Source organism: Phragmites australis, chromosome 15 (assembly GCF_958298935.1).
Source record: "Phragmites australis chromosome 15, lpPhrAust1.1, whole genome shotgun sequence".
Taxonomy (NCBI): Eukaryota; Viridiplantae; Streptophyta; class Magnoliopsida; order Poales; family Poaceae; genus Phragmites; species Phragmites australis.
Genome location: NC_084935.1, coordinates 26,353,305 through 26,409,183, shown reverse-complemented (window position 1 = coordinate 26,409,183; position 55,879 = coordinate 26,353,305). Strand labels below are relative to the sequence as shown.

At 44.2% G+C, this 55,879-nt stretch overlaps 3 protein-coding genes across 5 annotated transcripts; 1 reads left to right on the top strand and 2 right to left on the bottom strand.

The window, feature by feature from the left end:
- The first annotated feature begins 19,924 nt into the window (after window positions 1-19,924).
- LOC133892761 (transcription factor UNE12-like) lies at window positions 19,925-23,345 on the top strand. 3 transcript variants are annotated; one of them, XM_062333708.1, is made up of 7 exons: window positions 19,925-20,219; window positions 20,337-20,435; window positions 20,558-20,662; window positions 21,284-21,349; window positions 21,744-21,809; window positions 21,912-21,986; window positions 22,400-23,345. In XM_062333708.1, the coding sequence occupies exons 1-7, from the start codon at window positions 20,046-20,048 to the stop codon at window positions 22,661-22,663; spliced, it is 849 nt and encodes a 282-aa protein (XP_062189692.1). In that variant the 5' UTR covers window positions 19,925-20,045; the 3' UTR covers window positions 22,664-23,345. The 3 variants fall into 3 exon arrangements, with proteins under 3 accessions (XP_062189692.1, XP_062189691.1, XP_062189693.1); XM_062333707.1 differs by having other exon boundaries at window positions 19,926-20,219; window positions 20,543-20,662; XM_062333709.1 differs by having other exon boundaries at window positions 19,929-20,219; window positions 20,543-20,662; window positions 22,433-23,345.
- A 20,901-nt stretch (window positions 23,346-44,246) lies between these two features.
- LOC133892011 (xylanase inhibitor protein 1-like) lies at window positions 44,247-45,525 on the bottom strand. Its single transcript, XM_062332750.1, has one exon. The coding sequence runs from the start codon at window positions 45,343-45,345 to the stop codon at window positions 44,455-44,457; it is 891 nt and encodes a 296-aa protein (XP_062188734.1). The 5' UTR covers window positions 45,346-45,525; the 3' UTR covers window positions 44,247-44,454.
- A 3,812-nt stretch (window positions 45,526-49,337) lies between these two features.
- On the bottom strand, window positions 49,338-50,533 carry LOC133893227 (xylanase inhibitor protein 1-like). Its single transcript, XM_062334200.1, has one exon. It carries the CDS (start codon window positions 50,379-50,381, stop codon window positions 49,488-49,490), a length of 894 nt encoding a protein of 297 aa, XP_062190184.1. The 5' UTR covers window positions 50,382-50,533; the 3' UTR covers window positions 49,338-49,487.
- Window positions 50,534-55,879: the final 5,346 nt, after the last annotated feature.

The following is a 55,879-nucleotide window of genomic DNA, read 5'->3' as shown; positions in this document are numbered from 1 at the left end:
TAACATCAGTTATTTGGCCATAATAGTTGATGTTGCCATCTTCAGATACATTAACAACACTGTTGTTCTGAGTTTGGCGATTAGTCTCATGAGAAGTGGTATGGAACTTAAAGCCGTTAATAGCTAATCCACTGAACCTTCTTGCATAGTTACTAGGTTTCTCAGCTAGTTTTAGTATCTTCTTTGGGATGTGTGCATCACCACCATTTAATAGAAGAACCTATAATAAACATTATGATTTATAAATTAGTCATGTTATATTTGTAAAACCTGAATTTTGAAAATATATCATGTTTCATAAATTAACTAAACAATACTAACCTTGCAGTAAAACCAATCATGTAATCGCTCATTAATCAATTTTTCAGACTCAAATGCAGTAAAAGATGATTGCTTTTGCCTTTTCTTCTCTTCTTCAAGAATTTTTCTAAAACAAAAATGACATGTTGATATAACATAAATATTTCATCACAAGTTTAATTTATTATACACTAGCATATCATACATACAATAATCATTTGTATCATCAATATGTTGTAACACATAACGATGTGCTTGCATAAGTGTTTAGCATCGAGTCTCATATTCTAGACAGAGCCTATTGGGTCTCCAAAAAAATCAAACAAGTAGTTTTGTTCCCCTAAATTTGTATATTGAGTAATTGATTTGCCAATCTCCTTTAGAAATCCTGAACAAAATGCTAAACACTCTTCTGCTATGGACCCTTCGGGTTGTGTCCGATTACTCACATACCCTTTCAAATGAACAAAATACCTAATTTTTTTAACAGGATCAAAGAATAGTATTGTCAGGACCCCAAACCCGGGTTCCCCTGTGCCTCATGTATCAGTCATTGGATCAAGTAGCTGATATGCACATAATTCAACAGAATGATATCAAATACATACTTCGAATACAAATAAGTAAAATAAATACATGAAAAGAGAAAATATGGTCTGGTGGACAAGGATCCATAGCAGACCAGCCAGGCAGAAGAGGCTATGGCACAGCGGAGCGAAACGACGATGCAACCCAAAGCCACAGGCAACTCGGGTGCGGACGCGACCTTAGACTTCTTCTCTTTGACTTCATCTGGGTTGAGGCTGATCTCCAACTCAACAATCTGAAAGCAACAAGACTGAGTACGAAATGTACTCAACAAGTCCTATACTACTTCAAGGGGTTGATAGATACATAATGGATATATCAAGGACAAGGCTTTACGGCATAGTTTTAAAAGTAAAGTAGGTTTTATGCAGATATCCAGTTATATTCTCCACTGTTAACCTTTTGAAATAAATGTAACAAAGGTTTTGAAAACAACTACAGGCATCTTCTGTTGGTACTAAGTATCACCTCAAGTCCCCAACGTATTAGAAGGTAACCTAGTAACAAAGCTGTCGAAACAGTTTTAAAACCAGAACCAGGGTAACAACTTATATCTGGGGGTTTTTGGCCCTGGGAGGGGCTATACCTCACTCCGTAGTCCCTTTTATCACATATGGTGTACCTCTAGTACCACACAGCTTCTAGCGGATTAAGCTAGGAACCTCATCACACAGACATCTAGTCCACACACTCACTCATCAAGATGCACGCACCCAAAGTCTATTCAAGCGTGACCATGCCTTCGCACACCCATGACCGTGGACACATCTATTCAAATAGATTTACACTCTGCAGAGGTTGTACAACTTTACGCACGCGATATGCCCAACCTCCAACCGTAGCTAGCGGAGGAGCGAATCATACCGAGATTCTCCAAACACCTTTCCTGCCGGGCTTTTCCACGAGACACGCCAAGCCCCAGAGCTACATGTTCCGAAGGCCAGCATCCCTTTTTTAAGCCTAAGCCGGTCCCTGAAACCTCCAAACAGCGGGACAGATGGACCCTTGGCTGCTCGTTGCTCTCAACCTCCTGGTATGATGCCCAACTCAGTCTGGTGAAGGAAAGTCAAGTCCTGCAATACAGGACGCATGGTTGCATAGGGGTGGCTAAGCATGTTGAGGCAATTGACTTAGTCCTTAAACGGCCGGGCTAGGCATCTTTATTGGCAATGAATACCATCAGGTAACTCAAGCCTCCAAGAGCATCCTCCCCGGAGGACCACTTTACCTGCCCGAGCTAAAACAGTTTTCACCTATTTTTACACATCACCCTCCATATCCCACACGACATCAAGGATTTCACAACCATCACGGAATTTGCAACCATCAAGGATTCATGGTATATGAGTTATCATTGATAACAGTAAATCTTGTCTTTTGAGGAGAGGTGTTTTAAAAGCAACGTTTCTGAGGGGACGTATTCAATCCTAAGCATGCTAGACATCATGGCATCATCCGACGTTAATATAGTTAACGATAGGTAATCCTAGGGTAATATGTATTCTGGATGATAGTATTTAAGTCATGGCATGTGTTTGATAGGATTAACTATTACAAGTAGTTTGTAAAAGCGTAATACATAGCACATGCGATAATAAGTCCAGTTTTAGTTGATCATGTATATTATTTGAAAACCATAATTTCAATATGATCAAGAAAATAGGACTTACCTTCTTGAAAGGTCAATTCATAATTGGTCTTATCGTTCAAATCTCTCGGGTTCTTCTTCATCGGACCTCGCCTTCAGTTCCTTCATCGCGTTCTTGATTAGAACCTTGACTTTGAGCCTACGTAGATTAACGACGAAAAGCGCACTATGACTAAGCAAATGAACACCAGAATAAAATCAAGAAATACCAAAGCGGAAGAAGAACGACTGAGGAAAAACGATGAAAGCTAAACCTAGAGGAAGACGATCGGTAACTCTAAGCAATGCGAAGCTAATACACAAAGAATAACGGATCATCTAGAGAATCTAGGTTAATCTATTAACCTAGTTATTTTATTAACCTAAGAGAAGCCTAAACAGGCATGATCAACTGGGTGAGCGTTTATTAGATTAACTACCGAAAGACGACAGTCAGGGTTTCTACGTGTAAGTGAGTGCACGTGTACCGACATAAACGTATGTGCGATACTTACGTCTATATGTATGTGAGCGTGTATACATATATACGTAAGTACAACTTAGGTGATTAAAACTATAAGTGCTTAAGTGTCAGATTAAATATTCTAATCTATAGCACTATTAAGTTCATCTAGTAATTAAACTTAATTACTTAGGGTTGTTTAATTTCCATACTGATTAAGTGATATACTATAGCTATGTTAAAAGCATTCATGTAATTAATTAATTAAGTTAATCTATTCTTTAAATCAAATTAATTAATTATCAAAAGGTTATTCAATTAATTAATTATTAGCGTTTAAATTATTCTATCATATTCTAATGACTAGTATTTATTTATTTAACCGCTACACTAGTTAAATTGTTACCTTAATTAAGCTAAGATTAATTACCCATCACATGAAATAACAATATATTGCAACCTTTAATTAAAAGATTAATCTAAAAACTACCCTTTAATTCACATGATGATTAATCTAGAGTTAAGCTAGATTAATATAAGCAACTTATACATGATTATATCCTAAACATATTTATGGAATTATCTAACTCACTTTATTTATTAAAAGATGAGATCTAAATCTAGATTAAACGCCGCGATATGAAATAATTATTGAATGAGAAAATTAAATAAACTCCAAAAATTATTAGCATGTATATAGATTATGATTTTAGAGGAATATCCGTGAAAGAATCGCCGAAATCGGAGTTGAAACGGATGAGTTACGGACGTCGGAAGTTTTGCCGGAAATGAAATCCTGAAAATAGAAAAGGAGCATTGTGCTGCGGATTCGATCCACGGAATTTGTGGACAGGGGAAATTTGTGAGGGAGGTCCACCGTGGATCGAATTTGTGGACCGAAGGGGAGCAATGTTCGGTGGACTCGGTCCATGGGCTGTGGACCGGAGTCGCTTCAGGTGTGCAGTCCACCGTGGACCCGCGTTGTGGACATGGCCGGACCAGCGGGGCCCACTGTCGGTGAGGGGAGGAGAGGATAAGGGAGGGGGGATATTTCCCCGGGTTGCCTCACTGCAACAGAGAGAGAGAGAGAGAGAGAGAGAGGCGGAGGGAGAGAAGTTTAGTTTTGGCTGCTCGATGGAAATATCAGAGAGAGAGAGAGAGAGAGAGAGAAGAGTAGGCATGGGAGAAGGTTGGAGAGCAGGGCATGGGCTGCTGCTCTTGGTCGGTGATCACAGAGAGACAGCAGAGAGAGAGAGATGAGAGAGAGAGCAGAGAGGAGAAAAGATCTGAGAGTTGGAACATTCAAATGTTGATTCAATTGAATGTAATTACTTAAAATGAATTAGAGAGTAAAAGATTTGAATGTGGATTCAAATGATTGAATTTGAATGTGTAAATGGATGTATTTGTATTGTAATTGGGATGTGTGATAATTCGAATAAAGGTATTTGAATTTGAACTAGATTGTATGATGATTCAATGATTCAAATTGATTGCATTTGAATTGAGATGTATGGCGATTGAATGAATGTCTCCGAATTTTGAATTCGAATACATGATGATTAAATTGAATTGGATTTGAATTAGAAATTGAAATGACCTTAGAATGAGAATTCGAATTAAGAGATTCGAACTTGAATTTAGAAATTGAATCGAATGGAAATGAGCCGAATTGAATTGGCGAAGCAATTGAACTGGAAAGTATTCAAATATAACTCGAATGATTTGAATTGCATTTGAATACGAAATCGACGAATTCGACAAAGATTTGATTGAATCAGGATTTGAGATATTTGAGATTAAATTCAAATAGGAGTATTTGAATTTAGATCTAAACTTGAATTTGGCATTAATTCAGATAGGGGTATTTGAATTAGGAAAAGATTTGCAGTGCAAGCATCGGGATTTGGATTAGGACATGCCGAGAAGAACTAGAGCAGATTCGAATTGAGAAGCATTCAATTCGAATCGCCACGCAAAGAACCATAAAAGCAAACAAACCACAAATGCATATGTTTAATTTACTGCAAGGATTAATTTAGAAATTAATTTAGTGATCTTTGGAATACTTAGCCAAAATAATATATTTAAATACACACATACAAGTATATACATATTCAAATATATATTTTCTTGATTTTATACTGGTTTAATAATTAGAAAAAGTTTTAATTTGGAGCAAATTTTGCTATATTTTTATATGCTAAAACTCAGGTGTTACAAGTATAATGATTTTAATCTGAACAAGAAAGACTCAATAGAAATATGTAGTTACCTCTCAAATGGATACATCCATCTGCACAGGACTACCTAACTTAGCTTCATCCACCAAGTGCACAATTAAATGAACCATCACAGTAAAGAAGGATGGTATAAATAGTTTCTCCATCTTGCATAGTGTCAGTACTACTTGTTCTTTTAGTTTGTCAAGTTTAGATATGTCTAACACCTTCTACACAATGATTTGAAGAAATTGGATAGGCTGGCAACAACAGACATGGTATCCTTGCTAGGGTAGCAACTCCGTAGTGCTCTGGAAGAAGGTGTTTGATTAAAATATGGCAATCGTGACTTTTTAGGCAAGTGAACTTACAGCCTTTCATGTCAACACAACTAGAGATATTGGATGCATAACCATGAGGCATTTTGATGCTTTGAATAATCAAACAAAGAATCTCCTTGTTTTCTCTGGACATTGTGAAGGGAGCTGAAGGAATTTCGTATCGACCATCTTCAAGTAATTGTGGATGAAGATCAGGGCGTATGCCTAACTCAACCAAATCAAGAAGAGCTTCAAGATTATCTTTTGACTTGGAGTCATGCAATAGAGTCCCAATTAGGTTATCACACACATTTTTTTCAAAGTGCATCACATCAAGATTATGGCGCAATGATAAATGCTCCCAATATGGCAATTTAAAAAAGATGTTTCTTTTTTTCCACTAGTCCATAGGATCCTTTTCATCACGAGTACCTTTAGAATTAGTTAATTTCGTACTAGTTTTGGAATTGTTGCCCTTAGTATTCCTTTTTCTTTTATTTTCCTTGCTTTCGTCTGTTGCCTTCTTTTCCTTGCTTTTATCAGCTGCCTTCTTTACTTGATTATTCAATTTCCCAACACTGAATTTTCTTCCTTTTAACTTACTAAGAATTGATCTTCCACTTGGTGCTTCAGGAGCAGTCCTATGATCCATATGACCATCAAATGGTTGCTTTTGGGCACGAAACTCGTGGTCTTTTGGCAACCATTGACGGTGCCACATGTAACAGAACTTGTGCCCCTTATTTAGCCTTTTGGATGATGTATGTTCAACACAATTTGGACATCCATATCTTCCCTTGGTGCTATAACCAAACACAGAGGCATATGTAGGAAGATCATATATGGGCCACAACAATGCAACACGCAAGTTGATTTTTTGTTTAGTAAGAGAATCATATGTCTCGACACCTGACCATAATTGCATTAGCTCCTCAACTGGTGATTCAAGATAGACATCTATGTCATTTTCAGGACCTTTAGGCCCAGGAATTATCATTGATAAGATAAAGTTAGATTGCTTCATACACAACCAAGGCGGAAGGTTATAATGAACTAATACTACTGGCCATGTGCTATGTTTGCTGCTTGCCATTCCAAATGGGCTGAATCCATCAGTGGCAAGACCAAGGCGAATATTGTGTGGATCTAGTTTGAAATCTGGAAAAAGAGCATCAAATTGTTTGCAAGCTTGAGCATCAATGGGATGTCATAGCTTCCCATCCTCTGTTCTCTCCTCAGCATGCCACCACATATCTTTTGAAGATTTCTCCATTCCAAACATCCTTTAAAGCCTTGATATTAGAGGGAAGTAATAGAAAACCTTTGTTGCTTTCTTCTTACCATTAACACAATTGCCTAGTGCACTTTTATTTTTGGGAGTTACCTACCTAGATGATTCACAGATATGGAAAATCTCCTGGTTTTCTCGCTCACCATAGAAAAGTGTGCAATCATTTGGACATGCATGGATCTTGATATAATCTAGACCTAAACTTTTGATTATTTTCTTAGCTTGGTAGTAGTTTGTTGGAACATTTGATGCATCAGGTAGAGTCTCTACAAACAACTTCAGTTATGCGTTGAATGACTCTTTGCTCTAGCCAAACAAGCATTTATTTTGATATAGCTTCAGAACAAATGAGAGTTTGGAATAAGTTGTGCAGCCTAGGTACAATGTAGTGTTTGCATCTTTTAATAAGTTCAATAATGTGTTGTCTTCAACTTGTTCTTCATTTTTCTATTCACATGCTTCATGAACTCTTGTCTCTCTGTCACTTACTTCATCACTTCCTAAATTTGGCAAGCTAGGTTCATCAACAACTCCTAAAGCAGCATGTACTAGTCCATGCATGTCATCAGCTCTTGGTGAAGGAGTCTCAGAAAGGTTGTTGTTTTCATTAAACTGGGCATTTATGTGTGCAGAATAACTCGTAGATAGCAGTGAAGGATCCTCGCCATAGCAAGTCCATCTAGTATACCCACTTAAGAATCAATCACACTTAAGATGCTCCCTAACCTCAACATAGCTTTTCATGAGACAATTTGCACAATTTTTGCAAGGATAGAGTACTCTTCCTTCACTTGGTATATCACAGAATGCAAATTTCAGGAACTAATATACTCCTGCTTTGTATTCAATACTGGTTTTAGCCTTATTGATCCAACCCCTATCCATTAATTAGTAAGCAATATCTTAAATTAAACAAATATATATTGACGTGATTAGAATTTGGGGAAAGCCAATGTTTGATGCTACCGGAACACTATATTTTAACTATGATAGAAAATAGATAAATCAGAATAGCCGATGTTAACTGACACAAACTGAAGAAATAGTGTTGTTTAGATAGGCATTCTCATGCACTTTTGCCATATATTAAACAAAAGTAATATTGTATCTAAGAATGGTTGCAATATCCTTTGAATAAGTCACTCCCAGTATATTTAAATGGACGGCTTTAAGTAAATGGGTTGTCCTCACTATTGGATATCCCATAATGAACTGCTGTACTGAATGGGTTTTTCTTGTTAGATTTCATATCAAGTGTATTTTCTTCAGTAAGGTATAGCATATATACAAGGAACCCTGAAACTAATAAATTATGGTTGTACATGAGTTCATGTCCTACTAATCAATGACCAAGAATGCAAAAACGGAACTGCAAAGGTAAATTTAATTTTGCATAGTGCATAGTAAGTTCAATCAGGATCTAAACATAATCTTAAGTGCAAATTATGTACTGCAATCCTACATTGTGGTAATGCCCAGGATGAAAATTTGATGTTTAGAACTAGAATCCTTACATGGATAGAAATACCTTCAAATTTACTATGAAAAAAAATAGAGATTGGACTCATGTCACTCACCCTAGTAATGAGCCTGCAAAATTATCCTAAGATATTTAACGTCCACGTCTTTGCTAACCACTAGCTGATCGCAATAAGAAACTAACCTAAAATATGAAGCAATACGATCCAAGACACAATTAGATGCCACTGGTGTACACAGAACACTGATCGAACACTTGGTGTGCTCAAACAGAACAAGTATCAAACACTTGGTATAAGTAAAAATAATGACATTTGAATATCAAAGTAGAAATCAGAGGGGGGGGGGGGGATCAACACCTGAAAGGTGAATGAGAAGAATTATTGGAGATTGAACCAACTCCACGTACCTTAAGTTTTCAATTTGTTGCGTGACCCAAAACAACAACTGAATAATAGAATAACTCAACCCTCAACGATGAGATTGCAGCACACAACAGCAGGGGCGACTACAATGGATTACCCCATGTGCTTCTTTCCCTTCTCCTCAAGACCTGAGAAATTGACTGAAGCCCCTATTCCTCGTGTCCTCTTCTTGTATACCAAAGTTGGTTGAAGATGGAAAATGCATAGCTTGAGCAGAGATTGGAGTTACTGCCACTACAACTACTCTGGAGGTGGACGAGGATTGCAGAAGCACGCCATTGGAATAATCTAAATTAGGTATGGGGGTGGGAGGTGTGGGCTTGGCTCCAAGATTGGAAGGGGATTGAGATACCAGATCGTATGAGGGTTTCTTGGTTTTCTGACCGGGAAGGTCCCTGCAGGTATTTGTTTGCTATCCGTGATAGAGCCCTCCCATATCTTAACTGCCCCTAGAGTTCGAGAGAGAAGCCGCCAAGGAGGAGATTACGTCAGAAATTCTAGTGGGACTTGGCACCAAGGAATTCACAGGTAGCAATGAATTGATATCGAAGGGTTTCAATGCCATGTCTAGTAATTGTATCTTATCAAATTGGAACGATCAAATTCCATGATTTGGAAAAATGATTTGTTCTATTTGTAGACATAGTGTTTTGCTCTGTCTCACGTGCTCATTCCTACAGCTTACATGATGTATCAAGTGGGTTTTGCTAGACACGGTTTATTAAGCCGTCTAAACGGCATTGCCTCTAGCTATTGTTTTTGTTGTAGTGACCCGATGACAGCATGAGATGTAGATGCCCCCATGATTTTGATGCAGTAGACGATGACAAAGATGAAGTAGATGAGACAGATCGCTTCCCAAAAACCTTATTCGCCCTCTCTTGGTGCAGTATCCCAAGAGCGACGGGTTCCAGAGACCTGCTCTCCCATTCGTCGGGGCACGCTAGCGCATCAAAATGGAGTAGACTACGTATGATGATGCGACAAAGAGAAAATAGACAAAACCCTAATTGTGTATATCCTTTGTGGCGGCAGCTGGCGGATATATATAGAGGGAGAATTGTGTGGTTGAGATGCGCCACAATCAAACTCTATTACACTCCACAATCAGATTCTTAAGCGACACGATTTTCATATATATATATATATATATATATATATATATGTTTTCCCACGCAGTAAAAAGAATAAAAAGTACAAAAGGAGGTCGCACATGTGCAAGCAACTAGACCCGATTTCAGCGGACCATTCATGCAGGTACCACGCGCCTGCACCCTTAGCCTCGGCTCGATCCAACCCAGTGAGGTGAGCGAGCACACGTGTGTGTTCTTCTAGTTCTCTCATTCACATATGCTAAGTGGGGTGGAGGGAGACAATTCCTTATAAGTTGGTCTCCCTCCATCTGCACTAGGAAGGTGGGACTAAAGATACACACTCACCTTTACTTATTGGGCCTTTGAAATTTATTTAAAATTTCATTAAATATATTGGATAAGCCCATATATCTAACAACTGATAGCTCAAATGTTAAGATAGCTGCTTGTTATCACGTACAAAGCCATCTTCTTCAATTCCCATCAGTATTAAATCGACAGATCCAATTCACAGAAAATATAAAAGAAATGAGGTGTTGTCTTTTGGGAGCAACCTCACAAAGCTCAAATTCAAGGTGCCTTGCCTGTTTGGAGCACGGGTATCCCGGAGGAAATTGAAACCCCGAATGTCTGCACCGAAGTGTGCCCACTACCACGTCCGCGTCACCTGGAGTTTCCCGTTCATGCATTTTGCCCACCTCACACCGCTCGGATCCCACCTATGGCGACCCGAATTTTCCACTTCCAAAGTGGAAAGTCTTTGTCTATTGTCATTACTTTAGTAAGAAGAAATTACCGAAAGTTAGACACATCAAAGTAGCATAGCAGAAACATTGTAGTGCTTCTGTAGACGAAGTCACCAAAAGTACTTTAAGATAGCTCTAGAACTGGAGTACCATAAGTACAAAAGACAGCATTCATTGACGCTATCAACTCCTAAGTCGAGATGAGTATGTGACCTTCTCACTCTAAGCTTCAACTCATTAGAGTTGACATTCCTTGTACTTCTCCTAGTAGTACGCCTCTTATTGGACTTCTACCTCCTGGTTCCATACTTTTGGCTCAATGTTGCCCTCATTCTCGATTCCAAGATAAAGGCCATTGAGATCTATCTCTTGGCCATCTATGATAAGGAGGTTTATGGGTATGAGTACGAAGGTACTCAGCAAGCCACATAATAGCAATCATCAATCTCATGAGTCAAGGAGGGTTCACAGTGTTATCATTGTATTGTCAATGTCATCCAAGGGATAACCTTCATGCATGATTTTCATAAGAGTGTAATTGTTAAAAATCAAGTTTTAATCAAATTCATCTATTAGATTGAACATCACAGGACAAAACCTAGTGGCAAAAATTATATCCACACTCGACTAGCCAGTGGACGTAGGCCCTTGTCTACCGGCAACAATATTATAACAACTGACATCATCTTTTCTTATATCCTCCCTCCACATATCATCTTTTCATGAGAGGATGTTATCCTCCAAAAAACACGCCAATAGGTGATACTTGGTTAAGCCCGATTCAATCAAGTCTGTAATTAATGCGCTTGTTATGGTGCTGGGCATTCAATCACAAAGGTTCTTAATGTAACCAAGTAGACAAGCAAGTAAAGAGATACTTGTGAGGCATTCAAGGAAAAGCATAACACGTATCGCCTCACTAGTACTCATCATCATATTCATTGGTCTTGTTGCATAGTCATTAGTTAATATTCAAGGGGTTCTCTAACTTGGTTTGCTAGAGTATTGTGATCATGCAAGTGATAGTCATATAATAAGTTCAAAGCCTCGCATTGAAAATTATCTTCTCAACATGAACAAGGATTGGATTTTGCCTGAAACAAGAAAATATTATATATATATATATATATATAGGACAAGTATAATATGTAGCTAGCTATAATATAGGTTATTCTGTAGCCAGGGTACGGGACGCGTTCCGCGCCATTGCCCATGGCGCGGACCCCAGGGCTCGGAACTGGAGGGGAAGGCGGGTCCGCGCCATGGACAATGGCGCGGGTGTTGGCCGTGTTCGCGCTACAATATCCGCGCCATTGTCCATGGCGTGGACCCCAGGGCTCGTAACTGGAGGTGAAGGTAGGGGTCCGCGCCATGGACAATGGCGCGGATGTTGGCCGCGTTCGCGCTACAATATCCGCGCCATTGTCCATGGCGCGGACCCCGCGGGTCGAAACTGTAGATCAAAATAGGAAAAAAAACTCACAATTTGAGCATATGGGTTGGATCGGGTCATTCGGCTTGGGTCGAATGTGTGAGTTGAGTCCGGCCATAGAATAGGATATTCTATAGCTAGTTATATATATATATATATATATATATATATATATATATATATATATATATATATATATATATATATATATATATATATATTAAGAAACTAGTGATTATGAGAACTAGGTCAATGCACTAAACCTGATTCCAGGACAATACTCTAAAAGGTCTCCTTCTTAGTGTGGTACAAGTCTCTGGTTATTTGTGGAAACACGAGTTGAAACAACATATTAAACATCCTCATCCTATTTTTGTAACATTTATTATAGGTTAGAAAAATAATTTTATATTTATTAATCAACTTAAATTGGTTTCTAGAATAAAATATTCTAGTTAAGATGATAGGTAAAAAGGGAATTTTAGCCCAAGGATGGCCCAAATTCCAACCCAAAGGCCTAATGTGGCTTGACTCATCTGGACCCAAGCCCAGCCCTGGCCCTGGTCCAGCTCGACCTAGCCCTTTCTCCCATATCCTTAGCCTCGACCCACCTAGCCTGCCCCTTCTCCCCTTCAGCATAGCCCACCTGACTTGGCTTCTCTCCTTAGCCTCCTTCGGTCGTGGTCCAACTCGACTGAGCCACTTCACTTGGGTGAGTACGATCGAGTCAACCTTCTCTTCTTCCTCTTTCTCGCGCTCACACCTGCACCTTGGCATCTTCGTGCCACTCCTCCACCTCAGCTGCTCCGTCCAAGTGATCTCATCAACTCCATCGTGTCGGGTTCCCTCAGATGGGTTCCTTGTTTCCTCTTCTCCGTTCCCCCTTGCTTGCGGCTTAGATTAGCCATTGGTGAACCCTAGGTCAACTCGATGCTATCGGTGAACTCCAGAGGAGCTCCTCTACCTCTAGTTGCCCTCCTCCTTGCCAATTCCACCCTCCTAACCTTGGTCGGGTTAGGTTGTGTGGCTTGGTCGTAGGGCCTCACAGCTGTCATCGCATGTCGGCTTCTTATTTGACTCCGGTGACACTATAGCACTCCTAGGGAGCTCCTCCACACACCTAGACTTGGCTTTGACTTCTCCTTCCTTCTTGTCAGTTTGGTGGGGTGGTTTGGTCTTAGTCATGCTGCCACTGCTGTGAGACGGCAGTGTGGCCCACCCTACTGTTACTTCGATTCTGGCTAGACGTCGTCGTCACTGGTCTAGTGGCTCCCCTAGTTCATCCTCTAGCTAACCGGTTTGCTCCCCTTTGCTACTCCCCTTGATTTGCACTTTAATGGTGCCTATATGATGCATGTGATGCTCTAGAATGCTTGATGATGCTCTGTGATGCTTGATTAGGCTAGATGATGCTCTGAATGTCATGATATGCACACTCTATCTGGCTCATAAATATATTGATGAAAAACTTATATGAGATCCATAACCTTTGATGCCTATATGCTTTTGTGATGATCTTGATCAAGAACTGAGCAAGATCCTCACCTAGATGATATACTCTATGTTAAAACCGAATGCATGTAGTTGTGGTCCTTATAGTCAAACTACATTTTGTTATATTCTCGTGCCCTCCATTTTACTTGTTAGGATGTGATGATTTAGATAAACATGTTGTCCTAGAGATCACACAACTCCTACGCATGCTAGTATGAACAAGCAATTTTCTTGAAAAAGATCTACACATGCTAGTTTGCTTGATCATTTGCTCTCTTATCATGAAGCTTGTATACTAGCTCTAGAACACACCTTGCTTCTATGGTGATGATGCTTGATGCTCTTGATGACTCCTTCTGCACCTTCACCCTTGATCTCCTTCATGGCATGGCCCTAAGGTTAGACATGAGCTTGATCAAGAGAGAAGAAAGAGATGAGAGGAGAGAGCTCACCTTGGCTTCCCCTTGCGCAAATGGCATTAGGGTTACCATGGCGACCCTTTCTTCCTATTTATAGATGGAAAATGCTCATGTTTTCCTATTATGCAATAATGCATTTGGCTAATTCTTGCATGGCTTACATCCTAAGCAATGTGACACCTAGCATGATTGGTGTCACCTTGCATGGCTTGATGACTTGGTGCTTTGACACATAAACTTTGGAGGCTAGTTGTGATGTAGGAATTACTAGCCAAATTTCCTTTGCATTGGAAATATGGAATGTTTGCATTTTGACCCTTGGCAAATAATTGATATTTGCAAGGGGATCCTTGGCATGGTTGGTTTGCTATTTTTGGAGTATTGAGGGGCTTTTTTGCAAAGTAGCATGGCTTGGAAAAGTCAGAGGACTTGGATTTGTAATTTTTGGAAGGATATTTGTGTTTTCTAGAATTTTTCCTAAAATGTCATGCATATCTAATTCGGAGCTAATTATAGTCACAATTAAACATGTATAGGGAATTTAGGAAATAGTTGGCTCAGGGTTTTACCATGCTTAGCCTCCTACAACAAAATACTCTCTATGAAGAAGCAAGCATTCCAAAAGAACCCCACTCTACTCCTATTGTATGTATGCATGCATGCATGTATGTATGTATGTATGCATGTATGTATGTATGTGTTTGTGTGTGTATGTAATTGATCAAGGCTATAAATGTAAATTCAATGATTTGTAATATGATCAAAGAATTGTACTTGCAACTGTATGTAAATGGATTGTCTATATGAATGAATGAATGACTTGGATGCCATGTATGTACTGTGTATGTGATTAGCAAGAGATATAGGTCAGATAGGTTAGGGTTCCACCTAAAGAGCTGCAAGAAGCTCATGACTACCGTTCAACGCGAAAAGCACGATATATAGATATGTAGGCTACTGCCAACATCATGACACATCCACCATGTTTACAGCATCACGTGAATGTCCCGTTCAACATTAGTAATATCTAAAAAGACTAGGGCATTACACGACCACGTGCCCTATTTTTTTCAAAAAGGCTCCTGAGTTTTCATGGAATCAACCCGTGTTCCAACTCACACTGAGATGAACAATAAATGTGCTCAATTTTCTTACATAAAACTCCCTAGTCTCCTATGTACTTCAACCCAAAAAGAGAAAATTTCGCTTTCATGTAGATTTTGACGAAAATCCCCAACGACATTGGAAGAACCCCCCGTCCCCGAGCCCACCTTGGCAACTAGGGTTAAGGAGGGACAGCAGGAGGTGTGGAGCGCTCTTGTCATTCTTGGAGACTTCCTCTTAATCCCATTCTAGTTCCTTGCTGGCATGGAATCAATTGCTAGGTTGTCATGCTCTAGTGAAGCTGCAGTTCACACAATGCCACATAATGTAGTGCCACATATTCCAGGTTTCTTTCCCTCGTCTGGCTACAAGACACCGCCTCCCACACCCTAGAAGTCCTCGAGATAATAGCATAGAGCACAATAGTAGGGCTGAATTGATAGGGACACAATTCATGTGGAAGATTTGTTCACGTCATTACGAGCATGACGGCTCCACGGCGGTGAGTAGGGCTGAATTGATAGGGACACAATTCATGTGGAAGATTTGTTCACGTCATTACAAGCATGACGGCTCCACGGCGGTGCTCCTAAGCGGTTGGTTGTGGCTCACATTGACGGGCGGTGGCACATGCAAATCAGATTAATAGTTAGGCACATAGAGGTCAAACAGTTAAGTGGGTGGGTTTATGTATTGTAGTAGCCTCTGACATGGGTGTTTGAGGTTGCCCCATAAGTGCCTAGTGTCACATGAATGATTAGTTATAAGACAAAACACCTATCCCACTCAGTTTGCAAGTTTGTAGATGTAAATGTATGGTTTACAAATCATATACCTAAATCCACCTGTCGGAGATTAACTCCTATCGCAGGGATCCCGAGAGACCCCTTTTTAAAGATTCGGCCGGGGGGATGATCCTGAATAAGTTCGTCGGAGAAATAAATGAGAGTGAACGTAGATGCGATGGCCGGTGGTGGGGGATGATTGACCTAGTGCAAAAGAGAAATAAATGCACCAGGGTTTAGACAGGTTCGGGCCGCACGGGGGCGTAATACCCTACTCCTGTATGGATGCAATAACTTGTCCTGAGGGGGATCCCTCAGGGATATATCTGGTTACAAGAATATAGTGTATAATTAAGAGCTTGAGGCTCCTTGTTCTTCGGCAGGAGCTCTGCTCAGGCTTGCTTGCAATGTTTTCGTCTGAGTGTGGCACGTTCGACTGCTTGGGCTTGTTTTCTTCGTCTGGTTCGTCTCTTCTTCGTCTCTCCGGTGTGCCGACTCTTTTATGCACTCGCCGGCCACGACATACCCCGAACGGGAAGGAAGGGGTACAAGTTCCAAGACACCATCACTGAAAAAGGCGTCATCATTTTCTCTGGGCAAAGTGACTGGGGCGGTGGAAAAACGCGGTGCACGTCTGGTCACTCGTCACTGTGGACGCCCTGGCGACGGGCGCCGTTGAGAGGGCCCACCGGGCAGCCACAGAGGCACCCGGCGTGCCCGCCCTGTCTTGTTCCTCTGCCACGGCAGGGCGGCAGGCAGAACGCCTTGATCCTGGCGATGTTATCCCGAGACACACCGGATGATACGGGACAGGACTCGTGCAATTAATGGCCCCACGCCTCTCTGCCAAAGCATGGTAAGGACTGACACTGCGGCGGGAGCAGTTGGGGATGTCAGGCCGCGCACGCCCATTAAATGCGGCCTTGGACCTCTGACTGGTTGACACCTCATCGGTGGGCCCCTCGGGGGCCCTTCTGGGTCGTTGGGGCACCGAGTGCTCGGGGGTACTGTTCACCTCCCCAAGCACCCTCTCTCGAGAACGCCTACCCTTGCCCTCGGGGTACCGGGCGCTCGGGGGCACTGTTTACCTCCCCGAGCACTCTCTCCTGAGCACTCTCGTACAAACCTTCGGGGAACCGAGTGCTCGGGGGCTGCCACGTGCAACCCCGAGCACTCTCTCCCGAGCACTTTTGCACTGACCCTCGGGGAACTGGGCGCTCAGGGGCTGCCGCACGCAGCCCCCCGAGCGCTCTCTCCCGGGACTTAGCTCTTCTGATCGTCGGGGGACTAGGGTGCTCGGGGGTGACCGGGTACCTCCCCGAGCATTTTCTTCCCGGTACTTGGACTCTGCGGGTCGTCGGGGAACTGGGGTGCTCGGGGGCCAGAGGCTGTGGCCCCGAGCGCCTTCTCCCGGAACTTAGATTTTCCTCATCCCGCGAGGTCCCTCCCGCGGGATGGTGACTCGTGGCAGACGGCTGGCCTGGCCTCGGACCTCAGGGACCCCCGGTTCCTGATACACCGACACCACCAAACTCACAAGTCTATGACCTACGATGCAATTTTCTCTTAATACAGTATGGACCTACGATGCAATTTACTCTTAATTAAAATAGGCTAAAATAAAAAGATCCCAACAGGGGCGAAGCCCAATAGGGTGGGGGCATATGCACTGGAAAAAAAAAAGAGGGCTAATCATCTATAGTCATGGTGGCTTAAAGCTTGGGCTAATCATCTATAGTCATGGTGAGATCCTACTCTGGTGGTGGTAGTGCCTCGAAATGGAGGTCTACTCAGCCGAGCTGTTATTTTCCTCGGAATAGGTTGCAAACGGCAATGTAGCCTGGTGGTAACACCCTCAAGGTTGAGGTGAGCCAGGGGGTTCGATTCCCCCTCCAGCATTCCCTTGTAGAAGCGTCTAATAAACGTCGAGTAAGGAAGCTCTAGTCTAATAAAAAAGCTGGCTATGGTGCTGTTTGTACCGACTGACTCAACATATGAAATAATCTATGAGGGTAAAACTGTGGATTTTTCTGGTGGTTTTTATTTGGCAGAGTTGTGTTTGATTGATAGCCTAAGCATCTGACTGAGAGAAAGGCGGTCTTGTCTTAGGCTATGTTTGTTTCGGATTGTAAAAACTGGACTGTGATCAAAATTTAAAAGCTGAAACAAACAGCTGAATTGTAAAAGTTGGATTGTGATCACGATTCAAAAGCTGAAATAAACAACTGGTTGGAAAAGCTATATTGTTACAATTCAACACCTAGATTGTAACAATCCAGCAATCCGTCTTCTACCAGATTGTAACAATCCACAATTCAGCTTTTACAATCCAGATTTTACAATCTAGCTTCTTACAATCCACAATCTACCAGCTGTTTTTCATAATATCTAGTTAAAACAAACAGACTTTTATTTCAATGAGGGTGTTCAACAACAGAAATCCAGCTACAACTCTTTGCATGCACATCGCTCACTGGTTGGATCATCTGCTCTGAGTCTCATACCAATGCCAGATATGCTCCAAACTGACCAAGTCGTCGTTCTCCAGGTCACCGGTGAACGAGGACGTTCCCGAGCCACCGGCATCCGTACGACTTCGGTGATGTCGCCATGTCGTTTGCTCGGTTGGTGAGACAACAATATCTCAGTCTCTCGGTGATTTGTCTTTGCTATACTCAACGGGCTCTGCTTGGATATAGCCATATAGGGGCGTCGAATATAAGCCCTGGAATTCTTTTTCTTCAGATTTGAGCTAAAGTCCCTTTTATAAGAGAATTAGAGCTAAACTCTAGAATATTCCTATAGTAAATCTATCACCCAAAACGTATGTTAGGACCCCGGCCTATCCACGTGAAAGGGACAGGGATTAGGCCCATCCAAATGGGCCCTTCATTTGTTAGCAACACATTGCATTTACCAGCGTCAGTGGTAGAATGAGCACAGACCTGACCGCCTTGAATATATACTCAATTTGATAATCCAGAATGAATATTATTTATATAGAGTTTTATGCACCACCCAAGTGATCAGAAGGCTTATGATGTTTAGATAAGGTGGCTTACACTTGCGCTACATGGTTTAGTCCAACTATCTAATGCTATCTACTATCTGGAAATATATAAATAGTATGGTAAATGTGGTTTTTTCCCACCACTATCGAACAAAAGTGGTTGCAATTTTTGTCCAGTACTTGTAACAGCCCAATTGAAACTCCCATGAGATACACGCACAAATTCCTCTTTAGCTCGAGACTAGACATGACAAACCCTATGGGACGATTGACAAGCATAGCTTTCGGTACCTGATATATGCAGAATGCTAACCTCGATAGGTATGTGTTTAGACGTAGTGTCGATTGCTATCCGTAGAAGAATGCTAAGGAAATACTACATCCGTTCTTTTTTATTTGATCTTTTATAATTCATACAATCAAACTTTTAAAAGTTTAACCACTAATATGTTTGAAACTATTAAGATTGGCTATATAAAAATTATATGATTAGATTGTCTTTAGAAAAGATTTCGTAAAAATATAATTTTATCAGCATATATTGATACAATGTTATGAAAATTAGTAGCCAAAAGACAACTTAAAGACTGTGAAAAATCAACAATGATGAATAACAAAGAACAGAGGTACTCCCTCTGGTCATAAATACTTGTTACTTTGATAAGAACCGGTCAAACTTTTAAATTTTTTATCATCACTAGTTTTCATAATATTTAATTTGAAAATATAAAAATCATATGTGCAGATTTATCTTGAAAAATACTTTCATAATATTATATTTTTATTAGATATTATAATTATATTCTAATAGAAAATAATAGTCAAAGTTGAACATCAAAGATCGTGAAAAATAAAAAATAATGAGTATTTATGACCGGATGGAGCATTAGTGTTTATCACGGTGCAATGAATCAATTATTGAGAGATCAAGAAAAGGTGATCTCAAAAACGAAGTGGAAAGAGCAAGAAAAGGGCGTACATGCCGGGCCGGCATAATTGTCTGTTCTACCTCTGGAGCAGCTGGGCCCAAGGAAAGGCCCACGGCCCAAAAAAGCCCTCGCACCTCTCTCCCCCCCTTTCTCTCTCTCTCCTCCGCTCCCCCTCCCCCGGCGTCTACTAAAGAAACGCCAAACGGAGCCTCCCCTTTGCTGCGACATCCCGAGCAAACCGACCGCACTCGTCTCTTGTCGCGAGCCACCCGAAGCTTCGGCCCCTGACGCGCGGGCGCCCTTCCCCGTCGCCGGGCATGGCTGGGCAGCAGCCACCGCCCGGCGGCGCCGAGGACGACTTCCTCGAGCACTTCTTCGCCTTCCCCGCCGCGGCCTCCGGCGCCGGCGCCGGCGTCCACGGGGACCAGCCGTTCCCGCTCGCCCTCAGCCTCGACGCCGCCGCCGAGGCATCCGCCGGCGGCTCCAGGCCGGTGAGCTCCCCGCGCCGCGCGAGTGGCCTCAGTTGCCCCTGTTAGGCTGTTACCCTGCACCCGTCGAAGTGGCGGTGCTTGTGAGTGCTGATTTGAGGGGATGGGTGTTCTTTGCAGGACCGGGACTCCGTGCAGCTCGCCGGCCTCTTCCCTCCGATGTTCTCCGGGGCCGGCGGCGTGCAGCAGACGCACCTCCGCGCCGCGCCGCCTCCCCAGGTCCCAGCCCCAGCAGAGCAATCTTTGCGTCCGAAGTGAAAGATATATATTTTTTTCTTGGGGGTTTCGAGTCTACTACTGATTCGTGATTGTTTATTAACACGCAGATGTTCCACGCGCAGCCGAAGCCAGGCGAGGGAGCCATGGCGCCGCAGCCTCCCGCGCCGCGGCCGAAGGTGCGGGCGCGGCGGGGGCAGGCGACAGATCCCCACAGTATCGCTGAGAGGGTAATAACTGGAAAGTTCACCTTGCAAATAAAATTGTTGCAATTTAGGCTGCTCTTTCATCTGCTCGATGCATACATCTGCGGAATTCGTGGTTGCTGTAGTGGGCAGTGGCCATGAGAATTTGAGCGCTGCTTTCTGTTAGTAAGTAGCTTGCTCGTGAGTTTCGCTCAGGTTTAAGCTAGATTAGCGGATGTTGACGTGCAAGTAATTGGAAGTTTCAAGAAATAGTTTGCTTTGTTATCTGGCTGTTGGGTGGCTGTTGTGGTGGAGGCATATGGCGTGCTGTTTAAGCATCATGAGCTGATCACTATAACCATAATGATGTTGCATTGTATTGGAAGTCACCACCTTTTGGCAGTTGCATCAAACTAGAACCTTGTTTTGTAGTGAATTTGCTATGATTACCACAGAGGTATCTAATGATTGTGGTCTGAAGGTGTATATCTCCTGTAACTTCAGGAATACATTACAAATAGCTGTTTAAATGGAACCCCTCACCTCTTGTGTTTTATATGCGTTAACCTCCACACTATTTAGCTGAATTTTCTGTTCTCTTGAAGATTTTCTCAATCCTTTGAGGTGCTTTAGTATTTTGTTAAACCTTTATCTGTTCTAATGCAGCTTAGAAGAGAGAGAATAGCAGAAAGGATGAGGGCCCTGCAAGAATTGGTCCCCAACACAAACAAGGTAATAATTCATGCAATATTTCCAAATGTCGTTATATGCACTCTAGGACTTGCGTGTTTGACATGCCCATCATGGAATTTTCAGCAGGTGGTCCAGGCTTATGATGACCTGACAGTAGAATTTACCATTGTGCGTCTAGTTCTTTCGTCTAATGAACATGACTCTGTGTAGAGCTGATGAATATTTGTGTCCCTCATAAGTAAATAACTATGCTCGCGTATAGTATTATTCATGTACTTGAAATAAGATGAATAACTACCCTTTTGGTTGAACCCAATAGTTATGTGATTATTATGAACTTGAAGTGATCCCATAACAACTGGATTTAGAGCTTCATCCTGTGAATCCAAAAAAATTGAACAGTACGCTTGATTTATTACTTCAAACTGTGCAGACAGATAAAGCAGCCATGCTAGATGAGATCCTTGATTATGTGAAGTTTCTTAGGCTTCAAGTAAAGGTATGTTTTTTTAATTGTAGAGTTGTCTATTACATCATAAGGCACAATGAACATCTAATGTGGTTTACCTATTTAATACGGATCATTGTTCTGCAATGTCAGGTTTTGAGTATGAGCAGACTGGGTGGTGCTGGTGCAGTTGCGCAGCTGGTTGCTGATATTCCACTCTCAGTTAAGGTTAACCCTCTGAACAATATAGAGTTTTGCAATAGTATCTCATGTTGAATTTATTTTGACTAAGATGGTTGGGTTAATTGGCACAGATTATTCACACCTCTTGCTTATATAAAACATAACCAAGATATAATTATTCACATTTAGGTTAGTTCATTATTTGCATGTGTGCACTCTTGTTTTTTCTTTTGTTCAGCAACAACGATACCTTTCTTGTTTGTCACTGAAGAATACTCCATATTTACTAATGAGTTGACTAGTTGTAGCTATATTTTCTACATGTATCAAGGAAATGCCCATCTCGTTTTATTGGTGAAACATATGCAGCTAGGCCTGCTTTCATTGTAGGCTGACCTTTCTTCAGCAGCCAATCTTGAAAATAGATGTTTGTAAATTTTATACTCACTATCTCACAGCATGGATGCACTGAATCTTGCTTGAACGAGCAGGGTGAGGCAAGTGACAGTGGGAGCACAGAACACATATGGGAAAAGTGGTCAACCAATGGTACAGAAAAGCAGGTAGCGAAGCTGATGGAAGAAGACATCGGAGCAGCGATGCAATTCCTCCAATCCAAAGCGCTGTGCATGATGCCAATTTCACTTGCAATGGCAATCTATGACACACAACTTCCACAGGAGGGTCACTCACTGAAGCCTGAACCCAATACATCTTCATAGTATAGTAACAGTAACTTTAGCGTTCATTTCACCCCTAAAATTATTAGACGTTGACATATCCAAAATGTAAGATATACCGGGCATTTCGATGTGCCAACAGTGAAGTAGGGAAGGACCTAAAAGATCATCTCCTCTCGAAGTAGTACCAATGGTATATGATGTCGCCTCCCCTTTCCTTATTTTGTTCAAAGCGGCTTTGATTGCAAGGATATGGTAAGCAATATTCTGCTCATGCTCCTATATCTTTCAATGCACCTATGAGTGCAAGTGATGGGTAGAGCTACCAAAGAGTCTGGCCTGCTCTCATGCTGTTTCCTTTTGGGTCTGTAGTGCACTAGCCATACACTTTGTGGTAGGGCCGGTCACCCTTTTGGTAGTGGATGTTTGGACTAATGAAAAGAGGCTGATGTATGTCTGAAGTCTGAACAAATGGCTGACAAAATTTGAAAGAATGTTGAGATGGAAGATGATGTTGATGGCGAATGGTGATGCAATATCTTGTCTATTTTTCCATAGTGGGAATGAAGGTTTCAGTCAATGGAGTCCGAGCATGCGATGATCCGCTTGCTAGTGGGAGATTTTCTGTCTACAGGTCACAATCTTGATAAGAACTGCCTCTTAAAGTTTGTCTTTTTTGTACTACTGGTTCATTCATGAAGCTATATATATTCCCCTAGGCTGACTTAACATGTGTTCAGGATTCATACTGCCATCGTAGAGTGTGGGTAACAGCTGTTGCCGCACTATTCATTGCCCTCGATGGCAGCGGTCTCCTTTCAAGTTGTGGTCATGAGTTTGCCAATCTCAGTGTCACCAGTCATGGACATTTAACTTACTGTTATTGACTTACTGTTGGCAGCTAGTTCTTCAAACTTCAAAGGTGGTGTTCATAACTGGTATAGACTTGAAGTAACTTGCCTGGACAATTCTTTGGCACAATTATCTGTACTAGTTGGATTACCATTGTTACATATGCTGCCGGTTATGAGATAATGTTTTCCATGGAATGAAAATACTGGTGTCCTCTCTGTGCCTTGCAAGAATATTATTTGCCGTTGCAAGCTTCGTTTGAATTTTGTTGGAGAAAGATGACACTGATCCGGTTCCAGCTAGTGCGGTTGGTTGTTGGTCCAAATGTTTAGTTCATCTTTGTTCTCCCTGTTGCTATTGTGTTGGCATCTTTTGCCATCCGTTAAATTTGCAATTTCTCTTGGCATGCATGTTCCACATGATAACAATATAAGGACATGTAAAATGTGTTAGCCATAGCCTCGTCGGCCTTTGGCAAAAGGTATCCGTCCCTGTCATATGTGGATCCCATAACGAAGTCCCAAAAGGTGTTTGGCCTCGTTGATCAGAAACAAAGATTTCAAGCCTCGCCGATCATGGAAAAGAAAATCCACAGCCTCGTCGGTCAGAGAGAAAGAGAATCCTACTTGGTGGAGGAGAGAACAAAGAGAGAGATCGTCTCTTTGCAATGAGAGTGTCACTTAGGTTTAAGAGGATAGTTGGTGGAGGAGAGAACAAAGAGAGAGACCGTTTCTTTACGATGAGAGTGTCTTAGAGGTTTATGTTGGTTTTGATCTCCTCTGTCAGGCTAACAAACTACCTGGATGAGTCCTTAGGGGGTCGGTGGACCTACACGTGCGCCATGATCAGTGGTGACTCCATCTAATTGGTTTTGGCCCCGATCACCTAGCGCTATATAAAGAAGGGTCAGCCAGCGGTAGGGCTGGAAATAAAGCTCGGGGCTCGTGAGCCAGCTCGGGCTCGCTGAAGCTCGGCTCGGCTCGGTTCGGCTCGATGGGCAAGCGAGCCGAGCCCGAGCCACCTCTTCAGCTCGGTGGCCAAATGAGCCGAGCCCGAGCTGGCTCGTGAGCTGGCTCGTGGCTCGGTCGCTGCCCAGTGCCCACTCAAATCCTAGTAGGTCAGTGAGCCTCCCCGACCCATGTGCATGCTATGGCATGCACCAGATGGGCTTCGGCTCGACGACGGCTCGATCCGCCCCAGGGCTCCGAGCGCCCCCACGCTGGCCGCACGCCGTAGGCCTTGCTCTGGTCGTGCCCGCCAATCGAGGCCGACCCAAAGGAGCTTGCCTTCTCACGCTGGTGATGTAGGTGTTGCCGGTCGGCTGATTGCTCATTGGAATCACTGCCGACGATGATGCTGACGAGCTCTCCGATGGAGTTTGCCGCAGTCTGGAGAGGAGGAGGGAGGCAGGCGAGGCAAGAAAGGAGGAAGGAAACGACAGGAAAGGGAGGGGATCTCTCTGTTAGTAGCTCGCGAGCCAACCGAGCTGGCTCGAGCCAGAACCGAGCCCGAGCCGAGCCTGTATTCCAGCTCGCTTTTTCTATCGAGCCGAGCCTGGTTCGGCTCGCCCACGAGCGAGCTCGCACGAGCCGAGCCGAGCCGAGCCGAGCTCGGCTCGGCTCGTTTCCACCCCTAGCCAGCGGACATTAATTCTGTGAGGCTCGTGCAAACTCTAATATTCCCGATTAAAATGTTAGCGCCTGTGGTGGCCGAAGGCCGTCACCACCACTAGTGTGTCACCGGCGACTACACCAACGGATCTGGTGGCTTCCTCTACACCTTCAGCTCGTCTTCGTTGAAGTACAGAACCCTATCATGGCTCTACCCCGATCCTTCAAGACAATTCACTAATGGCTTCGCCTAATCAAGGTTAGACTAATTTAATTATGTAATTCCGCTGCTAATTGATGGTGCTTAGTGATTAGGTTAATCTTGATCACCTAGATTAGGTGAGTTAGTCTAATAATGTGGCATTACAGCCAAATTAAACTAACCGAACCCCTAATTGAAGCCATTATTGCGGATATATCTTTCCTATTCGCAAACAATCTGAATCACTTGATAAGTTTAAAATATTTAAAGCTGAAGTAGAAAAATAGCATAATTTAAAAAATAAGGTAGTGAGGTCAGACCGAGGAGAAGAGTACTACGGCAGACATGCTATGTATGGGCAAATTCCTTGTCCTTTTGCATTGTACATTCACAAAAATGGTATAGTTGCGCAATACTCAATGTTTGGTGAATCTCAGCAAAATGGAGTAGCCGAATGGCGAAACTATACTCTTATGGATATGGTACGAAGTATGATTAGTAACTCCAGTTTGCCAGATAATTTATGGATGGAGGCATTAAAGACATCCGCTCACGTACTAAATCGGGTCCCCAGTAAATCAATATCTAAGACACCTTATTAATTATAGACGGAGAGAATACCAAGCTTAAGATACTTACGAGTGCGGGGCTGTCCAGCTGAAGCAAAAGTCTTCAACCCACGTATTGGGAAATTGGATCCTAAGATAGTTAATTGCCATTTTATTGGGTACCCAGAATGATTAAAGGGGTATAGCTCCAAACAATCCCTTACTGCATCTTCTACAATGCAATCTGAATTTGTGGCATGCTATGAGGCCACTGGCAGGCTGTACGGCTTAAGAATTTTATCCCAGGGCTAAGAGTGATTGACAGCATAACAAAACTGCTCAAGATATACCGTGATAAGAAAGCTGCAATATTCTTTTTCAGTAATTAACGACAAGTCAAGTGGTGCGGCCAAACATATTGACTTAAAGTATCATGTTATGAAAGATAAAATTCAGGATCAGACTATTGAGGTCGAGCATATAAGTACAAAGTCTATGCTTGTCGACCCACTAACAAAAGGCTTACCACCCAATGTATTTAAAAAACATGTTATCGACATGGGTTTAACTGATAGCCTATGATTCTGGGATAATTACTATAAAGATCGCTGTTTCATGATCCTAGATATAAAGGACCATTAGAGAGAAACCAACTCCCAAAGTATAAGCTTTATCGATATTTACTAGAATTGTATACTATATATTATGAGGTCTAGTGGCATCTTGATAGCTGTTGTGGCCGCATTATCTTGGTGTGTTGTTTTGTTGAGTATGGATTAATGATGATTGATCGTTTGGTCAAGTGGGAGAATATTGGTTATGATCTCCTTGGTCAGGCTAACGAACTACCTGGCCGAGTGCTTAGGGGGTCGGTGGACCCATGCGTGCGCCATGATTGGTGGTGACTCCACCTAATTGGTTTCTGTCGCGTACCAATTCCGTAATCATGTATCATGAGCATCATGCTTATTTGTTGGCAGAGCTTCGTGAATTGCAATGGCTTAAAAAGGAATGCCTTCCTAGTGAAGTGGTTCTGGAGGTGTGGGGTACTATTTTTTTGTTGATTTTCTCTTTTCGCTTTTATGAAGGAGAAATTTTCACTAATTAATTCTCAATATTAAAAAACCAAGTAGCCCTCTTGGCAGCGCTATAAGCATATGATGAGTGTTTGTTATTTTAAATGACAGTTTAACTTTTGTTTAGAGTTATGAAAATACTCGACGTTAGATCTTTCGTCTAGTTTAAGTTGTGCATAGGTATGGCAAGTGAATCCATTTAAAATGGGTTCATCTTGTTTATAATCGCTATGCGTGTAAAATATTTCGCAGCTGAAAATGGTTGTCTCATTAACGTGTGGGACCCGCTTGGCCGGCCCCACACCTCACCCCTCTCCTTTTCTTTCAGCAGCAGCAGCACCTCACCCCTCTCCCTCTCTCTCAAGCCGAGCAGCACAAGGGAGTTGCTGCTCTCCTCTTCCCTCAAGCATTCCCCTCCACTCTCCACCCAAAACCCCACCTCAAGAGGCAAAAGAAAGGTATGCATATGTTACCCTTGCACTCCCCACCTCTCTAGCTCTCCATCCATCCAAGATTTTTGTGCATGCATGAAGATTTGGAGGTTTTGCAAATCATTTTCGTCACCCCTCTCTTTTCTTAAATTTCAGCACTTTGGTCTTTCTTCTCCAGGCCATTTCCTCCGATTCTTCCCCAACCGACGGTCACCAACCTTTGCCAGAACGTGGGGTAAGTCTCCTAGGATCTTATGGTAGAAATGCATATTTTAAGTTCGGTTTTGGATGAGTTTGGGAGCTGCAATCGAGAAATGGCGAAGCACCAGTGTTCTTGAGGTTAAAGAGCTAGTATGAGATGTTTGGATGAGCAAGGGATAGTGTTCGTGCTTGTGGAGTGAGTAAATTAGGTCTAGAATTTTTTGCTTTAGTGCCCTTACATGCTTATGTGGGTTATATTTCAACATGCAAGATGAATCGGTTGACAAATCGATGCAAACACATGTTTTGTAGGAACCCGAACGTTCCAGGGAATCCTAGTTAAAACTACTTGAGAACCCCTACTCGGAAGTTCCGAGTTAAACCAAGCAAAGCCAAACCGAGAGCCCTACTCGGAGCCACACCTGGAGGTTTTGACCATCCGAAAGTTTCAGCCTTAGCCCAGAAGTTCCGAATTAATCTGAGTTACCTTTAACCGAGAGCCCTTGCCTCGAAGATAGTCCGGATGATCCGGCCTCACCCGAAAGTTCCGACCGTGACCCGTAACTTCTGAGTCTATCAAAAGTTGCAACCCGAGGACCCCTGTCCAGAGACCCGGAAGTTCAGAAACCCCGTAAGTTCTAAGTTCAACCCGGAACTTCCAGCTTCCAGTTAGAAGTTCCGATGTTGTTTAGACCATAGACTTCGTCATTCGTTTGCGTATCTTTGTACTTTTAGCTTGTTGTTTTGCTACATCCTAAATTGTCATGCATCATGTAGCATACATATTTGCACCTCATTAATGCTCAACACATTGCATGTGCTCTTCATTAGAGATCGAAGGACCGGAGCATGACGTGGGTGTCCTCGAGGGTGATCAAGACTTTATGGGTGTTAATTGGGAAGCTGAGCAACAAGACAAGCATCTAAGCATACTCCACCTATTACTTTGGATCATGTGATGTTAATATAATAATTATGCTTATGTATGTTTGCATGTTAGCGAGTCAATGTCGGTTTGTGGGTAGATCCTAACATTGCATTGCCCTACCTTGACTTTGTTTATCCCTTGATCCATTGTAACCTGGGTGGCTCTCATGTATTTGTCAAACGTAAAATGAATGTGATGTGCTTAGCAAGCTTAGGTCATCGATAGAAGTTGATCGGTGGTTGGGCCATCATCCGCGAGCTTAGGGGTTATTATTGTTCACAAGGATAATAGTGATATTGGGTTGTATGAGTGTGAGGATGAGACGAGATATGAGCGATGTTAGGGGTAGGTCGGGAAAGGAGTCCCAAATGCCATAGAACGTTTGTATCGATTAAGCATCGTCCATTGTTACAGTTAGCTCTAGCACTTTATGTACTTACCATACGTCGAGATAATGGTAAGATAAGCATAATACCTTCTGTAGCTGTGGCCTTTTAGCTATTAGCCTATGGTGTTATAGAGGTATCTAGTTTGCTCAAGGAATAGTTCTAGCTACCTCCGCACCTTTAGACGTATCTAGGGTGCTCCAGGAGTAACCCTAGTGGACCTCTGCACCTATAGGTGCATATTCAAACGGTCGGGGTTCAATTGAAAAAGGTTGTCACGAGTACCCCTTGTGCGTACTTTAGCAGGTAGCACAAATCGAATGGTCCTTGTGTCATGTGGGCAAAGAGATACCCCTACAGGTGTAAGATCAATTTGAATTGCCACACTCTCAGTCATGAGCATACTTCTGTCCATTTATAACAGTCGTAGAGTTTTGATATTGGGATGATGTTATGGTGTGTTAGGAGATGGTCTTGGATGTTGATGGCGAGTCCTTATGGTTAATGTTACATTTATGATATGTTAGGATTTCTAGATAGGAAGGTACGGTCGGTTAAGTGTAGATGCTCACACTATTGAGTCAAATTCTGCTTTTGCAATTAAAAATCATTTAACCTTAAGGCTGATTCCTTACTACGCATCCTCAAATGCATCCTCCTTGGTGTCGGGTTATTTATATCCTTTATGGATTAAATCTTGCAAGTACCTTCATACTCACGTAACTTATTTGTTTTTCAGGTGAGGAAGAAATAGTTTTTTGCTACTTCACGTCCGCCGATGTTGGCGATGGTAGAAGTAGTTTCATCGACTCGTGTGTCACTATTTTGGGTGGCGCATTAGGGCATATGGCGTTGCCTATCTTTTATTGTTATGTAACTTAATTCCGCTGTATAGTAACTCTAACCAACTAGGAGTTGAAATAGTTTTAGTCCTAGTGTTCGTTTATGTAAACCTTGGTGAAAATTTGTAATCACTTAAAGACTTGTAATCTAATTTCATTACTCACTTTTTATTATGCTTGTTGTGATGACATATGTTGGAAAGGGGTGTGTTTTGATCTTGGGCACAAAACATATGGCAGGACTACCGGGATGGTATTCTGATTAATCATTGCAGTCGTGATTGTGTAAATGATCGACTTAATTATTAATTATAATACTATTTGGACGGTTCTCTACAATTTCAGTCCCGATCACCTAGCGCTATATAAAGAAGGGTCAGTCGGTGGCCACATAGATTAATTCTGTGAGGCTCGTGCAAACCCTAATATTCCCGTTCTAAAGGTTAGCTCTCGTGGTGACCGAAGGTCGACACTGCCGCTGGTGTGTTGTTGGTGACTACACTAACGGATCTGCCAGCTTCCTCTACACCTTCGGCTCGTCTTTATCGAAGTACAGAACCCTGTCACGGCTTTACCCTAATCCATCAAGACAATTTGCTAATGGCTTCGCCTAATCAAGGTTAGACTAAGTTAATTATGCAATTTCACTACTAATTGATTGTGCTTAGTGATTAGGTTAATATCGATCACCTAGTTTAGGTGAGTCGGTCTAATAATTTAAGGGGACCGAATACAGATAACTTGTGAGGTACCTGAAAGATCTTATACGGTTATTTGGCGATATGTAATAGACAATCCAAAGCATGTACTGTCTCTTAAGTTATCTCTAAACTTGCATGGAAACCGAGAGAACCTATAAAACAACACTATTGTATATAGGCTTATTCTTTGGTTGGAAAATTCAGGATTTGCCACCCTTATGGGGTGGGTGGTAAAATTTTTACCACCCTAACCCATGTGTCAGTGACTAAGGTAATCTCACGTGTCAGTGACTCGGGAGAAGGGACACTTTTTTACGGTGACAAAAAATTAAATGGTCCTTCTTTGGTTATCTTACCTAACATGTTCTCTTTTGTTGAACGAAAATGTTGCACAAGCAGTTTGTGCATTATTAGGTCCTTAGGGCATGTTCTCTTGTCAGCCACAAAAGTTATGGTTTGCTACAATTGTAGACATGAAGCCAACACCAATCAGCCATACTTGCCTCACTTTGGTATAACAAAGTGTAGCGTCAAATTAAAACGCATGTCTCATTTACGGCTTCATAATGCCTAGTGTTGCCTAACATGGCTTAGCTTCCAACATAAAAAGGCCCGAAGGTCCTGGTCTATGTGCTCACTGAACGATACTTCTTCTGAACATCAATGTTTACAAAACACACGTTATCAAAAGTTTTTGTAGTGCGCTCCATATTTTTGTGCAACTTCAGCTGGCAGGGGATCGACTGCATTTAGAATCGAAGCATAATATTTAATTTTGAGAAGCGGAGGCACAAGAAGCCTTTAAAATCGAGGTCATCTCCAGACCTGCCTTGATAGGCTTGTCGGGCTAGCTCAGCACAAGCCTAGCTAGGCATAACCCGTCAGGCCCAATTAGGTTAATAGACCATGTCATGCTGGTCCGTATGCCGGAGGTGTGACGCACGGTATGTCCCGTGAGTAATTGTGCTGGCCCGGCGGGGCCTAACGGGCATGGCAGAGCACAACGCACGGTCGGCCCGACAGAACGACAGTGCACAACGCACGATCGGCCCGACGGCACGACGGTGCATAGTCGGCCCCGTAGGACATCTGAAAATAGGAAAATAAAAAATAATAGCTATTAAATTTACAAAATTATTTTTTATAGAAAATAGATAAAAATGAGTTTTATTGATTGCTTATCTCGTTAAAAACCTTCTTATTAGAAAGAAAAAAGAGTATAACCTATACTTTGAAAATTAAATGATTTCATTAGAAACTCTAGATTTTTTTTTCTTGCAACATGTCATATGTTTTCTCAAGTATCTCGTTCCATTCGTAGACTTAACACATAATACATGACTTCATATATTAAACATAGCAAATCTTATACTCTAAAGATCTTTTTAAAATGTTGCTATATTGATGACCTGCATGCGAGTTCTCGACGTCTTGATCTATGAATGAAAATATGGAATTGATTTGTTGAAGTGGCTACTAGCTAGCAAGTAAAAAAAGAGTTTGGGATCACTGGGAGTTTGGGATGGTGGCTATTTATAGGTCAGTATGAGAGGTGGGTGGTGAATCGCTTTCGAAAAAATAAAGAAAAACATAAAAAAAAATAGGGTACAAAATTAATTTAAAAAAAGCTTTATTGATAGATTGTCTTATTAAAATTCTTTCTAGAAAAGGGAAAAAAATAGTACAACCTAGCTTAGAAAATTGAAAATTACACGTTCTTATCAACATCTAGATACAATTTTTTGAATGTATTTTCAAGCTGATTGTTCTCTACAATATATTGCATTCGCGCTTCATCTTGTTCTCAGTTTTTTACTATGGTGAGTATTTTCATCATCTCACTTGTGAGACTTGTTCTTCTCTCTTCGATTATCTTTCTAGGAAGACTGAAGGCAACATTCGAAGAAATTGTAGATACAGGGACCATTAATAAATCTTGCGCTAACAGTAAAATCATAGGATAATTCATCTTCTGCTTATGCCCCCATTACAGTATGTTAAAATTTTCTTATTCATGGCTAATAGCATCATTGTTGATGAAGGTTGTTAGCTCCCCTCCAGATGCTGAAATTCTGACGCTCGTAGATGATCGTGATAAAGAGTTTGAACTTCTTGATGAAGAACCCCCACAAAATATTTCCCCCCATATTGTCATCTTTTTACTTGTTGTGGGTGTTAGTGGAGATTGTTGTAGGCGAACTCTGCCATAATTTGTTTCATATTACTATAAACATCAAATAACTTAGAATAAATATTAGTATAATAAGTAGAATGATCATGGACAAGAGCATCACCTAGAATTGTGAGAACCCTATGAAAACCTTCTATTTTAGCTCTAGGATCTAAAATAAAGGCAAAGGCATAAAACAAAGGAATTTCTTTCTAATATTTTAAAATTTAGATTTCATAGGAACTACATAATTTCTTAGAAGATTGTCATTTTCATAGTTGTTTAAATAAGTAGAAATTTCAATAATATTATGCAATATTAAACAATATATTGGATAATAAACTCCTGATAAACTCACAGTTGAATCATAAGACAAATCAAGAAACTTTAGTATCCTTTCAACAACATACCAATAAGCTTTTGTGAGTAAAGTTTGACCTTATGCTGATGATAGTATGTATAAATAAACACATCAAATATGCTCTTATATGGTAGAATATTTTTTAGCATAAAAAAGTAGAGTTCCATCTTACCGACATGTCCACAACAAACTTGCATGGATGCACATCTATTTCAACATAGTACTGCTTATATACTGCAATTCATTAGTTAGAGGAGTTCAAAAAATTATTGTAGTACAAAAATCATCTAGGTATTACGCGAACCTCTTTAAACCGGATTTTACTATAAGATTAATAATATGACGAACACAACATTGATGTAACAAGAAAGATTATATTAAACAATGGAGTAAAAATATCTATTACTCTAGAGTTTGCACCAGCATTATCTAAAATGATAGAAAATATTTTATTTGTGAGCCCAAAGTCTTCAACTACCTGCGTTATTTTTCAGTAATATTTTCACTGGTATGCACATTATTAATCAACTGAAAACCTATTATTTTGTTTTCTAGTTTTCAATCATTATTAACAAAATGAGCAACCACACTAAGATAATCCTCTCTAGAATAAGTAAACAACCTTATCGTAGAAGAATAGTAAAGCAACTACAACAATCAAATTTGATATAATGCTAAGAAAGAAAACATGCTAGCTACAACTAAGAAGAGAATTGTGGAACATAAGTTTGCAAGAAAGTAAATGCTCAAAGTAAATGCGGAAAAGTAAAGAGATAGGCAAGAAGACACTGAATTTTTTCCCAAAGCATGAAAGAGTTGGAACTCACTTCTAATTCTCGTTGGAGCATCTACTAAGGATATTACTCTCCCTTGAGTCACCAAGACTAAAGTGCTCCCTAGTGATATCCCACTTCTCTATCTCTGGATTAGCGGCTTCAAACTAAGCACAAAGCGTCTTCTTGGGGCTCCTACAAGAACTCCAAGAGCTCACCATGACACCTTCAATCATCAAGACCGGCTAGGTATTGCCAACCACCAAGAGTAACAAGTCAATAGCTTCACTTGACCCAAATCAAACTTAGACTACAGTTAGATGCACACTTACTACTCTCCTTGCACTAATGATGTTTTTAATATTCAATTAAGAACTTTGCAAATCACTCTAGTTGACTCCCTTGCCTCTTGATCACACACTAAGTGTTTTAGCTCCTTTGCACTGCAAAGTTGTCTCCATGAGATGAAATGAGGGGGTATTTATAGGCTAGAGATCTAAAACTAGTTGTTGCCTAACCACCCATATTTTCCATGAATGCTAGATGATCCGACATGCACAAGCTCCAAACACCGGACCATTCGGTGTGAATATTCCACCCAGGACTAGCCATTACTGCATAAAATCCTCCAGTGAAGCCTTCGATACATACGCCTCTAAGTGTATAAGATAATCTTCCATTAAACCGAAGGAAATCCCTCTAGACTTTACTCCGACGATGCCTTTGATGTGTAGGCCGGACCATCCGGCATGTATAAATCCGTCTTCCAGTGAACACAAAGAATTCCTCTAGACTTTACTCCGGCCACGCCTCGATATATGCACCGAACCATCCGTCATGTTCAACTTGAAATCCCTCTTCTAAAAAACACTCTGGTGAAGCCAACTTCTATTTGCTCAACCATCCGACATGTATAAGCTCCTTAGTGTCGGACCATCCAGCGTGTAGAGTTTTTCTAGAACTTATCAAATTCAAACTTCTTTAAGTCCTAACTTCTTTTTAACTCATTTATGGGCTTCTCTGAGCTATCTAGTGCTAGAAGTTCACAAGGGTGCAACCAACCAAATCTAGACTCAACTAGGTCAAGCTCATACCCTTAGCCCATCTTTATAGTATAGTCAAAGAACAAAGAAAGATAGCCTATACTACTCTAAGTGTCTTTTATTTCCTTGTGACACTTAGAACTAGAAGGTCGTAAATCTTGATGTTCGTATCCTTTGATCGCTCAACCATTCAACTAATGGACCAAGATTACCCAACAACATTGTGAACTAATCTTTTAATTGTCCTTCAAAACAAACTTGTTAGTCACAATAATATTGTTGTCATTAATCACCGAAACACTTACCACTTTTCTAGGGGTCTAAATGCTACACCAATGACGAATAGAGCCGTCGAGGTTGTACTGTAGCACCGTATGCTTCATGGCTGTTCTACTCTTTCACTTGCAAGTTGCGATGTGCCTCTTCAAGTGTCCCGTTCCACTTGAGGACTTCGCAGATAATTCATGTTTGCAAAAATTACACCTAGCATACCAGATACTTACCCTGTCTTCCTCTTTGTAGATCCTTTCAAAGTCTTACCAAACTTCAAAAATAGCGGCTCTTGATCTTTTAGAGCCGATGCTTGCTGACATATGTGCATTTGTAGAGCATAACGATGGAGGCGTTGCTGCATGTGAACCAGTTGGAGGTTCATTATTAGGTTCTTCTTCACCTGCAGTACTACTATTAAAGGGGTCGTAGTCCCTTGAGAGTCCTTGAAGAAAAAAATTATGATCAATAGATGTATTATCATGATCATGATCACCGACATCCATGATCAATGTCTAATAGCACTAAAAATATTCAAATATTCAGAGTTATAAATAATCAAATAATAAAACAAGAATAGAAGAAACAAGAAAAACATCGATGCAGAAAATCACCAAGATTTCTTTAAGACAGAAGGATGACGGTATTAAAATTTCTCAGATTTTTTATAACAATTCAAACTAATTTTGCTAAATTACAGTAAATTCTTAAGAACTTTGAGACAACAATGAGAGGAGGAAACAATAGAGCAAAAGTTGTTGCTAGTGTGGAATGAGAGGGTAGGATGATACTATATTTATAGGTGAAAATGGTGGTTTTTGCAAAAAAAAAACTGAATTTTTTAAAGCCCAAACGGTCACAAAATGGTTAGAAATTTTAAAATAATAGGTTAACAGGTTAAACGAGTCGAGCACAGTCCATTCAACCCATTAACCTGCGCATGCCCCTGCGTGCCAACCCGTGCCCAACCGGGCCAGCCCTAGACGCCAACGACTCTAAGCTGGGCTGGCAGCCGATCGTGCCTCACTGGGCCACTGTCGTGCTAGGCTGGTCGTGAAAAGCTGGGTCAGTTGTGCCTCATTGGGATGCTGACGTGCCAGGCCAGACCATGCCCATCCGTGTTGTGCCCATACCAGCCCGACTCAGCCGAGCCATATCATGCTGGCACGACGTGCCGCGATCTCACCCCAAACACGAACCATCTTCATGTTTCATGTCTGAATCATGCCTATAGTGACGAGCCTTGGGCCGGTTAGCCAGCTTTAGTCATCTCCATGATAGGCACGAAGCTTTCCAAAGATTACGGTGACTGTGTCGTAGGCAGACAAGGTGGTAGCAATGTCAATGGTTTCCCACATCTTAGGTCCAAGCGGAGCATTATATATGGAGGAGTACAATTTCACAAGAATCTAGCTGCCAAGATAGCAAAGGAACATACTGCTAGAGTTTCCCCTGTCAGAAAACAGCAAGATGCAGAAGCATCAACTCTAGAATGCAAACCATTAAAAAAACAAAATAAAGGCAGGAGCACTGCCGATTCAATTATGATGGAGCGAAAAACATAAGCGCTCCAAGTGAAGGTAGCTCAGCACCAGTACATAATAATCCATCAGTGTGTTGCAATGACTCCTGAAGGTCATAAATACAGTTCGGCAGACTAGCTAATATGAATTGTGGAAGGTAATGATACCTTGCAAGAAGCCATCAATTCTGCTGTCAAGCATTCGTTTATAGACGGTGGATCATGCCTCGCAACATATCAAAATATCTATAATAGCCCAAAATAAAACTCAGTGTTAAAATGACTTAAGAAATATCTACAATAGCCCTAGAACTTTTCCTTGGTCTATGCATTTTTGGATTTTTCCACATATTGGAAAGGGATTCAACAATTCCCTTGAGCATGATAATAATTAATGTGCCAAAACGGTAAATCATAAAATCACAAAAATTGTGCCAGAAGTTTGAATAGAGTTTAAATTAACTTTGAATTTTCAATATAAAATCAATACGAAAATCATCAGAAAATCCCTAACTCCATTCTGGGCCGAGCCCATCTCCCTTTCCACCCTCTTCTCAGCCCGATGCGGCCCGTGGTAAAGTGATAACTGATAAGATCGACTGTTAGGCTAAAACATAACATCCAATGGTTACAGTCTAATTATAATTAGAGTCGACATCTAATGAATGAATATATATGTTTTTCTTTTTTATAGCCACCGTAGTGGGAGGATCATCTCCTTTTATTATTAAATAGATCTCTGACTCTAGAGCATGGTACTACCCCAATAATTGTCTCAGAGCAGATTCTGTCTTCTGGGCTTCTGCCCTTTCATTTTCCAATACTCTGAAATTGAGATCACTTTGATTGCACTCATACTGTGTAACCACGTATGGATGCAAAGAAAGTGGATAATTTCCGTCCGTACAACCAACTGGTCGTTGGTGTTCATCTTGGACTTCTCTAGCTTGGATGGCACGGAGGATTGGAGGACAGCTCACCAAGCTAATAAGCCAAAGAAAACGACATGCATCAACATGGTTTCACGCAATCACGCTTCGCCGCGCATTAATTAATTATATTCTTGTACTGCCTCAGGTTATAAATACATATTATTTTATAAAAAACGTTTTAAAAAAGATTTGATTCAACTTTTAAAATTTTGACTAACAATAACTTTTGAAATATTTAACTTCAAAACCTTCCAATTGTATAGGTAGATTTATCTTGAAAAAACTTTTATAATATCATAAATTTTATAAATATAATTTAACAGAAAATAGTAATCAAAATTATACATAAAAACTCATGTATTATTCAAAACGACGTATATTTATGAGACGCTAGGCAACCGATATGGTGTCTGTCCTAGTCCTGCCATAAGTAGCTACAGGGAAAAGAAGCCTTGTGTCGCCAATTCTCCTTGACTCACGACAGCCGCACCTCCCTGTTGCCCACTCGATATTGGTGAGCCCTCTGATGAGTCACTTTCCCTATTTCCCCTTTTCCTCGGTGTCCAGTGAGCTCTTCTCGCCTCTCTAAGGCCTCCCCGCCATCTTTTCGCCGAATCCGCGCAAGTCACCCGTTGCACTTACCGGTTTCATCAAGCAGTTTTCTTCACTCCCCCGCTGCTAATGCCGCCCACCAGATGTCCTTCGCCACCCACGACCAGCAGCGTCCCCACCACCTTGTCTTTTTGCCTACCTCTCGCCGTCACCACCGACCGGCCAACGCCCATGGACCTCCCTGTAGCCACCCAAACTCGAACCCTGACCCACCTCGAACACTAACCCTGATCCCTAATTCACCGACGAGCCCGTATACGGTGGCCGGAGACGGTGAGGAAGGGAGTGGCCGAACGTCGTGACATATAATATTGCCGGTCCGCCCGCATGTCTCTCCTCTCACGCACATGGTTTATGTTGTATCTGTATGTTATCCACTGGCTGACTAGGTGCTCCCTTTGTGCATTAACTTCAGTTTGTCGGCCCTATCAAAAGAAAAACTTTTGTTTGTCAGCTGGGCGAATTGGTGGTGCCACGGCCGACGATATTCGCGGCCGGATTAGGAAGAAGGAGGCGCGAGCGACGCAATCGACGGCCATGGCCACAACAACCAGAAAGTGGCATGCGCCAGTTGAGGACAGCGCGCGTGACGCTGCTTCTTGCAGCAGGTGCGCAGTGGAGCAGCGCTGGATGGTGGCCGGACTGTGAGGAGGATAAACTCAACGCAAATCGTATTGATCACGGAGAGGTACATATATAGGCTATATCCTTCCATATCCACACAACCGATTTATAGAAGCAGGATCGGGGGATAAGGAAGGAGAGCCGTGAAAGGAGGACTAGCCAAATATAGTCTAACACCCCCCCCCCCCCCCCCCGCAGTCACAACGTCGAGCTAGCGGACGTTGAGACTGGAACGAGACTCGGTGAAGACCGGTGAAGGAAGTCCCTTGGTGAAGATGTCAGCGTATTGAGACGTCGTGGGCACGTGGAGGACACGAATAGCACCGACGACGACCTTTTCACAGACGAAGTGGAGATCAATCTCAACATGCTCTGTCCGTTGATGTTGCACGGGATTGGATGAAAGGTAGACCGCACTGACATTGTCGCAATACACCAGAGTGGCCTTGGACGGAGGGGAGTGGAGCTCATGGAGTAGTTGGCAGAGCCAGGTGGCCTCGGCGACGGCATTGGCGACGGCGCGGTACTCGGCCTCGGCACTGGAGCGGGAGACCGTGTTCTGGCATTTGGAGGACCAGGACACCAAGTTGTCGCCAAGGAAGATGGCATAACCGGAAGTGGACTTCCGGGTGACGGGATAGCCTGCCCAGTCTGCATCAGAATATACGACGAGGTCGTCTTTGGCAGAGCGCTGGATGTGGAGGCCCAAGTCCAAAGTACCTCGAATATAGCGCAGAATCCGTTTGAGCGCACTGAGATGGGGCTCACGAGGGTCATGCATGTGAAGGCAGACTTGCTGTACAGCATAAGAGATGTCGGGACGAGTGAAGGTGAGGTACTGTAGTGCACCAGCGAGACTGCGAAAATCTGTCGGGTTGGCGACCGGGGCGCCCTCAATGCTAGATAGCTTGGCACTGAGATGGGGCTCACGAGGGTCATGCATGTGAAGGCAGACTTGCAGTTAGTCATGCCTGAACGTTCCAGGATGCCGATGCAATACTGTCGTTGACTTAGCAGGAGACCGGAGGAGTGCCGAGATACACTGATGCCGAGGAAGTGATGGAGAGCCCCAAGATCCGTCATCGGAAACTCAGACTGAAGTGCTGAAATGATCCACTGAAGAAGCCTGCTAGAGGATGCAGTCAGTACGATGTCATCAACATAGAGTAAGAGGTATACAGTGTTGGTGCTGCGGCGGAGAATGAAAAGGGAGTTGTCCGATTGAGCCTCAGTGAATCCAAGGGACAACAGGAAGGAGGCAAGCCTGCTGTGCCAGGCTCGGGGTGCCTGCTTGAGACCATACAAGGACTTGTTGAGGTGGCACACCATGTCGGGGCGAGAGGAGTCAGCAAAACCAGGTGGTTGAATGCAGTACACTGTCTCCTGTAGAGTGCCATGTAGGAAGGCGTTCTTGACATCAAGTTGATGGACCGGCCAATCACGGGACACTGCCAAACTCAGAACAGTGTGAACGGTGGCAGGCTTCACAACAGGACTAAATGTCTCGTTGTAATCAATACCAGGACATTGTGTGAAGCCGCGCAGAGCCCAGCAAGCCTTGTAGCGATCGAGAGTATCATCAGAGCGAAACTTGTGCTTGAAGATCCACTTGCTTGTGACCACATTGGCACAGGCGGGACGCGGAACGAGATCCCACGTGCGGTTGGCGAGAAGGGCATTGAACTCGTCTTCCATGGCGGTCCTCCAGTTTGGATCGGCCAGAGCGGCCCGGTAAGTCCGTGGAACAGGCGAGAGAGGAGTGGCATGAAGATTCAGCTGAGTGACACTCTTGCAGATGCCTGATTTTCCACGAGTTGTCATGGCGTGCTCGTTGATGACCGGAGAGGCACCGAGCTGAGGAGGCGGGGCGGGCGCGCCAGGTAGGCGAGCTGAGCGCAGGCGCGTCGGCACAACTGCATGTGGGGGTAGTGCTGGGCCGCGAGGTGATGACCGAGGCAGCCCAGGACTGCCACTGGAGAGGGCAGGCATTGACGAGGGCCCAGGCGGATGGGCGGCTGGCGACGAGAAGATCGGGGGCAGGCCCGGAGTGGAGGTGGCCTCGGTGGGCGGTGGCCTATGGAAAGCCGGCCCAGCAGATGGGGGCTCCTGGGGCAAGGCCTCCTGTGGCCTGGACGGGGAAGCCGGCATCTGCCTTCGGGATGCGCCGATGGGTGCCTGCATGGGTGCCGAAAAATCTTCCAAAAATTTGAGATCAGTAGCACTGGGAGTGTTGGTGGTGATCTCGGCAAAGGGAAACGACTGCTCATCAAACACAACATGCCTCGAAATAATAACCCTGTTAGACACGGGGTCGAAACACCGGTACCCTTTATGGTGTAGGGGGTAGCCAAGAAACACACACATCGTAGAGCGGGGCGCGAGTTTATGTGGGGTGGTAGCAGAGAGGTTGGGATAACATTTGCAGCCAAAAACACAGAGGTGTGCGTAAGTGGGGTGGACTCCATATAGGGCAAAAAAGGGTGTGTGGTGAGCGAGGGTTTTAATGGGGTGTCTATTGATGAGATAAGTAGTGGTGTGGAGAGCCTCAACCCAAAAGGAACTAGGAAGACTGGCCTGAAACAGTAAGGAGCGGATTATGTTGTTAAGGGAACGGAGGATGCGCTCGGCTTTACCGTTTTGGAGGGAGGTGTAGGGGCATGACATCCGTAGGTGGACACCATTGGTGAGAAAAAAGGTGTGGGTGGCAGAATTATCAAATTCGCGATCGTTGTCACATTGGACACTGCGGATGGTGGTGGAAAATTGAGTTTTAACATAGGCAAAGAAATGAGACAAAGTGGAAAAAGTGTCTGATTTTAAGCGAAGCGGGAAGGTCCAAACAAAGTGAGAGCAATCATCTAAGATGACAAGGTAATATTTGAAGCCAGACACGCTAACGACAGGAAAGGTCCACAAGTCACAATGAATTAATTCAAAATTGGCCAGATCCCGATCGGAGGAGCTAGCAAAAGGGAGACAGGCATGGCGACCAAGCTGGCATGCGTGGCAAACTCCGGTGAGACCACCTTTGGACATAGGCACGACTGGGGCGAGGCGAGCGAGTGCATCGTGGTCGAGGTGACCAAGACGTTGGTGCCAGATGATGTTGGTGGTGCTGGTGGCGAGAGTAGTCGCGGACGGAGGTGAAGGCAAGGCATGGTGGAGGGGGTAGAGGGGACCGGAGCTATTGAATCTGGCGGTCATGGTCCTGGTGCGAAGATCCTTCACAGAGAAACCAAAGGGGTCAAATTCAACCGTACACCAATTGCCTATGACAAAACGTCGAACAGAAATCAAATTCTTAATGATGTGAGGGGAACAAAGGATGTCTCGAAGAGCAAATGAACGGTTTTGATGCTGAATATGGGAGTGCCCTATGAATGATATGGGAATAGTGGAGCCATTACCAACGACAATGTGCGAGGGAGATTGAGAGTTGGGAGGGTGGGTAGAGGAGAGGGTACCGGTGTCGAAGGTCATATGTGCAGTGGCACCAGTATCCATATACCATTCATGTGCAGCAGGTTGAGGCAATGTCGTGGTGTTGAAGGAGCTGGCGAGAGAGGCTTGATCCCACTGTGATGGAGAACCACTAAACCAGCCCAGCTGCTGTGGAGGCCCAGCCGTCGTCGGGGCCTGTGGGTGCTGCGCCTGGGCTGGGAGGCCCATGTCGCCCGGCACTGGATAGTAGCCCACCAGGGGTTGCTGCTGCTGTGGCTGGAGGCCCACGGGAGGCAGGCCGCCAGGCGGGTTGGCGAGAGTTGCTCCAGCGAAGGGGATAGGGGCCACTGGGCGTGGACCGAGGAGGCCACGACCCAATGGGCCCGGCCACATGTGAATCGTGCCGGCCCAAGGATTTTGAGGGGATGGCCATGCCTAGGCCTGGCTGCCGGTGCTGCCGCCTCCGGCGGAGACCTGCTTAGTGTGGTTGCCGTTGCTGCTGCCACGACGACAACGGTTGCGGGAGGTGCTATTGCCGCCCCGATGCCCTGCACCGTAGCCGGTGGAGTGTGCCGGGATGGAGCCGCCAGAGAGCTTGGAGCTGCTACCACCGCTGCTGCCAGTGCCAGCGAGGAAGACAGAGGAGGTGTTGGAGGAGCGCGGTGTGGCGTAGAGTTCTTCCAGGTGGAGTTGGGACCGCACCTCGGCGAATGACGGGAAAGGTAGTTGCATGGGAATTATGGTTTTCAGGTGACTGAATTTTTTGCACAAACCGTTGAGGAGGGTGAGGACGAGGGTGCGGTCGGCGACGGGCTCACCAAGATCACCGAGTGTGTCAGCCATGGCCTTCAGTTTGCGGCAGTAGTCGGCGACGGGAAGGTCGCCCTGATGGAAGGTGTGAAACTCCGCCGTTAGGTTGAGGGCGCGGTGCTCGCGGTTGCCGAGGAACTGATGTTCGAGGCTCTTCCAGACGTGACGAGTCGTGGTGTGCTGCGCGAGGACCTCTTGGAGAAGATCGGCGGAGATAGTGCCGTAAAGCCATCCGAGGATGACGAAGTCCATCTGAACCCAGCTGGCGCGATCAGGGTGGCAGTCGTCGGAGAGGACGTGGTCCGTCAAGGCATACTTGCCGAGGGCCACGAGAAGAAGGCCGCACCATCGAGTGTAGTTGGCGGCTGTGACGTCGAGCGTCATGGGCACGAGGGCCTTGACGTTGAGGACGCCGACCGCCTGGGCATGGAGAGCAGCCAGGGCGTCGTCGTCGAGGGGAGGAGTGGCCGAGTGAGGTGTGCCGCCTGCAGGCGCAAGAGGTGGCGTCCCGGCGTCGTGGCCGGTATAGAGCCTGCAGCCGGGTAGCGACGGCGGGGTCGGCTAATGGGAGGGAGGCGACGGACCGTCCGGGGTGAAGCGCATGGAGGCGAAGAGCGTCGCAAGATCGATCGGCATGGGCGGCACGGCGACAGTCGTGGGGACGGTGGTCGGCGCAGGGAGAGGGGTCGTGCCAGTAAGGCCGGTGTCCGAAGCCGGGGGGCAGCAGCGAGGCAAGGATGGTGGAGAGGGCCTCACGCGTAGCGTCAGAGGCCTTTGCCGCTGCGGACTCGGCGACGGCATCCGTTGATGTTGGATCGATCTGCATGCCGGCAGGAGGCGCAACGCTGCACGGACGGCGTCCGCGACGGCGTTGGCAGCCGTGTCGAGGGCGGCTGCATGAGGAGAGAGAGGTGTAGAGGAGGCAGACGACATGGCGTCGGTCGGCTGGAACAGAGCGGCGCGGAGGGGAGAGGCTGCGCCAGCTAGGGAGCGGAAGCGGGGGATCGGAAGCCTGATACCATGTTAGGAGGATAAACTCAACGCAAATCGTATTGATCACGAAGAGGTACATATATAGGCTATATCCTTCCATATCCACACAATCGATTTATACAACCGATTTATAGAAGCAGGATCGGAGGATAAGGAAAGAGAACCGTGAAAGAAGGACTAGCCAAATATAGTCTAACACGGACGGCGGGCGAGCGAGACGTACGGTGGTGGTCAGCTGGAGCCATGACTGACTCCTGCAGAGAAAAAGAGTGACAACGACGAAACTGATGGAGCAGATAACAGTCAAACCAGACCTGGATATATAATTAACTGTTGTTTATTCTTCACTTTAATTATTCTTTCTTGCAAGCACACACTACCATACCACAGACAGACGACGCATGCAAGTCGATCGAGAAGAGGCGATCAGACAGACCGACCGAGACAGTAGTGATGCTGCATGGCTGGATGGAGATCGAAATGTCCACCCATCAAGACATCAAGGTCAAGCATAGTACTTGACCATGCTGCTGTAGTTGGTCTGCTTGTCGTAGTAGCGGTCCCAGATCATGATGCCTCCGTAGTTTTCCGCCTTCTGCACGTACGGGGCGACGCCGTAGTACACGTTCTTGGGGTGCACCCACCCGGGCGTCATCTCCGACGCCGTGAGCCCGACGTAGAACCGGGTCGCCGGGTACGCCGCCGTCCACTTGTCCCACGCCAGCTGCCAGTACGCCTCGCAGTTGTCGTCGTCGTAGATCCTGATGTGGATGCGCTCGAAGATCCCCGTCGCCACCGCCCGCCCGAGGTAGCTGCTCGGCGGGAACGTGCACCGCGGCGTCGCCGTCAGGTGCAGCGGCTTCCCGGGGCCGCCGCGGATGTTGTGCTTGGCGAGCTCCAACGCCAGAACGTCGTACCGGTCCGCCGGTGTGCCGTGCTCCAGGAAGAGGTCGACGCCGTCGAGCCACGCGTCGTCGAAGGGGCGGGGGACGCCCTTCTTGGAGCCGCCGAAGTAGGAGTTCCAGAGGTAATCGAAGAGGTCCAGCGCCGACTGTTTGGACGGGAGCGAGTAGTCGGCGCCGAAGCCCCCGATGGAGAGCGACACCGGGACTCCCTTGAACTGGCAGTGCTTGATGTCATCGCCGATGCCGGCGATGGGGTGGCCGGAGAGGTCGAGTCTGTACTTGCCGTGGCCGTAGACGTTGAGGAAGGACATGATGACCATGGTGTAAATGCCGGAGTCGCAAGCCTCTCTGAGAGAGCCCTCGGTCTTGTTCCGGCCCCAGAAGACGGTCACCTGGCCGGTCTTCCCCGCGGCCGCGGCCGGGCCGGCGAGGAAGCCTACGACGCAGACAAGGGCCGCGAGGGAGGTTGCCCTCCGGCTTGCGAGGGCCATTGCTGGATCGATGATTTCTTGTTACCCTTAAAACTTGCTTAATTAATGGTGTGAAGAACTAGCTAGAGTCGACTCCACTATATATAGATTGTTATAGAGAGAGAAATACTCCGTATATCGAGCGAGAGAGAGAGATGGAAATGTGGAATTAAGGCAGCTACAGATTGTTGACTGGGGGACAAGCTTTCAGCTGGCTAGCTTTTGATTCCTTCTCCGTCTGGGACTATCTGGAGCTGACTGAGCGTGTTCATCTTAGACTTCTTTAGCTTGGATAACATGGAGGACAGCTAGTAATGCCGAACCAAATACTACGTGCATCAATGGTACCACCCCACGTGTCTCGCCTCTCGCGCAAGTGGTTTATACTACCTCTATTTTTAAATAACTGACACCGGTACTGTTATAACTTTAATTTTGACTAATAATAATTTTTAAAATATTTAAGCAAGTAAAATGAAAATAGTATTGTTAGATTTACCATCAAAAATAGTTTAAGGATGTTGTATACTTAGAATGATTTACGTGTGTATTTATAAAAAATTGATGATCAAATATTGATATGTGAAGTTAACGATGTCAGTTATTTGAAAACGGAGTATAGTACTCTTTATACTCTATCTTATCCACCGGTTGACCAGGTGTGCCGCAGCCAGCTTGCTTCCTTGGTGCATTAACTATGGTTTGTCGGAGAACGAGCGCGCTCAGCTGACTCGTAGGGTTCGATCCCTCAATCGGCGCGGTGTGTCTCACCGGGCTCGTCCTAAACATAAATTTCGTTGTCTCTGGCGCGTTGGAGCCACAATAGGAGTACGTGCCTGTCGCTTGAGGAGTTCGGGATTGTTCCGTCGATGTCGTTGAGATGTGATTGTCTAAATTCCATGGAGTGCGTAGGTCAGGGTACGTGCATGTGCGTAGCTGTATGAGGTTGGTATGTGTATATGTTCAAATACTATAATTGTACCTAATTGAAACGCGTAAAAAAAACTTTAGTGCAGAGAGGCATGGCCTCTACTGGCCATAACTAAGCTCCGCCCTAAGTAGGGTGATCATTTCACCTATCTCCTTAATTCTTATACTGAACTTAAGACAATATGTATTTGGGATGGGATGGAGTATAAAGATTGGAGTTAGTGGTGATGATCATTACTACAGAAACAGTAAAAGCAAATAGAGTATCACAGACGGTTTTCTAAGATCCGTCACTGACAAAGTACTCAAAGATAGTTGCTAAAATAAACGTGTTTGTAACATGATTGGCCGTTTCAATGTGCCAGAAATTACAGACGGTTTTCGATAGAAACCGTCTATGATAAGACACATACGGACATTAAAAAAACCATATATGATATGTCATAAGATACAGATAGATATTAAGAAAATCATCTATGATATGAAGACACAGACGAACAATAAAAAACCGTCTGTGGTGTGTCATAAGTTATAGACAGACATTAACAAAAATTATTTGTGATGTGTCATAAGACACAGACGAATATTAAGAAAAAAATCGTCTATAATGTGTTATAAAAAAAGAGACAGATATTAAAAAAAATCATATATGATGTGTCATAAGACACAAACAAACATTAAAAAAAATCGTCGGTGTCTATAGGTAAATATTTTATGAATTTTTAAATGAAAAAAACTATATAAAAATTGTAGCTCTTAACGAGATTTACAACTTTATTGTTTATAACATTTTCATTTGAAATCATTTAAATGCCCAAATAATTGTCCAAAGTTTCGGACAAAAGGGTGAAAAGAATAAAATATTCTATTGTTATTAGCAATGATGTATATGTGAGATGGTAAGTAGGCTGCGCATGAGACCGGAGGTTACAGGTTCGATGCCCATAAACCACACTCACGCGTATTTCGTGCAAAAAATTGTGTGACTTATGTGATGACATGGCATGGGTCACGTGACGATGTGGCCTAAGTGTGAAAAAATATTTTCTTATTTTTTTATCCATAATTCTATTTTTTTGAAAATAGTATCATAGACGGATATTAAAAAAATCATCTATGATGTGTCATAAGATACAGATGGATATTAATAAAAATAATCTGTGATGTGTAAGACACAGACGGACATTAACAACAAACCATATATGATATGTGATAAGACACAGACAGTCATTAACAAAAATTATTTGTGTGTACTTATGTTACAGACGGATTGTTACGCGTTTATGACAAGCTCTATATTATAAACACTTTTGTAGAGACGAAAAATAAACCTATTTATGATAGAGTTTAACAACCGTCTATGATAATCCATTCTAAGATAGTAGATAAGTCTACCATCCCATCACTTCCCGACAAGTAGGCCCATGAAGTCAGCCCCATCCTCCATGCCACCACCTGCATTCCCCTCCCTTCCTATTGCGTCACCAATGATAGACAACAACCCTCCACCCGATAGCTTGCGAGAGGGCACCTTCGGGACCCACTTGTTTCAACTTGCCAACACTAGTCTCCTTGTGTCGCCTTCCTAAGAAATACTGCGCTATTTCTCCTCCTGTCATTGCCGTAGCCCCACACCATCGCCTCTTCCTTGTGCCTCTTCCCATGGCCGCTCACTCCTAGCCTCCTTACCCTTCGCAATTTCTACCCTCTTCCTCCTATCCTTTGCCACATGCTTGCCTAGGAGGACCTAGAAGAGGTTCAGCGAGGATACATACCCTACTTAAATTCTTGTTTTCAGTAGACTTTAGTGAACTTAGACTTTTTTTTTAAAGTTAAAAAGGATCGACCAGTGATATGAATCCGCTCAATTTTAACTGAGTCCACCCTTGCATGCTTGCCATGGAGACTCTAAGACCCTGTTTGTTTTGATTTCTACACGTTGTTGTTTCTACATAAACCTGTTGCTTATAGAAACTAATAAAATACTGCTTCTGGCTTTTGTAATAGTATGAAGACTATTTTTCTTTCTTAGAAATCACAATTAGAAGCCAGCAAAATTAAATGTTTAAGCTTCTAACTTCTAAGAAAAAAGTCAATAGAAACCAAACAAACAAAACCTACTAGGACAACCAACATCGGAAGTTGGCCTTGGCTCAGCGAAAGACGGAAGTCTGGAAGGCGACTACCCTCAGGCGCTCGGAAGGCGAGCACATGCAGGGTTAGCGATGTCTTTACAAATAGATATGAACATAGAAAGGTTCGCAGGTGATGTTTTCGAGAGGAACCTAGGCCTGCATCTAAGGCATTTAGAACAGAGGTTTTTGAACAGCACTACAACCAAACGAACGAAGGCTGCCCAAAGTCTATGTAGTGGGTGGAGGACAATGGTAGGGCCTGCATCTAGTTAACATGCAGCTCTTTTTGATGGACAGACACATTTTTGGTTTTGTGGTTGTCTGTGCTATTATGCTTGCTTTTTTTTTCTTAAACTTCTAAGTAACTAATATTGCCACCGTTCGTAAATGTATGAGTTCCTAGAATATGTGCAGTCAAAGCTTTCTAACTTTGACCATATCCAAAACAACAATTTAGACGAAAAATGAAAATAGTATATTTGGATTACTTTTTGAAAATAGTTTTCATGATATTACATTTTCATAGCTTATCACTATTATTTTCATATAAAAGTATTAGTCAAAGAAGTATGTTAGAGACCACGTCGATCTCCAAAATGTTACACATACAGTAGTCAGAGTGCATATTCCCAGTACCCATGACTGCTGCTGCAGAGAAGAGTGACAAAGAAAGTGATGGAGCAGATAATAATTAAGACCAAGGCCAAGGGATTCTCTTCACGGCTCAGATTCCCGTCGTGAAAGAATTTCCGTTCCCTTCAGCGCTTCCAACAGTTTCTCTTCACGGTTCCCTTCACGACGGGATTTCCAGAGTCATTTCTCCTTTCCTTTCGCGATTCCTTTCGAAGGGAAGCTGTTGGAGATGAGAGGAAATAAAGAGAATGAGAACGGAGAAGAGAATCGGGAAGGGAATGAAATGAAGAGAATATGGTTGGGGTAGTCTAAACCAACGACACCTAACCGTTTATTCTTGCACAGGCCTCACTTTATTCTTGCAAGCTAGCTACTTACTGTAAGATAAACAAACACATGCAGAGAGGAGAGTAGTATACAAGAGACACACACACAGGGTGATGCATGGATGGATGGAGCTCAAGCTCAAGCCCAACCCTTGGCGTAGCTGCTGTAGTTGGTCCGTTTGTCGCTGTACCGGTCCCAGATCATTATGCCGCCGTAGTTGGCCGCCTTCTGCACCACCGAGATCACGTCGTAGTAGAGTTTCTTCGGGTGCACATAGCCGACCGTCTGCTCCGAGGCCGGCAGGCCCACGTAGATCTCAGAGTCCGGGTACGCCGCCGTCCACTTGTCCCACTCCCGCTGCAAGGAGGCGTCGTAGGACGGGTCGTCGTAGAACCTGACGTGGATGCGCCCGACGAGTCCCGTGGCGAGCGCGCGCTCCACGCGCCGGTCTGGGAACGCGCACCGCGGCGTCGCGGTCAGTTGCACCGGCGTCCTGGCGCGGTAGCCTTTGTTGTAGCTCCAGAGGCGCCTGGCCAGCTCGTCGTAGTGGTCCGGCGAGCCCTGGTCGATGAAGAAGTCGATGCCGTCGACGGCCGCGTCGCCGAACGGGCGGAACACGCCCCAGCGAGAGCCGGCGAGGTAAGCGTTCCACAGGTAGTCGGCGACGTCGGCCGCCGACTTGGAGGTCGGCAGGGAGTAGCGGTTGCCGAAGCCTCCGATAGAGAGGAACACGAGCATGTTCTTGGACTGGCAGTGCTTGATGTCGTCGCCGATGCCGGCGACGGGGTGGCCGGAGAGGTCGAGGCTGTACTTGCCGCGGCCGTAGACGTTGAGGAAGGAGATGATGACGATGGTGTACGTGCCGGAGTCGCAGGCCTCTCGGAGGGAGCCCTCGGCCTTGTTCCGGCCCCAGAAGACGGTCACCTGGCCGGTCTTCCCCGTGGCCGCGGCCGGGCCGGCGAGGAGGCCTACGACGGAGAGAAGGGCCGCGAGGGCTAGGAGGGAGGCTGGCCTCCGGCTTGCGAGCGCCATTGATGGATGGTTATTTCTTCTTGCATAATTGTCAGCACTCTTGCTTGCTTATATAGTTTCTATTGGTGTTCATCTCTATAGCTTGGAATTGGATAGCATGGAACACATCTCACCATGACTAATATGCCGAACCGAACACTACGTGCATCAATGGTGTCGCCCCTCGTGTCTCGCCTCTCGCGCACATGGTTTATACTTATATCTTAGCGACCGGTTGACCAGGTGCGGCAGCCTTCCTTGGAGCATCACTATATAAAAAAAAATCATTAGTAACAGATGATAACCGATATTAGTGACGGGTTCTGTACCTATTATTCTTAGCATTAATGAGATTATTAGTGATGGATGTTCAGTTATTAGTGACGGGTTGTAACCGTAATCCGTCGCTATTGACAGAACATTAGAGACAGGTTCTAATCTTGACTCGTCGTTAATGAACGATGAATATTTTTTGTATTTTTTGATCTAAAGAAGTTAAAAAATATATATTTTTTCACTCGAGCCATCTCAATACAGGCCCATCCCATATGCCTCACAAGCCATCACATTATTTTCAAGTTTACGTTCCATAGGAATCGAACCCACGACCTCCTACTTGCGCGTGTAGCCATCTTACCACATCTGCTATCACGTACTTGTGATAGAAACCGGATATTTTATCCTTTTAACCTTCTTTGCCGAAGGTCATTAGTGACGCGTCGTAACTATGACCCGTCACTAATGACTAATTTTGCTAAATTTCGTCGAGGGTTATAATTGAATAGGTGACCCGGAGTGTATTTGGTAAAACGGGCATAAGTTTTGCATACGGATTCCGATTTTGACATTTTTTTTTACTCTATAGACATCTAAAAAAAAGTTACATCCGTTTCTACCTAACTTTGTCGTTTTTGGAGAATTTTTTGAGGCCAAAAACGGCTTGAAAGATTAAGTTCTCGCCCCTGAAAGTTTCTGCATCGTTTTCGGAACGTGCGTTTGTGTTCATAGCCGTCACACCTTACATCAAACTTGAGCAGAAATGTACAATAGCTCTTATTTTAGTGTTACTGAGGTGAGAGAAAATAAGAGAAAAATAAGATAAAAATAAAAATATTTACGAATACTGTCATTAGTAACTGGAGTTGGTCATTAGTGACGGATTACAAGTTAATCCGTCACTAATGACTGGTATAGGATGACCTATCGCTAATGAGTGGATCATTAGTGACGGGTCAAGTTACGATCCATCACTAACGACTGGCATAGGATGACCCGCACTGATGACCTTATCATTAGTGACGGGTCACAACTTGACCCGTCACTAATGGCTGGCCTAAGACGACCCGTCATTGATGACCTTATCATTAGTGATGGGTCACAAAGTGACATATCACTAATGACTGGCCTAGGACGACCTGTCACTGATGATCTAGTCATTAGTGACGGGTCATCACTAATGACTGGACTAGGATGACCCGTCATTGATAACCTTATCATTAGTGATGGGTCACAAAATGACCTGTCACTAATGACTGACCTAAGACGACCTGTCACTGATGATCTAGTCATTAGTGACGGGTCACAACTTGACATGTCACTATTATCATCAGTGACGGGTCATATTACGACCCATCACTAATGACCACTCATTAGTGATGGGTCTATATCTGGTTCTGATCAGAAGGGACATTAGTGACGCATCATTATTGGACCCGTCACTAATAGGACATTAGTGACGCGTGTTGAGCAGCCATCACTAATGTGGTGTCTCCTTTGCTGGTTTCTTACGTAGTGCATTAACTATATTTTGTCGGAGAATGAGGTCTCAATGCTATGGTAGTGCTGTCCATGGGCAGCCTGCCTACCCGGGTTCCATCTCTTGATTGGGGGTGCCTCATCGGTCTCACCCCAAAATAAATTTCAGGGCCTATCGCCATGGCAGTATAGATTGTTCCGTTGATCTTATTATGTGATATGATTGTCTAAATTATGTATAGTACTATCTTTGTTCTCTTTTATCAGTTGTTTAGCATATCAACACGGTCTCCAATAAATATGTTTAACTATTATTTTTGATGACTATATCTTGGTAAAAATTGATAAAAATTAGATGATGTTAAAATATTTTATATGATAAATTCACTACTATCTTTTTTATGTGCTAAATCTTAATAGTTTTATGTATATTAGTGGTTAAACTTTCTAAAATTTGACTGCACGCATTGTAGAACGATATCTATTTGAGAACGGAGGTAGTATAGGTTAGGGTGTGTGACACACATATTTTCTGAATTCAAACTCAAATCCAATTTCAAATACCTCAAATTGAATTTAAACTTTACTCTTTTTCCCAATTACTATTTTCCCTCTCATGGGCCGAATTTCTCCCTCTTCTCTCTTTCGGCCCAGCCCCTTCCCTCTTCCTTTTTCTAGCGCAGCCCAGCCGGCGGCCCGTTTAGCCGTCTCCTTTCTTCCCTTCCACGCGCGCCGCACCCAGCCCGCAACGACACCGACGGCCCAGCTTGCTCGCCCGCCCCGTGTGTCGCTCGGCCGTCCAAGATCCACGTGTCGTCAATCCGCGCGTCGCGCCCTTCTCCTTTCTCTTCCCTCCAGTGCGCGCTCATCACCGGCCGTCATCTCCTCTCTCCGGGGAAATATCCCGCGCGCGCCCGACCGGCCTCCACTTCTCCGCTCTCTCTCTCTTCTCTCTCAGGCACGCTCTCTCCCCCCCCCCATGCCCTGCACGCATGACTTCTGCAACTGCCCATGCTTGGCCGGCGCAGAGCACGCCCATGCTCCGGGGAAAAAGGTAGGCGCCGCTGCCACCTTGCGCACCGCCTCCCTCTGCTCCCTAACCGTCTATAAATAGTGAGACTGGTCCTTCTCTCGCTCTTCTTCTTCATTCGCCGCACCACCGCTCTGCCGCCACCGCCATTTCCATTGCTGCCACCTTGCCATCGCCCATTCACCATCAACGTGCTGCTAAGAGGTACCAGGGGACCCTCGCCGTCTTTGTGCCGTTGCCCGTTCATCGGAAGCCCGACGGGAGCTCATCCGTGCCGATAGCCGAGTAGCACCGCCGTCGCCTCTTCGATGAATCGCCGACCGTCGACCTGCTCCTCATCGTCCTTGAGCTCGGTGAGCCTCTCAGTCCCTCTAACACCTCCCTAGATAGCATATAGGCGTCTCCCGAGCCCCCTTTTTGCTCATCGCCGTGCGCCGCCTTCAGTATGACTTCCACCGCTGCGTTAGCTCGCCGCCGGCGTGTTAGAACCTCGTTCGTGTCGTCGGGCGTCGTACCTTGATGCCTAGAAGCCGTAGGGCCTTTCTTCAAAGCGGATTGGCACCTCCCAATGAGGGGGGAGTGCTGCCCGACTCCTACCGTGTCGCTGCCCTTACTTCAGCCGTGATCTAGCACTGCTTCCGTCGCTAGCCACCGTTGGCATGCCTTCCTTCGCTTTCCCCGTAGCGTGTAGAAGCCTAGCGTCAACAAGTCGTCGTGAAGCTATGACAGAAATCCGGTGCTGGCGACCCTTCCGACGACGCGCCACCGAAATTTCTCACCGTCGGCCGAACCCCCCCCCCCTTTACTCTGTCGCGTGCTCGTGCGCGCGCAAAGCAGGGCCGTCACTTGTGCGGGGGAAAGCAACCACGGGTCGTGGCTCCGTCTGGCTCAGCCCAGCTGCCGGCCTCGCCGACTCGGCCGTCAGATGGGATGCTTGGTAGGCCAGCCTGCCTCCGCGGCCCGTTAGCCAGGCAGCCCAAACTCGAACAGGCCAACACTGTGCAGCCCATCACTGTGCAACCCGACCCGTACCAAACCCAACCTAGACCCATCCAGGCCCGGATCCGGCCCATCCAAGCCCATTCGGCCCAAAATCATACTGTTCATGTATCATTTATTAATTTCTCGATTTAAATTTTGATTTAATCTTTCGAGGGCCGTAACTTCTCCGTCCTGACTCCGATTTCGGCGATTCTTCCGCCGAAATTCATCTAAAATCGAGATCTACTCATCTGTCATGTTGTAGTGTCCATTATGACTCATCTGGTTTTCCATTTGATGTTTAATTGATTCTTCTTTAATGTCACCGTTATTTGTCGTAGACGCGATTTCAGGACAACCCGAGTTCTGCGAGTGCTACGCCGGAAGTATCCGGAGTGAGGAGGATCCCGATTACAATCAAGACTTCGAAGAAAATTTCGAAGAAGGCAAGTCCTATTTCCTTGATCATATTGAACCTATGTTTTCGAATAATATACATGATCAACTAAAATCGGACTTATTATCACATGTGCTATATATTGCATTTTCTTTCAAACCACTTGTAGTAGTTAATCCTATCAACACTGCCATACCATACATGTCATCATCCAGAATACATATCACCCTAGGAATACCTGTTGTTACATATATTAATAATAGACGACATCTTGATATCTAGCATGCTTAGGATTAAATACATCTCCTCGGGGATGTCACTTTTAAAATACATCTCCTCGGAGATATCGCTTTTAAAACACTTCTCTTCGGAGACAAGATTTACTATTATCAAATGATAACTCATATACCATGATTCCTTGATAATTGTAAATTCCGTGATGGTCGGGAAATCCTTGATGTCATGTGGGACATGGAAGGTGATGTGTAAAAATGGGTGAAAACTGTTTTGGCGCGGGCAGGTAGAGTAGTCCTCCGGGGAGGATGCTCTTGGGGGCTTGAGTTACATGATGGTATTCATTGCCCATGAAGATGCCTAGCCCGGTCGCTTAAGGACCGAGTTATTTCGCCGACATGCCTTAGCAACCCCGTGCAACCATACATCCTGAATGGGCAGAACTTGACTTTTCCTTCACTAGACTGAGTTGGGCATCATACCAGGAGGCTGAGAGCAACGAGCAACCAAGGGTCTATCTGTCCCGCTGTTTGAAGGTTTTAGGGACCGGCTTATGCTTAAAAGGGAGGCTGGCCTTCGGAACTTGCAGCTCTGGAACTTGAATATTAAAATATCTAGAAGTCAATCATAGTCGATACAATTGATAATCTGCCTAAAACTGCTTTACGCATAAATCTAAACCATAGAGCCTATCCTTGGATAAATCTATTATGCATCTACCAACCCACTTGAAGTAGTATAGGGCTTGCTGAGTACGTTCCGTACTCACTCTTGCTATCATCCAAATGAAAAATTCCATGTGGACTCCGTCGGAGGTGAAGCCAGGAATGAAGAATAGTCTCTGAGGTCGCGTTCGCTCCCTTGCTGCTTGTGGCTTGGGTTTTTGCTTCCGTTGTGTATTCTGCTGGCCGCTAGGCCAAGTGTGTAATATTCAGTATGGTTTGTAAGTCTTTTGTACCCAGAATCTTGTTATTTAGATACGAAGTTTTACTGTGATATCACAACTGTTATACTGTGCGTATCAGCTACTTGATCCAGGGACTGATACAGGAGGCACAGGAGACCCCGGTAATGGGAGATCTTACACCTTAAAAGGGTACCTGTCGGCAAACCATGTGCTGA

Bases quoted from the DNA above. Each gene is read 5' to 3' on its own strand.
- LOC133892011 (XM_062332750.1), bottom strand. From the start codon at position 45,345: ATGGCCCTCGCAAGCCGGAGGGCAACCTCCCTCGCGGCCCTTGTCTGC.
- LOC133892761 (XM_062333707.1), top strand. From the start codon at position 20,046: ATGGCTGGGCAGCAGCCACCGCCCGGCGGCGCCGAGGACGACTTCCTC. The intron at 20,220-20,336 runs GTGAGCTCCCCG...TGTTCTTTGCAG, and splicing joins CCGCCGGCGGCTCCAGGCCG to GACCGGGACTCCGTGCAGCT. The intron at 21,987-22,399 runs GTTAACCCTCTG...ACTATCTCACAG, and splicing joins ATATTCCACTCTCAGTTAAG to CATGGATGCACTGAATCTTG.
- LOC133893227 (XM_062334200.1), bottom strand. From the start codon at position 50,381: ATGGCGCTCGCAAGCCGGAGGCCAGCCTCCCTCCTAGCCCTCGCGGCC.